This window comes from Pan troglodytes, chromosome 6 (assembly GCF_028858775.2).
Source record: "Pan troglodytes isolate AG18354 chromosome 6, NHGRI_mPanTro3-v2.0_pri, whole genome shotgun sequence".
Taxonomy (NCBI): Eukaryota; Metazoa; Chordata; class Mammalia; order Primates; family Hominidae; genus Pan; species Pan troglodytes.
In genome coordinates, this window is record NC_072404.2 from 85037391 (window position 1) to 85107004 (window position 69614).

Here is a 69614-nt window from a genome sequence, read left to right on the forward strand (position 1 = left end):
TATCAGTCAATTTTGGTTCAGAAATAACATTCTTGTCAATTATGTCGTCATTACCATGGACTCAGACCAGGTTTTGGCCATGGTCACTTGAAGTCTTCATGTCCACACTTAATTGCTTTAGTCTAATGTCTTTCTGAAAGCTTCTTGCAGGCAATTATAATCCCAGAGAGTTATGTCTTCAAGGAGCTTCATGGAAAGAATGAAGTCTGACAAGTACGGGTTTCTAATAACTTTGAGTTCACACTATTGAACTAAATTTCCAAAACTCGGCCAGGCACAGTGGCTCAAGCCTGTAATCCCAGCACTCTGGGAGGCCGAGGTGGGCGGATCACCTGAGGTCGGGAGTTCGAGACCAGCCTGACCAACATGGAGAAAACCCGTCTCTACTGAAAAAAAAAAAAAAACACACAAAAAAATTAGCTGGGCGTGGTAGCATATGCCTGTAATCCCAGCTACTCAGGAGTCTGAGGCAGGAGAATCGCTTAAACCCGGGAGGCGGAGGTTGCAGTGAGCTGAGATTCTGTCGTTGCACTCCAGCCTGGGCAACAAGAGTGAAACTCTGTCAAAAAAAAAAAAAAAAAAATTCCAAAACTTGAATGAAGAAACTGATGGGTTTGTGAAATTGCTAATACAGATCACAGCAAGAATTAATTACAAGACTGAATGAACTGATGAAAAATAATTATTATAATCTTTTTTTTTTTTTTTTTTTTTTTGAGATAGAACCTCACTCTGTCGCCCAGGCTGGAGTGCAATGGCGTGATCTCGGCTCACTACAACCTCTGCCTGCCAGGTTCAAGAGATTCCTTTGCCTCAACCTCCCAAGTAGCTGGGATTACAGGCGCCCGCCACCATGCCCGGTTCTTTTTTTTTTTTTTTTTTTTTTTTTGGAGACAGAGTTTCATTCTTGTTGCCCAGGTTGGAGTGCAATGGCGAGATCTTGGCTCACTGCAACCTCTGCCTCCCAGGTTCAAGCAATTCTCCTGCCTCAGCCTCCCTAGTAGCTGGGATTACAGGCATGTGCCACCACGCATGGCTAATTTTATATTTTCAGTAGAGACAGGGTTTCTACATGTTGGTCAGGCTGGTCTCGAACTCCCGATCTCAGGTGATCTGCCTGCCTCGGCCTCCCAAAGTGCTGGGATGCTGGGATTACAGGTGTGAGCCACTGCGCCCGGCCTCATTTTTGTATTTTTAGTAGAGATGGGGGTTTCACCATGTTGGCCAGGCTGGTCTCGAACTCTGACCTCAGGTGATCTGCCTGCCTAGGCCTCCCAAAGTGCTGGGATTACAGGTGTGAGCCACCAAACCGGGCCTGAATCTTTTTTTTTTTTTTTTTATGGCAGGGTCTTGGCTCCGTCACCCAGGCTGAAGTGCAGTGGTGTGATCATGGCTCACAGCAGCCTTGAATTCCTGAGCTCAATCGATCCTCCCACCTCAGCCTCCCAAAATGCTGTGATTACAGGTGCAAGCCACTAGACCCAGCTGAATTACGGATTTTTAAGGCTGCTTTATGTCAAACATTGTGGGTTCTTTTAATATTGTTTTCCAGATTTAAGGAAACTTTTTTCTTTTAAGCTTTGTATAATTTATAGTAATTTGGTAAAGTAGTTTTGAAAACAAAAATGAAAACATTTGCTTTTCCTCTCTACCTGAACCCTCCAGAATTTAGAAGCAATTTATGATTTTTTTTAAATTATACTTTAAGTTCTAGGGTACATGTGCACAACGTGCAGGTTTGTTACATATGTATACATGTGCCATGTTGGTGTGCTGCACCCATTAACTCATCATTTACATTAGGTATATCTCCTAATGCTTTCCCTCCCCCCTCCCCCCACCCCACAACAGGCCCTGGTGTGTGATGTTCCCCTTCCTGTGTCCAAGTGTTCTCATTGTTCAATTCCCACCTGTAAGTGAGAACATGTGGTGTTTGGTTTTTTGTCCTTGCGATAGTTTGCCGAGAACGATGGTTTCCAGTTTCATCCACGTCCCTACAAAGGACATGAACTCATCATTTTTTATGGCTGCATAGTATTCCATGATGTATATGTGCCACATTTTCTTAATCCAGTCTATCATTGTTGGACATGTGGGTTGGTTCCAAGTCTTTGCTATTGTGAATAGTGCCACAATAAACATACGTGTGCATGTGTCTTTACAGCAGCATGATTTATAATCCTTTGGGTCTATACCCAGTAATGGGAATGGCTGGGTCAAATGGTAATTCTAGTTCTAGATCCCTGAGGAATTGCCACACTGACTTCCACAATGGTTGAACTAGTTTACAGTCCCACCAACAGTGTAAAAGTGTTCCTAGTTCTCCACATCCTCTCCAGCACCTGTTGTTTCCTGACTTTTTAATGATCGCCATTCTAACTGGTGTGAGATGGTATCTCATTGTGGTTTTGATTGGCATTTCTCTGATGGCCAGTGATGATGTGAGCATTTTTTCATGTGTCTGTTGGCTGCATAACGATTATTCTTATGTTTACAGCAACATGGTTATTTGCATAGATTCAAAAAGAATCTGTTCTCTGGCCAGGCACAGTGGCTCACACCTGTAATCCCAGAACTTCGGGAGGCCGAGGCAGGCGGATCACTTGAGATCAGGAGTTTGAGACCAGCCTGGCCAACATGGCAAAACGCCGTCTCTACTAAAAATACAAAAATTAGCCAGGCGTGGTGGCATGTGCCTGGAATCCCAGCTACTTGGGAGGCTGAGGCAGGAGAATCACTTGAACCCGGGAGGTGGAAGTTGCTGTGGGCCGAGATTGCACCACTGCATTCCAGCCTGGGTGACAGTGAGATTCTGTCTCCAAAAAAAAGGAGGGCCAGGCACGGTGGCTCACACCTGTAATCCCAGCACTTTGGGAGGCCGAGGGGGGCGAATCACAAGGTCAAGAGTTCAAGGTGACTATAGGGAGAAAAATTATATTTCAATAGAAAAACGATAGTTTACCTGTTATTATAGTAATGTTCATTGTTTGAGTTATTTATCTACCTGTAGACTGGATTAGATTCTAGATTCTTCCAGTTTTCTCTAATGTCTGGCTACAATCTCCAGTGAAGAATGAGAACTGGCTGGGCACGGTGGCTCATGCCTGTAATCCCAACATTTTGGTAGGCCGAGGCAGGAGGAGCACTTGAGGTCAGGAGTTCAAGACCAGCCTGGCCAACATGGTGAAACCCCATCTGTACTAAAAAAATAAAATAAAATTAGCCGGGCATGGTGGCATGCCCCTGTAATCCCAGCTACTTGGGAGGCTGAGGTGGGAGGATGGTTTGAACCAGAGAAGTCGAGGTTGCAGTGAGTTATGGTGGTGCCACTGCAATCCAGCCTGGGCAACAGAGTGAGACCCCATCTCAAAAAATAAACCCACACCCAAAGTGTTGGTTTACAGAGGCTTTCCAATGCAATAGGAAGCTTCTGGAAACTTTAGGGAAAGAGGAGGATTAAGCAATGGAGTCTAGAGAACCCTCAGTGGCTTGCCACTGCCTTTCATTTCCAGTCTAGTTCCCCTAGGAGGCAGGCAGGCCGAGCCCTCTGACATTGCTGCTGGAGGCTGTCTCTCCTGGCAAAGGCCCAGGGAAACTATCCTGCTGAGGCCCATCTGGAGCTGGCAGGGAGCTGACATTCACGGCCACATCTTAGTCATAACTCCTCCCCTCCCCTGACACAGCCACTTCCTCTTTCTGCTGAGAAAAGAAGTTGAATGAAGGACAAGCTCTCAGAAAGTTGCAACCCCTAAGAACTTGAGTACAAGGAAGAGACGGATGTTTATTGCAAGAACCGTTCCCCGGTGTCTCCTGGCTCACAGAACAGCTCCAACAACACGTGCTTGGATGCCAAGTGTGCCATGAAGACCAATCCTTGCTATAATCCTGATGGAAAGAACTTCCCCATCTGAAAAGAGGATGGTGATAAGTAAACAGATTGTCAGGGGTAGAAGTACCCGTCGGACCCCAAGCCTGGAGCATTTTGCCAGAGACCTTTTTTTTTTTTTTTTTGAAACGGAGTCTCGCACTGTTGCCCGGGGTGGTGCAATCTTGGTTCGCTGCAACCTCTGCCTTCCGGGTTCAAGCGATTCTCCTGCCTCAGCCTCCCAAGTAGCTGGGACTACAGGCACATGCCACCACGCCCGGCTAATTTTTGTATTTTTAGTACAGATGGGGTTTCACTATGTTGGCCAGGCTGGTCTCGAACTCCTGACCTCGTGATCTGCCCACCTCAGCCTCCCAAAGTGCTGGGATTACAGACATGAGCCATCACGCCCGGCTCAGAGACCTCTTGCATGAGCCATGATTCTACCAAGCGCTCTACTCATTCCCCTAAGAAATCACGTCATCCCCTTTTTACAGATGAAGTTACCTGCTAAGCTAGAAGTGGCAGGAAGAAGCCAGGTGTGGTTTGTGGCTGCTTGGGAGGCTGAGGCAGGAGGAATGCTTGAGCCCAGGAGTTGGAGTCCAGCCTGGGCAACATAGCAAGACCTCGTTTCAAAAAAAAAAAAAAAGAGTGGCAGATGGGACTAGGGCCTGGGGATATGGCTTCAAGTATGTCTCCCAGCCTGCAGGCCGCATTCTCTGCCATTCCAGTTGATCATCTTGACAGGGAAAGTCTACCGGCACACGCATGCTTAGATGGGCCAGTATCTCCCTTATCTGGCCCATGAGGCCTCCCTCTCCAGGCCAAGCCCCACTCTTTACTAGGCACTGAGGCCTTCCATGCCCCCAGGGCACAGATTCTCCCATTTCTCTCCCCTCTTTTTTTTTTTGAGATATTCTCACTCCAACACCCAGGCTGGAATGCAGTGGCACGATCTTGGCTCACTGCAACCTCCATCTCCTGGGTTCAAGTGATTCTCCTGCCTCAGCCTCCCCAGTGGCTGGGACTACAGGCACCCACCACACACCTGGCTAATTTTTATATTTTTAGTAGAGATGGGGTTTTGTTATGTTGGCCAGGCTGGTCTTGAACTCCTGGTCTCAAGTGATCCACTCGCCTCGGCCTCCCAAAATGCTAAGATTACAGGTGTGAGCCACCACATCCACCTCCCCATGGTTGAGGATTTGCTTCTGGATCACCACCTCCAGGAAGCCTACCTCTGCAACCCCTAGGCAATTTTGTTTTTTGAGAGGGTCTTGCTCTGTCACTCTGGCTAGAGCGCAGCAGGAGGCAGCAAGGCTGGGACCTGGGCAGAGAGTACAGCTCACTGCAGCCTTGAATTCCTGGGCTCAAGTGATCCTCCAGCCTCAGCTTCCCAAGCAGTTGGGACTACAGGCACGTACCACTGTGCCCGGCTAATTTTTATATTTTGTAGAGATGGGGTCTCACCACGTTGCTCAGGCTGGTCTTGAGCTCCTAGGCTCAAGCCATCTTCCCACTTCGGTCTCCCAAAGTGCTGGCATTACAGGCCTGAACCACTGTATCTGGCGTTTTTTGAACCCCAGCCTGTTACTCCCCTACAGATCACACTACAACCTGCTTAGACCGCAAGCGGCTCACCCGGAACAATCCCTTCGTGCCACAAGTCCCTGGCTCAGTGCCCTTAACCACTCAAATCACCTGGGTTTTTTTTTTTTTTTTTTTTGAGATGGAGTCTTGCTGTTGCCCAGGCTGGAGTACAGTGGCGCGATCTCAGCCCCCTGAAACCTCTGCCTCTCCCGGGTTCAGGCAATTCTCCTGCTTCAACCTCCCAGCTAGCTGGGATTACAGGCACCCACCACGATGCCCAGCTAATTTTTTGTATTTTTAGTAGAGACGGGGTTTCACCATATTAGCCAAGCTGGTCTTGAACTCCTGACCTCAGGTGATCCACCTGCCTTGGCCTCCCAAAGTGCTGGGATTACAGGCGTGAGCCACCATGCCCACCCCACCCTGGGATTTAAGATGCAAATTTCTAGGTCTGGGATGGGGCTTTAAATGATACATTTCTAACAAATTCTCAGGTGATGCCAACGTTCACAGACCACACTTAGAGTATCAAAGGCCTTCCTGCTCTCAGTAGGTCCAAAGCCACCCAAACCTTGCTCTGAATGCACTATAGACATGTCTATACCCGAGTCAACACGCTGGAGCCCCTGCCCTCAGCCAGACAGGCCAGAGATAAGAACCATGCCAGTTGCACCTGAGCATCTTTCAGCTTTCATCAGTTTATGCCTAATCCTGCTCAGTAGGTGCCACCCCCATGTTGCCCACGACGACTGGCAGGCTCACAGCAAGTAGGCAGCCAGGCTGGGATGCTGCAGCGAAAGTGAACTTCCCCGAGTGAGAATGGCTTGAGTTTGGGGCAAGGCCGGAGCCAGCTACTGAGGGATGTGAAGCCTCCCACAGAGGTACCATAAACACCTTCCCCAGCAAAGGGGGCACAAGTTCCCTGGGTACCCTCCTTGGGGCACCATTCCCTTACTCACTCCTAGGAACTATGGCTGAAACCTGGGGGAGGGAAGCAGCCTATTTAGGGAGCGCGATAAAGGTAGGGGGAGGTTGAGAAGCAGCTCCCCCCAGTGACAGTGAGGCCTCATGTCTATAATCCCAGTGCTTTTGGAGGCCAAGGAGAGAGATCACGTGAGGCCAGGGGTTCGAGGCCAGCTTGGGGAACATAGCAAGACCCAGTTCCTACCAAAAATAGAATAAATTGGGCACAGTGGGGCTCATGCCTGTAGTCCCAGCAACTCAGGAAGCTCAGGCAGGAGGATGGCTGGAGACCAGGAGTTCCAGGTTGCAGTGAGCTGTGACTATACTACTGCACTCCAGCCTGGGCAACACAGCCAGACCTTTCTCTCAAAAGGGACAAATCAAAACAAACCCAAAACCAAAGCAGGTTCTCAGCTCTCCTGAGGCTTCCTACCCCCAAAGCAAAAGTACCCACCTCAGAGCCACCTCAGGACCACCGGCTTATGACACTAGGCTGCCTCCTGGAATGGCTTGGAGTGCCAGTCACCCCTTGCTGCAGCTTTGACAAGTTCATACCAACATGTCCCAAGAATAGCTTCAAGCCCAAGGTGACAGCTAAGACCAGGCAGAAGCAGTGCTCTGATCACTGCCCTGCTGGGAGGGCCCAATCATGACTGGCCTTCTGGCCTCTAGCATCTGGACAGAGCTGCCTGCCTGCTTGCCTTGGAGAAGTGGGCCTGGAAGCTCTCTCCTCCCCACTCCCATGTCTAGAGTCAAATCCATGGGGGCCAGAGATATAAGATTCTTTGCTAGCCTAGAAGTAAGGTGGGTCCAGCCAGACTGACCTTCATCTAAGAGTTTCCATGTTGGTTCCCATGGAGGTGATAGATTATAGTTGTCTAAGGACATGAACCCTGCCCTGTTTACAGTAGAGACACAGTAGTGCTTGCTGGACTATGCTATGTGAGTGCACGGGGCGGGTGGTATACAGTCGTCCCCACCTGACACAGTCAGTACTAATTCTGACCTTCCATCTGACCACCACACCACGACCAGATATTGCTTTCTTCTTTTATTCGGAAGCAGACACAGGGTGGGAGGCAGTGCGACACCTCCTGGTGAGAACCAGGATAACAGCAGTCAGAGTCAGGGACACCACCACAGCCAGGCCTACGCCCAGCAGCACCACTGAGGTGTCAGAAGGCAAAGCCCACTGCTCTACTTCATGGTCACCACTCCTGTCCAGGAAGATCAGTGGCCCCACGGTGACATCTGCTTCTTCTGTCACTGTGAAATGAGAACATACAACCAAGGGTCATCTTAGTCCCTAACCGGGAACTGGGTTGGAGGTTTTATTCTGCCTCAGTGGGCTAAACTAATATGTTGTCTTTTTTGTGTGGGCTAATAAACAGTTTCTAGACAAAAAAACACAGCTTTCTCGGCCAGGTGTGATGGCTAATGCCTGTAATCCCAGCACTTTGGGAGGCTGAGGCAGGCAGATCACCTGAGGTCAGGTGTTTGAGACCAGCCTGGCCAACACGGCAAGACCCGTCTCTACTGAAAATAAAAAAGTTAACTGGGCATGGTGGCACATGCCTGTAGTCTCAGCTACTTGGGAGGCTGAGGCAGGAGAATAGCTTGAACCTGGGAGGCAGAGGTTTCAGTGAGCAGAGATCGTGCCATTGCTCTCCAGCCTGGAGGACAGAGCTAGACACCATCTTGGTGCAGGGGAGGGGGAAGAAAAAAGAAAAAGACAGCTTTCTCATACGGAGAAAGCAGGTCACCCAAGAGGGATTCCCTAGTACATCGTCTTTTTTGTAGAGACAGGGTCTTGCTATGTTGCCCAGGCTGGTTGAGAACTCATGGGCTCAAGCGATTTCCCTGGCCTCAGCCTCCCCAAGTGCTAGGATTATAGGCACAACCCACTGTTCTGGCCAGATTATTATTTTTTTTTTTTTGAGAGACAGTTTTACTCTTGTTGCCCAGGCTGGAGTACAATGGTGCAATCTCGGCTCACTGCAACCTCTGCCTCCCAGATTCAAGTGATTCTCCTGCCTCAGCCTCCCAAGTAGCTGGGATTACAGGCATGTACCACCACGCCCAGCTAATTTTTTATTTTTAGTAGAGATGGGGTTTCTCCATGTTGGTCAGGCTGGTCTCGAACTCCTGACCTCAGGTGACCTGCCCGCCTTGGCCTCCCGAAGTGTTGGGATTACAGGCCTGAGCCACTATGCCAAGCCAGATTATCTTAACAACTGCTATATTTCCCCTACATGCCTAATTATGTCTCAGTAGAAGCCTAGGATGACAGCAGATCTACCCTGGCTGCCACCGAGGTGGAAGGCTGAGAGCCCCTCCTGCTTAACCCCAAGATTTGTGTTAGGGAAAGGTAGCTGCAGGCCTAGGTACAAACAGTTTTAATGGAGGACAAGGGAAAATACCATCACCCTGAAATGACAGCAGGTACCCTCAACTGAGTAAGGGACAATGAACAGCCTCTTGGCCATTCTGTGACATACCATGCCTGCGGTTACGGGAAGCAGACCTGGACCACTGGCTCACGACATGAGGCTGCCTCCTGGAATGGCTTGGAGTGCCACAGTCACCTTTGTTACAGCATTGACAGATGTCAGCCGGGCCTTCCACTGGGAACCAGCTGAGATGAAAGAGAAGCAGCTTAGATTTTTGTTGCCTGCAGGAAGCAGTTTGCTGATAATATATTGGGGGAAATAGACAAGGGGTCGCCGATTCAGTTTCTACTCCAGTCACGGAGCACCTGTCCTCCTCACCTGTTGGAAGGCTTGCTGAAGGAACAGGCTTTGTTGAGTTCATCTGGGTCCTGCTCAGCTAGGGTGACCTTCAGGTGGCAGGTGATGTATATCTGCAAGGAATAACAGCTATTTCCAGGCCGAGTTCCAGGCTGTGCCTGGGAGTTTAACACACCAGTTCTCTTATAACCCTTAACCCTTTAAAGAGTGAGAAGGGGCCGGGTGCAATGGCACACACCTATAATCCCAGCATTTTGGGAGGCCAAGGCGGGTAGATCACCTGAGGTCAGGAGTTCGAGACCAACCTGGCCAACATGGTGAAACCCCATCGCTACTAAAAATACAAAGTTAGCTGGGCGTGGTGGTGGGTACCTGTAGTCCTAGCTACCTGGAAGGCTGAGGCAGGAGAATCACTGGAACCTGGGAGGCAGAAGTTGCAGTGAGCCAAGATCATGCCACTGCACTCCAGCCTGGCTGACAGAGTGAGACTGTCTCATAAAATAAACAGGGGGAAGGAAGAGCCTCATCTCTAAGATGGTGTAAAGGTTCACTTACCCAATGTTAGAGCAAGTAGCAACTAGTTTTAGACTGGAATCCACCACTTATTCCCCTGATCTTTTCCAAACTTACCTAATCATTGAGCATGCTTGACCCTGGGCTTCTGAGACAGGGCCTGTCACCCAGGCTGGAGTACAGTGGTATGATGATGACTCACTATAGCCTTGACCTCCTGGGCTCAAGGGATCCTCCCATCTCAGCCTCATGAGCAGCTGGAATTACGGGTACAAGCCACTATACCTGGCTAATTTTGGATTTTTTGCAGAGATGAGGTTTTGCCATGTTGCCCAAGCTGGCCTCAAACTCCTGGGCTCAAGTGATCTGTCCGCCTCAGCCTCCCAAAGTACTGGGATTACAGGTGCCAGCTATCCGTGCCTGGCCAGTCCTGGGCTTAACTCAGCATTGCTAAACCCGCGCCCATCCCCAGGTGACCGAGGTGAGTGGTAGACACCTTAATAGCTAGCAGCTTAGCTGGGCTTCTGACGCTGCCACCTGCCACTTGACTAGTTGACAAGCTACTTTTCTTCAGGGATGTAGTCACTGTATTGCCAGCTAAGGCAAGACCAAGTTGTTTCTGTGACCTGAGGTCCTTGGGCACATAAAGAAGCCTTTTGGACTTGCTTCTGTGGAGTTTCCATTTCAGACTTAAGAGGTTTTTTTTGTTTTGTTTTGTTTTTTTGAGGTGGAGTCTTGCTGTTGCCCAGGCTGGAGTGCAATGGCACGATCTCAGCTCACTGCAACCTCTGCCTCCTAGGTTCAAGCAATTCTCCTGCCTCAGCCTCCCAAGTAGCTGGGATTACAGGCACTTGCCATAATGCCTCGCTAATTTTTTTGTATTTTTAGTAGAGACAGGGTTTCACCATCTTGGCCAGGCTGGTCTTGAACTCCTGACCTTGTGATCCACCTGCCTTGGCCTCCCAAAGTGCTGGGATTACAGGCGTGAGCCACTGCACCCGGCCAGACTTGAGTTTGATGGCTCACCCTTTGGGCAAGCTTCCCTGGGCTTTTCTTCCTTGCACATACCTCTGCTATTAGTCAAGCCTACGTCAGTCTCCCTTCACCTGTAAGGGATATGATGACCAGAAGACTCACCAGGCTGATACCCTGACAGTCCTGGCCTCTGGGAAACGTTTACCCACCCTCGTTAGACAAGTACGAGGGAATGAACCCAATATGAGCTCCTGCTGGGAGCTGAAGGACCCCCCCCCCCACCCAGGGAATAGTCAACTACCCTGTAAGCACTGCCCCCCTACCCTTTTTTTTTTTTTTTTTTTTTTTTGAGACGGAGTCTGTCTCTAGTCCAGGCTGGAGTACACTGTAGCCACTACCTCCGAGGTTTAAGCGATTCTCTTGCCTCAGCCTCCCAAGTAGATGGGATTACGGGTACCCACCACCACACCAGGCTAGTTTTTGTATTTGTAGTAGAGATGGGGTTTCCCCATGTTGGCCAGGCTTGTCTTGAACTCCTGGCCTCAAGTGATCCACCTGCCTTGGCCTCACAAAGTGCTGGCATTATTGGCATGAGCCACCGTACCTGGCCAAGCCTTCTCATTTTAGATTGACATTCCATCCTGCTGCTGGGGCTAGGGGCCATTCTGACAGAGCCAGGGCTCAGTCTAGCCTTGGCCCGTCCCCAGGTCAGTTTCCCTTCATATTTCAGGCAGGGCTAAAATTCCTCCCTGCTCAACCTCGGGCAGAGCATGGCAATTCTGCCACCTTCCAGCAGAAGCCTCAGAGCCACAAGCCTCAGTCACCACCTAGTGGCCAAGTACACCAGCAGAGAAACTTGAAACCATGTAAATTCAGACTTTTAGAAACAAGCCAGTTTAGCAGTTGTCCAGCTGCCCATCTTAGCCACCTGCCCTGCAAGTAAGAAGCTTCCAAGGCCCTGTTGTCTATTCCACAAAGGAAATGTACTTTCATCCTTAGCTTCTTCCTAGTATGTTTTTCTGGTGCTAACTGGAGTCTAAGATCTCAGGGCAGTTCCCCTATAGCGGCCTTTTAGAAGCAGGGTCTAGGCTGGGCGTGGTGGCTCATGCCTGTAATCCCAGCACTTTGGGAGGCTGAGGTCAGTGGATCACCTGAGGTCAGGAGTTTGAGACCAGCCTGGCCAACGTGGTGAAACCCCATCTCTACTAAAAAAAAAAAAAAAAAAAAAAAAAATACAGAAATTAGCTGGGCATGGTGGCAGGTGCCTATAATCCCAGCTACTTGGGAGGCTGGAACGGAAGAATTGCTTGAACCTGGGAGATGGGAAGTTGCAGTGAGCTGAGATTACGCCATTGCACTCTAGCCTGGGCAACAAGAGTGACACTCCATTTCCCAGAAAAAAAAAAAAAAAAAGAGGGGAGTGTGATAGCTCGCGCCTATAATCCCAGCACTTGCTGAGGCAGGTGGATCACCTGAGGTCAGGAGTTTAAGACCAGCCTGACCAACATAGTGAAACCCCATCTCTACTAAATATTCAAAAATTAGCCAGGCGTGGTGATTGAGTGCCTATAATTCCAACTATTAGGGAGGCTGAGGCAGGAGAATGGCTTGAATCAGGAGGTGGAGGTTGCAGTGAACCGAGATCATGCCATTGCATTCCAGCCTGGGTGACAGAGCGAGACTCTGTCCAAAAAAAAAAAAAAAAAAGTACACAGGGTCTTGCTCTGTTGAAAGCAATAGCACCATCATAGCTCACTGCAGCCTTAAACACCTGAACTCTGATCCTCCCACCTCGGCCTCCCAAGGTGCTGGGATTACAGATGTGAACCACCGTGCCCAGCCACCCTATTGCTCTGAAATAGGGTTGTTCCTTCTTTGTGCCATGGGACATAGTCTACTGAGGCATCATCAATCCTACCTTTGAAGGGGAGCCCTCCAAGGGCTCAGACTATCTTCCATTAAACAGCACTGTTCTCTGGTCTTAGTTACCCCTCAACCCCCAGAGATTGAGAAACCACCTCAGTCCATACCCATGCTGACCGCTACCACCTCTGTGAAAACTTCTCCCCATCTTCTTCCCAAATGGCCACACCTGAGGTCAATCTTGACTTCCTCCCACAACCAGGATCCTCTCCCCTAAGGAGCTATCGGTCACTGATCTGAGGGCCAGGACTCTTTTCCCAAATCTGCCCTCCTTTATCCCCAGCCCCATTGAAGCAGGGCCCACCACTGAGAGCTTCAGGCCATCTCATCAACATTAGACACTTTTCCCTTTTGCTACCCTACTGATCTGTGTGTTGATCTTTCTCTTCCCACAAGGCAGCTGCTGGAGGAGGTGAAGTGGCATCGATGTGATCTTTGAAAAGTTTCTACTTTGTCCCTTAATGCCACCCTGACGTATGAGCCTCTGCTTCAGAGGTTTGCAAGCGTGGCTGCATATTAGAGTCACCTAGGAGCTTAAGTGGCTTTTGATGCATTTCCAAGTAGAATAAGGTAGGTCAGTAGATGGAGGATAACAGTAAAATGCTAGTAGGCCGGGTACAGTGGCTCACGCCTGTAATCCCAGCACTTTGGGAGGCCAAGGCAGGTGGATCGTTTGAGGTCGGGTATTCAAGACCAGCCTGGCCAATATGGTGAAACCATCTCTACTAAAAATATAACAGGCACTCAGTGGTGGCGTATGCCTACAATCTCAGCTACTTGGGAGGCTAAGGCAGGAGAATCGCTTGAGCCTGGGAGGTGGAAGTTGCAGTGACCTAAGATTGGGCCACTGTACTCCAGCCTGGGTGACAGAGACCCTCTCAAAAAAAAAAAAAAGGGGGGGGGCGCGTGGTGGTTCATGCCTATAATCCCAGCACTTTGGGAGGCTAAGGCGGTTGGATAATGAGGTCAAGAGTTCAAGACCAGCCTGGCCAAAATGATGAAACCCTGTCTCTACTAAGAAATACAAGGATTAGCCGGGCATGGTGGCAGGCGCCTACAATCCCAGCTACTCAGGAGGCTGAGGCAGGAGAATTGCTTGCACCCGGAGGCAGAGGTTGCAGTGAGCCAAGACCGCACCATTGCATTCCAGCTTGGGTGACAGAGTGAGACTGTCTCAAAAAAAAAAAAAAAAATGCTGGTGGTAGAACCTAGGTGGTGTGCACACTGAAGTTCATAGAGTTTTACAGCAAACACCTATGAAGATTTAGTTAATGTTACAAAATGTGACACCAGGCCCTACCCCAATAGAGTGAAGGTATGAGACTCTACAATCAGTATTTTTACAACCTCTCCAGATGATTAGTATAGAGCCAGCACTGGAAACCCCTACTTTAATCACTTCCTAACCACCTATTCTAAGCTCACGGCCTCACCTCTCATCTCAGTGAGCTTGTTTAAAGCTACTTGAGGCCGGGCATGGTGGCTCACGCCTGTAATCTCAGCACTTTCGGAGGCCGATGCAGGTGGATCACAAGGTCAGGAGTTCCAGACCAGCCTGGCCAACATGGTGAAACCCAATCTCCAGTAAGAATACAAAAGTTAGCCGGGTGTGGTGGCAGGCACCTGTAATTCCCAGCTACTCAGGAGGCTGAGGCAGGAGAAATGCTTGAACCCAGGAGGTAGAGGTTGCAGTGAGCCGAGACTGTGCCATTGCATTCCAGCCTGGACTGCAGAGCGAGACTCCAACTCAAAAAATAAAAGCTACTTGAGGCTGGGCATGGTGGCTCGCGCCTGTAATTCCAGCACTTTGGGAGACCGAGGCAGGCGGATCACCTGAGGTCAGGAGTTTGGGACCAGCCTGGACAACATGGTAAAACCTTGTCTCTACTAGAAATACAAAAAAATTAGCCAGGCATGGTGGCGGGTACCTGTACTCCCAGCTACTTGGGAGACTGAGGCAGGAGAATCACTTGAACCTGGAAACCTGCAGTAGCTGGGACTACAGGTGCCCACCATCATGCCCAGCTAATTTTTTGTATTTTTAGTAGAGGGGGTTTCACCGTGTTAACCAGGATGGTCTCAATCTCCTGACCTCGTGATCTGCCCGCCTCAGCCTCCCAAAGTGCTGGGATTATGGGCACGAGCCACCGCACCAGGCAATTTACTTCTAACCACTTACCAGTACTTCCTGGCTAGATGTTGGTCCTTGCACCTGCACTTCCTACTGCATCCCTCCCCCACCTCAGCCATTAGGCAGTTCCCATCTTCATTCCTTCCTTCTCCTTCCCTCTTAGTGTCAATTTGAGTTTTCTAGTTTAGGTTCTCAAGGGGAGGCCCCAGACTGGCAGAACCAACACTTAAGAATGCAGATTCTAGGCTTCACTAGACCACCTGAATCAAACCCTGGGTTGGGGCCCAGTCATCAATTTCAACAAGCCCTCCAGCTGAGGATGATGCCTTCAGAATCACTAACCTAACCTATGACCAAGTTCAAGAAGCCACCCTGGCTAGGAAGTTCACACTGGTTTTCTTTGCCCCTGCAGAAAGCCTCCAGGAAGGCTAACACCTGCCTTTTTTTTTTTTTTTTTTTTTGGAGATGGAGTCTCACTGTCACTCAGGCTGGAGGTGCAGTGGCACAATCTCTGCTCACTGCAACCTCTGCCTCCCAGGTTCAAGCTATTCTCCTGCTTCAGCCTCCCAGGTAGCTGGGATTACAGGTACCCAACCACCACACTCAGCTAATTTTTTTTGTATATTTAGTAGAGTCGGGGTTTTACTATGTTGGCCAGGCTGGTCTTGAACTCCTGACCTCAAGTGATCCACCCCCCTCGGCCTCCCAAAGTATTGGGATTACAAGCATGAGCCACCGTGCCCGGCCTCTACCTCTTAAGGCTTCATATTGTTCATCCTTCTGCTTGAAGGCCTCGCTAAAGCTCATGGCTTTACTTGTAAGTTTGAGTTACTGGGACACAGCTCTAAGTCATTTGCTTAAGGGTGGAGCTAGTGAGTGACCCCATTCAGTAGGATATGAAGGTTGCAAGTTCAGCCTTCTTTCAGGCTGTTAAAGCTCTTACCATGTTTCTGGAGTCATTAGCAAAGTGGAAGACATCCACTGTGAACTGGAGTGTATCTGGCCCGGGTCGAGGAACTTTGAATGCAGAAGAGGCATCAGTGAGACCGTCGACAAGACAGCTTGGAAGAAAACAGAACGGTGTTAAAGCCAGACAGGTGGGCCGGGCACCGTGGCTCACGCCCATAATCCCAGCACTTTGGGAGGCCAAGGTGGGTGGATCACTTTAGGTCAGGAGTTCGAGACTAGCCTGGCAAACATGGTGAAACCTTGTCTCTACTAAAAATACAAAAATTAGCCAGGCATGGTGGTGGGCACCTGTAATCTCAGCTACTTGGGGGGCTGAGGCAGGAGAATCACTTAAACTTGGGAGGCAGAGGTTGCAGAGGGCAGAGATCAAGCCTCTGTATTCCAGCCTGGGTTACAGAGTGAGACTGTCTCAAAAAGCCAAACAGGTGGCTTTAGGGTCATTTTGCTAGGAAGGTTCTCTAGGCAGGGAGCCCAGTGCTCACCCATGGAAGTCCACGATGGTGTGATAAGGGGAGGCATTCTGGTCTGGTGTCGGTGTGGCCACGCAGTGGTCCACAAACAACCGCAGTGGCACGTGGCTGCCAGTGTGGATTTCTGCCTGGAGGTGGGCTGCATCTCCCAGGTGGAAGGTGGGGGACGTCTTCTCAGCGTTCCAGTTCTCTGAAAGACACAGCCAGCTGGGCATGGTGGCTCACGCCTGTAATCCCAGCACCTTGGGAGGCTGAGGCAGGTGGATCACCTGAGGTCAGGAGTTCGAGACCAGCCTGGCCAACGTGGCAAAACCCCATCTCTACTAAAAATACAAAAGTTAGCTGGGTGTGGTGTCACAAGCCTGTAGTCCCAGCTACTCGGGAGGCTGAGGCAGGAGAATCGTTTGAACCCCAGGAGGTGGAGACTGCAGTGAGCTGAGATCGTGCCATTGCACTCCAGCCTGGAGGTCAGATCAAGACTCTGTCTCAAAAACCAACCACACCAACCAAAAACCAACCAAAACCAAAACCAAAAACAACAAAAAAAAGACACAGCCAAGGGCAGGGGTTTGAGATGGCCCAGGTCTTTCCACAGCTGTCCCACCCAGCCTTCTTCTCTTACCCTCCATCAGACGCAGAGAGAAAGTCAGCTTCTCCTCTGAGAACACCGTGGTCCTGAAGGGCAACCAGGTGGGCAGGATGGCCTGGCTGCTCACATTGCCCTGCCTGAGAGAAGAACAGCAGCTGTGCACACCTGCCTCAGGTCACACCCACCTGGGCCCCCACTGATGGGGAGTATCTCACTGCTACCCCACTACAGGGTCCTCAGCTATGGCCCAGCCAGGTAGCTGGTGCGAGATGGCTGAACAGACACTTTGAGCCTGAGGCTGTCCCTGCACCCTCCTGAACTTCTGCACCTGTGAGTGGCCTAGCCATCCTAACTGATGCTATGATGCTATCTGGGCTGCTGAAGACAGATACAACTGAACCTAGGAGTTTGGTTTCTAGACTGAGATCTGCTCCCTCTTGAGCCCTGGACCTGAGTGCGGTGGCTCATGCCTGTAATCCCAGCACTTTGGGAGGTGGAGACTGGAGGATTTCCTGAGGCTAGGAGTTTGAGAGCAGCCTGGACAACATAGCAAGACTCTATCTCTATAAAAAAGAAAAGAGGCCAGGCACGGTGGCTCAAGCCTATAATCCCAGCACTTTGAGAGGCCGAGGCGGGCGAATCATGAGGTCAGGAGATGGAGACCGTCCTGGCTAACATGGTGAAACCCCGTCTCCACTAAAAATAAAATTATCCAGGCATGGTGGCGGGCGCCTGTAGTCCCAGCTACTTGGGAGGCTGAGGCAGGAGAATGGCATGAACCTCGGAGGTGGAGTTTGCAGTGAGCTGAGATCACACCACTGCACTCCAGCCTGGGCAACAGAGCAAGACTCCATCTCAAAAAAAAAAAAAAAAAGAAAAGAAAAGAAAAGATGGCTGGGCATAGTAGTACATACCAGCTACTCAGGAGGCTGAGATGGGAGGATTGCTTGAGCCCAGGAGGTCAAGGCTGCAGTGAACTATGATGGCACCCCACTGCACTCCAGCCTGGGCGGCAGAGTAAGACTTTTTTTTTAAACAAAAAACCAAAAGCCACCACACATACTTTAGCCCTAGAGGTTCAGGTTTGGGGTCTGATAGCAGGCCCTGCACAGTACTCTACAGGATGCTTGAGAGGGGAATCAGCTAAGGCCATCCTTTTTTTTTTTTTTTTTTTTTTTTTTTTGAGACGGAGTCTCACTTTGTCGCCCAGGCTGGAGTACAGTGGCGTGATCTCGGCTCACTGCAAGCTCCGCCACCCAGGTTCACGCCATTCTCCTGCCTCAGCCTCCCAAATAGCTGGGACTACAGGCGCCCGCCACTAGGCCTGGATAATTTTTTGTATTTTTAGTAGAGACGGGGTTTCACCACGTTAGCCAGGATGGTCTCCATCTCCTGACCTCATGATCCGCCCGCCTCGGCCTCCCAAAGTGCTGGGATTATAGGCGTGAGCCACCGTGCCCAGCCAAGGCCATCCTTTAGAGATCAAAGACAGGCCCTTAGGTCTTGAGATGCTACCGAGAGCCTGGACCCACACCAGTGACTGGGAAGTCCATGGAAGCAGGTCTGGGTATCTGCAGATACCTACCCTGCTAACCCCACAGGATCTGCTGGAAGAAGCTACTCCAAGTGATGGATGCATCTATTGATAACCAGACTCAGGTATCTGGAGCCAGGTTAAAGCATCCCAGCCTACAACCAGCCTCTCTAATACTACCTACAGCCAATGGACCAGGTGAGCCACCATCCTCAGGGGTCAGGCCCAGAGACTGAAGTCAGACTTCCACGGTCACAGGACAGCTTCAGTCCCTCATGCCAACTGGGCAGCCTGCCCTTGACTCCTCTATCCTCCTCCATCTCCCCTACCCACATAGGCACCAAGCTCCTCCAATTGCTTTTAGCTCCTGCGAGTCAGCCTCTACGGTCCCTGCAACCATAGGTCAGGCCTCATTGAATCCCAGTCTTCCAGCCTCCCAGCTGGTTCTCACTAGTTCCCACTTGTCTTCAGCACCAGCCACCAGGTGACCCTGGGTGGAAATTCAGTCCTCACCCATTCCAGGAGGGGCACCTGTGGTGAGGTTGGTGAGCCCATCTGTCTGGCTCCCTCATTACCCCAGTCCCTGGGCTCCAGCCCCCAGGCTGCATGTCACCTACTAAGGGCACACTGCCCTCCCGTTGGGTGTGTGGCCACGTGGCTCTGCCCAGGCCATCTCAGCCTCAAGGTCCCACTCCAGGATCCTGTTCTAGGATAACCCCTACCATGACCCCTCCCAGGGGCATGGCTCATCCCTCATGATGTTCTGACTGGTATCAGCTCCCTACCCACTTCACACTAGCATTTTCTTTTTGAGATGGAGTCTTGCTATGTTGCCCAGGCTGGAGTGCAATGGTGCCATCTCAGCTCACTGCAACCTCTGCATCCTGGGTTCAAATGATTCTCCTGCCTCAGCCTCCTGAGTAGCTGAGATTACAGGCACGCACTACCACACTCGGCTAATTTTTTTGTGTTTTTAGTAGAGATGGGTTTCACCATGTTGGCCAGGCTGGTCCTGAACTCCTTACCTCGTGAGCTGCCCACCTTGGCCTCCCAAAGGGCTGGTACTACAGGCGTGAGCCACCATACCTGGCCGCATCATCTTATACCCACTCCCAGACTGGTTCAAGGGCAGGGACAAAGTCTCCTGGCACCCCATGCTGAGGCCAGCGCAGGACCCAGTGTTGTCCTTGGGAGCCATAGTTTCTCCTCCCACTTCAGGGCCTGAGTTCACAGGCACGTGCTTGATGCCAGGGGCTTGAGGACCACAGAAGAGTAGGCCACCACCGCCCAGGTCAGATTCTAGAACGCAGCCTAGCACTATTTTATTATTATTATTTTTTGCGATGGAGTATCGCTTTGTTGCCCAGAATGGAGTACAGCAGTGCAATCTCGGCTCACTGCAGCCTCTGCCTCCTGGGTTCAAGCAATTCTCCTGCCTCAGCCTCCCAAGTAGCTGGGATTATAGACACCCGGCTAATTTATGTGTTTTTAGTAGAGATGGGGTTTCACCATGTAGGCCAGACTGGTCTTGAACTCCTGACCTCAAGCGATCCACCTGTCAGCCTCCCAAAGTGCTAGGATTACGGGATGAGCCACTGCACCTGGCCCCAGCCTAGCACTATTGGAAGGCCATTTCTGAACCCTAAGGAGGGCCGAGGCTGGCATAGTACCACCACCAGGGCTGAGCAGCTCTGAAGCTTCCGCTAAGCTGCAGTTGGGCTCCTGATACTCTTCTGGGGCTCGAACTAGACTCAGCAGGCCCCGCAATCCCACCCAGTACAGTAACCACAGCTGCAAACGCTTCGGTAGGTAGTTCTAATAGCCATGCTACAAGCTGCAGCCCATAGCCAGCCCACTTGCCTGCAGCCACACCCAAGGGGCTTTTGCACCAGGGGCCATGAGTCAGTCCCACACCGACCTGGGGTAGCGGCACTCGATAGGAATCTCTGCGCGGTTAGTCCTCACGATGGACAGGTTTCCCACGGGGCGGGGGTCATGGAGCAGGAAGGTGCTGTACACCAGGGCATCGTCAGTTACCTGGAGGAAAGGTGAGAAGTTAATGCTGCCGGCCATCACCTGCCCGGGTACTCCCAAGCCATACATGAGTGCTCAGGGAGGGCAGCCCACAAGGGGACAGAAAGACTACAGGGTCAAGGCCAGGTGCAGTGACTCATGCCTGTAACCCCAGCACTTTGGGAGGCCAAGGATTGCTTGAGGCCAGGAGTTTGAGACTGGCCTGGGAAACATAGCAAGACCCCATCTCTACAAAAGAGAACACAGGCTCTGCCACTGGTCAGTAAAGAGGCAGTACAGGTACTGTCTTTGTACCTCGGAATCTTTACCTGACACCACATATTGACACCACCACAGGCAGACTGGATCAACCACATGGCAGATACCATGTAGCACCCAAGCAATAGAGGCATCAGGGCACATGACACTTCCCTTCTGACACTCCCCCCTCCACGCCCCCCAGTACATACAGTTTCCTCTTTCAGGAGAGGCCCAGGGCCAAGATAGCCGCCAGGAAGCAGCCAGGAAGTGCCCAGCTGTTAACACTTATCAGCTTCTGGCTGGGCGCTGTGGCTCACACCCGTAATCCCAGCACTTTGGGAGGCCAAGGATTGCTTGAGGCCAGGAGTTTGAGACTGGCCTGGGAAACATAGCAAGACCCCATCTCTACAAAAGAGAACACAGGCTCTGCCACTGGTCAGTAAAGAGGCAGTACAGGTACTGTCTTTGTACCTCGGAATCTTTACCTGACACCACATATTGACACCACCACAGGCAGACTGGATCAACCACATGGCAGATACCATGTAGCACCCAAGCAATAGAGGCATCAGGGCACATGACACTTCCCTTCTGACACTCCCCCTCCACGCCCCCCAGTACATACAGTTTCCTCTTTCAGGAGAGGCCCAGGGCCAAGATAGCCGCCAGGAAGCAGCCAGGAAGTGCCCAGCTGTTAACACTTATCAGCTTCTGGCTGGGCGCTGTGGCTCACGCCCGTAATCCCAGCACTTTGGGAGGCTGAGGAGGGCAGATCATGTGAGGTAAGGAGTTTGAGACCAGCCTGACCAACATGGTGAAACCCCATCTCTACTTAAAAAAAAAAATTAGCCGAGTGTGGTGGCACGTGCCTGTAATCCCAGCTACTCGGGAGACTGAGGCAGAAGAATCGCTTGAACCCGGGAGGCAGAGGTTGCAGTGAGCGGAGATCGTGCCATTGCATTCTAGCCTGGGCAACAAGAGCAAAACTCTCAAAAACAAAAACAAACAAACAAAAAACACAACAACCCACATCTGCTTCTAACCTATTCAAGCCCATTTCACATAAGGTGGGGGAGACTGATTCAGAGGTTGCCTGAGGCAGGAAGAGCACAGGTGAGTACTACTGGGGAAATTTGCATCGTCCAATAGGGCTGCAGAAGGCAGGGCCTGCCTGGGAGAGAGTTTTATAGCAAACACCTAAGTTCGAAGATTTTGCTAGAATATTAGAAAAATGTGACGCTAGGCCCTACCCCAGTAGAGTGAAGGTATGAGATTCTCTTGAGAATCAGTATTTTTACAACCTTTCCAGGTGATTAGCATAGAGCCAGCACTGGAAACCCCTACTTTAGTCACTTCCTAACCACCTTTTGTTTTTTTGAGATGAAGTCTTGCTCTGTCGCCCAGGCTGGAGTGCAGTGGCACGAACTCGGCTCACTGCAACCTCCGCCTCCCAGGTTCAAGCAATTCTCCTGCTTCAGCCTCTGAGTAGCTGGAATTACAGGCACGTGCCACCGTGCCTTTTTTTTTTTTTTTTTTTTTTAAATAGAGATAGGGTTTCGCCATGTTAGCCAGGCTGGTCTCGAACTCCTGGCCTCAGGTGATCCACCTGCCTCAGCCTCCCAAAGTGCTGGATTACAGGTGTGAGCCACCATGACTCAACCCCCAACCACCTATTCTAAGCTCACTATCCCCACCTCTCATCTCAGGGAGCTTATTTAAAAACTACTTGAGGGCTGGGTGCAGTGGCTCATGCCTGTAATCCCAGCACTTTGGGAGGGAGGAGGATTGCTTGAGGCCAGGAAGTCAAGACCAGCCTGGGCAATAGAGCTAGACCCCATCTCTACAAAAACATAACTTGGCTGGGCACGGTGGCATGTGCCTGTAGTCCATCCCAGCTATTCAGGAGGCTGAGGCAGGAGGATGGCTTGAGCCTAGGAGGTCCAGGTTTCCCAAGAGCTCAGGTGGCTGCCTGGCCCTGACCAAACTCGATCTTCAGGGAATAGTCCTAGACCTTATTAGCAAGTGCCCCAGCACAGACAGAACCAGCATAGCTCGTGGGGCCCCTTATTCAAAAGTTATTACCATTTCAGGGCAAGAGGGCATTCCATTAAGCACTGTGCCCCACAGAACTGCACAGGTTGTATACCTGGGAAACTGGCCATGGCTGTATTTTTTTTTTTTTTTGAGACGGAGTCTTACTCTGTTGCCCAGGCTGGAGTGCAGTGGCACGATCTCAACTCACTGCAACCTACACCTCCCGGGTTCAAGCAATTCTCTGCCTCAGACTCCTGAGTAGCTGGGATTACAGGTGCCCGACACCACACCCGGCTAACTTCTTTGTATTTTTAGTAGAGATGAGGTTTCACCATCGTGGCCAGGCTGGTCTTGAACTCCTGACCTCGTGATTCACCCGCCTCGGCCTCCCAAAGTGCTGGGATTACAGGCGTGAGCCACCGCGCATGGCCAGCCGCAGGTGATTCTCACCGGGCAGAACTGGGAAACACCACACCAGAGGAAGGAGTTTGCAGGCTTTGCTCCTCATTGGAGTCACCTGAGATCCTTATTACCCACAGCTGGTCCCACATCCTTTCTATTTTAGCAGCCTGGACATCAGGATTTTTAGAAGCTCCACAGGTGGCGTTAATAAAAGAGGGTCTTGCTCTGCCTTCCAGGCTGGAATGCAGTGGTGCAATCATAGCTCACTGCAGCCTCCAAATCATGGGTTTAAGCAATCCTCCCACTTCAGCCTCACAAGTAGCTGAGACTAAAGGCAGGCGCCACCACACCCTATTTTGTGTGTGTGTGTGTGTGTGTGTGTGTGTGTGTGTTTGGTAGAGAAGGGGGTCTCATTATGTTGCCCAGGGTGGCCTTAAACTCCCGGGCCCAAGTGATCCTCCCATCTCAGCCTCCCAAAGTGCTGGGATTATAGGCGCCATTGCACTCCAGCCTGGGCAATAAGAGCAAAACTGTCTCAAAAAACAAAAACAACAACAAAAAAATACCACTTATCAGCTTCTAACCTATTAAAGCCCATTTCACAGAAGGTGGGGGAGCCAGGCACCTGGCTCCCCAAGTAAATCTAAGACATGTTTGTGAGCCTCTAAACTGGAATAATTCCTCAAGTAACTCCTGCAGCTCTCTGGCCTCCCTCCCCAGGAAAACAAGGGCCTCGAGTCCTCAAAGAGAGCCCAGGAGACCACACTTAAGACCAGAGCTCTGGCCGGAGGGCTCCAGGGGCTGGACTTGCCCCCATCCCAGGCAAGCTACTGGGTCTAGGCCCAGGAGAGGAGGAGCCAGGTTCCCCTGAGGCGGGAGAGGACAGGCCCTCCATGGGACCACAGGAACTTGGTCCAGGGATCAGGGTTTAGCTGGGGAGCTGTGTGCCCAGCCCTGCCCTGCCGTTAAGTCCTCTCCTTGCAGCCTCTTTCCCCACTGGCTAGGGAAAGGGAGGTCTGGCCTGGATTTCTTGGTCTTTTCCTGCATGTACCACAGGTTAAGCCTCTCCCCCTTGGAGCTGCCCCCAGGGACCCACTGATGGTTTTAAGGTTTTTAACACCAAGGTTATGATGCCCCCGCCCCCATACCACTTATCTATGTGGGTTTTTTTGTTTTTTTTTTTTGAGCCAGAGTCTCGCTCTGTTGCCTAGGCTGGAGTGCAGTGGCACAATCTCAGCTCACTGCAACCTTTGCCTCCTGGGTTCAAGCGATTCTCCTGCCTCAGCCTCCTGAGTAGCTGGGATTACAGACACGCACTGCCATGCCTGGCTAATTTTTGTATTATTAGTAGAGATGGGGTTTCACCATGTTGGCCAGGCTGGTCTCAAACTCCTCAGCCTCCCAAAGTGCTGGAATTACAGGCGTGAGCCACCACACCAGGCCCCAGTTAGTTTTTTTAAAGGCTTAAGAGATGGGGTCTCACTATGTTGCCCAGGCTGGCCTCAAACTCCTGGCCTCAAGTGATCCTCCAGCCTTGGCCTCCCATAGTGCTGGGACTACAGGCATGAGCCACTGCACCCGGCCCACTTGTTGTTTTTAAGATAATGTATACTTTGGGTCTCTTCAGAATGAGTTCCTAATGCCCCCAGCATTAGAAACAGCCCCTTAGGCTACCCACAGGACTATCCTATCACGTAGGCCTGTGTGTGTCACAAACCCACCTGAGAGAGAGTGGCGTGGCTTGGGCCAGCCTGAAGTGCACGGCCACCTCTGGCTCCACCCCACCGACCCAATGTCGGCCATCAGAGGCAGGAGCTGCCCTGGGTCCAGTGCCCTCAGTGCCAGCTTCAGGCCTCAACTGTGCCACCTCCCCACCTACAAGTGAGAGGGATCCACCCAACCCCACCTCCCACCGACGGTAGCCACAGTCCCCATACCCGGCTGCCTCGAACATCCTCCCACCAAAGCCAGGGCCCCCAGCCTCTCTCACCTGCATGCTGTTGCCACACTCGTGGAGTCCAACCTCAAACCTGACCACATCTTCTGTGTCCATGGAGACCAGAGGCTCACAGGCCTCTGGGCCCAAGGTGAGGTCAGCAGCCCTGATGAGCTTCCCGGTGCCAAAAAGGTCTTTGCTGACCATGACCATCAGAGTGGCCTCCTGACACTCCACCAGTACGGGCTGTACGGACGTCTCAGGACGGCTGGCTCCACCCTGCAAGAGCCAGAGGGGTTGGGGGTAGCACAGCTCAGTACTACCCCAGAGCAGGAGGCAGATGAAGAGCCTATAGCTCAGCTCCATGGTACCTGCAGAGCAGCAGGCAGCCGCCTCTGGCCATCTTATACCCCTGGGATGCTGGCTGCTGCCACCTGGGCTCTCAGCTGCCTCCCTTCCCTAGCCAGCTGGGCCCTTGTTGCATAAAGTGGTCTCCATCCAGAAGCATCAGTAACACCTGGGAGCTTGTTAGAACTGCAAACTCTCAGCCTTCACCCCAGCATGACCACAGCAGAATTTGGTTTTTAGCTTGGAAATCCCCCACGTGTATCCACATTAAAGTTTTTTTTTGCTGTGTGTGTGTGTGTTTGTGGTTTGTTTGTTTTTGTTGTGTTTTGTTTTGTTTTGAGACAGAGTCTCGCCCTGTTGTCCAGGCTGGAGTGCAGTGGTGTGATCTCGTTTCACTGCATCCTCCACTTCTCAGCCAGGTTCAAGTGATTCTCCTGCCTCAGACTCCCAAATAGCTGGGATTACAGGAAGGCATGCGCCACCGCGCCTGGCTAATTTTTGTATTTTTGGTAGAGACAGGGTTTCACTATGTTGGGCAGGCTGGTCTTGAAGTCCTGACCTCCAGTGATCCTCCTGCCTCGGCCTCCCAAAGTGCTGGGATGACAGGTGTGAGCCACCGCGCCCACCCCAGCCCACTTGAAAGTTTTTAGCTTGTAAATCCCCATGTGTATTCATGTAAAAGTTTGCAAAGAGTGTGCTGCCTGCCTGGTGCACCACAATGTATCACAGCTTCCCTCCGATCCCCTGCTGGCCCTGCCCTTAGGAAGCTCGCAGCCCGGCAAGGGAGCTGTCCCAGGTCTGTGGGGGACACAGGAGAAAGCCCTTGATTGAAGGGTCAGGGGGATTAGATCTGAGACATAAGGAGCTCATTCCAAGTGTGAGAAAAAGGAGGCGGTATCAATCAGGAGACAGGAGGAATTTCATGGGTCTCTGCCTTATTTTATGGGAGGCCGGGGGGTAGGTCAGTTCAGGCAGAGGCGCTGTGTGAAGAGAGGTGGAGAAGGGGCCCTGCGTTCTTCATTCCTGGGTGAATCCCCCAGAGTTCATACTGAGACACAGCAGAAGCGGGGCTTGGCTTCAGCTCACCCCCACCAGGGCATTCTTTTTTTTTTGAGACAATCTCACTCTGTTGCCCAGGCTGGAGTGTAGTGGTACAATCTCAGCTCACTGCAGCCTCCGCCTCCCAGGTTCAAGCAATTCTTCTGCCTTACTCTCCCGAGTAGCTGGGATTACAGGCTTGTTCCACCACGCCCAGCTCCTCACCACAAGGGATCCACCCACCTCAGTCTCCCAAAGTGCTGGGATTACAGGCATGAGCCACCACACCTGGCCCAACCACTGCATTCTTTCCTGCATTCCCAGTGATCACCAGACCCATACCACGATTTCACTGACGTCATCATGTGGAAACATGCCTATTACTTAAGAGAATCCCAGGAACTGACCTTAGGAGATTCAAATATCAAACCAAGGTTGTGGAGTGTCCCACCTCAGGAAGGAATGCTGAACTGATTGACAGCCTTGTTGCCACCAGCCAGACTACCAGGTGGCCCATAACTCAAGATAACCATGGCAACCAGATAATGCCAACCTGCATACCTTCACGTGCTTTGCCCAGCCCAGCCGGCATGCCCTATCCCTGATGTAAATTCCCATGCTTTGACTAATAAAAAAGCCCTCCTGGCTCTTTTTGGAGAACCAGATAGAAAAATCTCTATCTCTTTCCCTCTCTCTCTCTCTCTCCCTCTCTCTCTCTCTTTCCCTCTCTCTCCCTCTCTCTTTCCCTCTCTCTCCCTCTCTCTCTCATGCTGCCTCCTTTATGTCTGGGCATAAGCTCCAATGAAGCTTTGTCTAGGAAAACTCGTTTAGCCTCCTGTCAATTTCTTTTCTTTCTCTCTTTCTTTTTCTTTCTTTCTTTCTTTCTTTCTTTTTCTTTCTCTCTCTCTCTCTCTTTCTTTCTTTTGAGACAGGATCTCATTCTGTCGCCCAGGCTGGAGTGCAGTGGTGCTATCTCGACTCACTGCAACCTCCGCCTCCTGGGTTCAAGTGATTCTCCACCTCAGCCTCCCGAGTAGCTGGGATTACAGGCACCCATCACCACGCCCGGCTAACTTTTGTATTTTTAGTAAAGACGGGGTTTCACCATGTTGGCCAGGCTGGTCTCGAACTCTGGACCTCAAGTGATCCTCCCTCCTCGGCCTCCCAAAGTGCTGGGATTACAGGTGTGAGCCACTGTGCCTGGCCCTCATGTCAATTTCTTTTCTTTTCTTTTCTTTCTTTCTTTTTTTTTTTTTTGAGACGGAATCTTGCTCTGTCGCCCAGGCTGGAGTGCAGTGGCGCGATCTCAGCTCACTGCAACCTCCTCCTCCTGGATTCAAGCAATTCTCCTCCCTCAGCCTCCTGAGTAGCTGGGATTACAGGCGCCCGCCACCAAGCCCAGCTACTTTTTGTATTTTTAGTAAAGACAGGGTTCCACCACGTTGGTCAGGCTGGTCTGGAACTCCTGACCTCAGGTGATCCGCCTGCCTCGGCCTCCCAAAGTGCTGGGATTATAGGCGTGAGCCACCGCGCCTGGCCACCTCATGTCAATTTCTATTGCACTGAGGGCCTGAGGACCCATGGTTGGGGTAGGTAACCTGGTGAAGCCTCAGGTCCCTGGGAGTGAGAGTAGCAATTTAGGAGGCCGGGGAGGTGGGCGGGGCAGAACCCTGTGGGTGCCAGGCTGAGATGCTGGACTTAGCCCTGTGGGAAAAAGAGGCCATGAAAGGAATAGTATTGGCCGGGCGTGGTGGCTCATGTCTGTAATCCCAGCATTTTGGGAGGCCGAGGTGGGCGGATCACCTGAGGTCAGGAGATCAAGACCAGCCTAAGCCAATATGGAGAAACCCCGTCTCTACTAAAAATACAAAATTAGCCTGGTGTGGTGGCACATGCCTGTAATCCCAGCTACTTGGGAGGCTGAGGCGGGAGAATCGCTTGAACCCGGGAGGTGGAGGTTGTAGTGAGCCAAGATCACGCCGCTGTACTCCAGCCTGGGCAACAGAGCAGCACTCTGTCTCAAAACAAAACAAAACAACAACAACAAAAGTCTACTGCAAGGGTCCTATCAGGAGATGATGAAGGACTGACAGGTACAGCATTTACCAATGGCCTACTCTATGCTGTCCCTGGGTGAAATTCCTGCAAGAGAGGAGGAAGAATACAAAAACTAATGGCATTAGCTGGGCATGGTGGCTCATGCCTGTAGTCCCAGCTACTCAGGAGGCTGAGGTGGGAGAATTGCTTGAACCTGGGAAGCAGATGTTGCAGTGAGCCGAGATTGCGCCACTGCACTCCAGCCTGGGCGAGACTCCATCTCAAAAAAAAAAAAAATTATACATATATATGTGTGTGTATATATATATAATTTTAAAAAATTAAAAATCTGCCAGGCATAATGGCTCACATCTGTAATCTCAGCACTTTGGGAGGCTAAGGTGGGAGGATTGCTTGAGCCCAGGAGTTCGAGACCAGCCTGGACAATACAGTGAGGCCCCATCTCTACAAAATCAAAGAAATTAGTCAGGCATGTTGGCACACACCTGTAGTCCTAGCTACTTGGGAAGCTGTAGTCCTAGCTACTTGGGAACCTAGCTACTTGGGTTGCTTGAGCCTGGGAGTTCTAAGCTTCAGTGAGTCATGATCATGCTACTGCATTCCAGCCTGGGCAATAGAGTGAGACCTCATCTCAAAAAAATGTGGAGATGGCGGGGCGCAGTGGCTCACGCCTGTCATCCCAGCACTTTGGGAGGCTGAGACGAGCAGATCACGAGGTCAGGAGTTTAAGACCAGCCTGGCCAATATGGTGAAACCCCATCTCTACTAAAAATACAAAAAATTAGCTGACGTGGTGGCACACGCCTATAATCCCAGCTACTCAGGAGGCTGAGGCAAGAGAATCACTTGAACCTGGGAGGTGGAGGTTGCAGTGAGCTGAGATTGTGCCACTGCTCTCCAGCTTGGGTGACAGACTGAGACTTAGTCTCACTAAAAAAAAAAAAAAAGTGGAGACACACACACACACACACACGTGGAAATATATATGTATGTCTATATATATGTTATATATAGACATAAATATAAAGAGATACAGGGAGAGAGGGAGGATATGTATCAATCTTCATATTGGCTGAACCTGGGTAAAAGGTAAACAGGTTTCTTAGTGTTATCTGTGCAACTTTCATCAGTTTAATTTCAAAATAAAAAGTAAAACAAAAAATAACCAAAAACATAAAAAACTCTCTGTGTCAGATTCAAGTGAGACAGAAGACGATGCTGTTAACCAAGTTCCAAAAGCAATTGCTAAAACAAAATATGAAGTTCCTAGGTATAAAACAGACAAAAAAAGATATGTAAGATCTTTGAGGAAAAATTAACAAAACTGTATTGGCAGTCAGAGTAAAGAATGCCTAAATTTACAGAGGTATTCCATGTTCATGGATGGGAAATGCAATATCATCACTATTTCAATTCTCCCAAAATTAATCTGTAATTTCTATCAAGATCCCAACATGTTTTAGCTGTATGTGGGCAGAGCTTAGTAAACTGATTCTAAAATTTATATGGAAGAGCTAAGGATCAAAAAGCCAAGGTTTTTGCAGAAAAAGAACATCTGGTGTGAGTGTGGTGGCTCACACCTATAATCCCAGCACACGATTTTGGGAGGCCGAAGCAGGAGGATTGCTTGAGGCCAGGAGTTTGGGACCAGCTGGGCAACATAGTGAGACTTTATCTCTATGAAGAAGAAGGAGGAGGTGGAGGAGGAGGGAAGAAGAGGAAGAGGAATAGGAAGGGGAAGAGGAAGGGGAGGAGGGGGAGGAGGAAGAGAAAGAAGAGACTGGGCGTGGTGGCTCATGCCTGTAATCCCAGCACTTTGGGAGGCCGAGGCAGGAGGATCACTTGAAGTCAGGAGTTTGAGACCAGCCTGGCCAACATGGAGAAACCCCATCTCTACTAAAAATACCAAAATTAGCTGGGCGTGGTGTCGCGCGCCTGTAATCCCAGCTACTGGGGAGGCTGAGGCAGGAGAATCGCTTGAACCTGGGAGGCGGAAGTTGCAGTGAGTGAGCCAAGATCGTGCCACTGCACTCCAGCCTGGCGACAGAGTGAGAGTCTGTCTCAAAAAAAGAAGAAAGGGAGGAGGGGGAGGAGGAGGAGGAGGGGAGGGGGAAAAAAGAAAGAAAAAGAAAGAGAAAGAAAGAAAGAGATAGAGGGGGAGGGAGGGAGGAAGGAAAGAAGGGAGAGAGAGAGAAAGAGAACGAAAGAACGAAAGAACGAAAGAAAGAAAGAAAGAAAAGAAAGAGAGAGAGAGAGAAAAGAAAGAGAAAGAAAGAAGGGAGAAAGAAAAAGAACATCATGAGACACACACCCTAACAGATATAAAAACATATTATAGAGCTATGGTAATTAAGACACATTGCTGTTAGGACAGAAAAGAAACAGTGGAATAGATGAGAGAGCCTAGAAACAGCCACGTGCATATGTGGAAACATGATACCGGACGGAGGAAACAGATGGACTCTTCAAGAAAAGGAGCTGTGTCAATTATTATCCATCTGGGGAAAAACTGGATTTCACTTCCCACATAAAAATGAATTCTAGATAGATTAAAGATCTGAATGGGAAAGAACAAAACTAAAACTTTGAGAAGAAAATATGATCTTCAGGGCAGAGTGAGCTGGAAAATATTTGCTAAATAAGACCCTACCCTCCAAAAATAATGCACAAATCATAAAGAAAAAGTGACTTTTTAGACCACTTTCATAAATAATGACCAAAATTATAACAATAATGACCATTTATTGCTTATTCTCAATACGGCAGGGACTAGACTGAGTCCCTTAATCCTGACACTCATCTAGGAAGGCACTATTTGCTCCATTTTACAGCTGAGGGAATAAGCACTCAGAGAAGTTAAGGAAATTGCTCAAGTTTGCACAGCCAATGAGGAACCAAACCAAGATTCAAGAGTCTCTCTGATACTTTCTGTTTGAGTTAACAACACCCAATGTGTACATTGGGGGAGCTATATCCAAAAAATAACTCCAATGCAAAGATGTGTTATTATTTTGGCCTTTTGTTTTCTGAGACAGAGTGTCGCTCTGTGGCCCAGGCTGGAGTGCAGTGGCATGATCTCCGCTCATTGCAAGCTCCGCCTCCCGGGTTCACGCCATTCTCCTGCCTCAGCTTCCCAAGTAGCTGGGACTATAGGTGCCTGCCACCACGCCCGGCTAATTTTTTGTATTTTTAGTAGAGACGGAGTTTTACCGTGTTAGCCGGGATGGTCTCGACCTCCTGACCTCGTGATCTGCCCGCCTTGGCCTCCCAAAGTGCTGGGATTATAGGTGTGAGCCACCGCGCCCAGCATTTTTTTTTTTTTTTTTTGAGATGAAATCTCGCTCCATGGCCCAGGCTGGAGTACAGTGGTGCTATCCTGGCTCACTGCAACCTCCGCCTTTCAGGTTCAAGTGATTCTTCTGCCTCAGCCTCCTGAGTAGCTGGGATTACAGGTGCGTGCCACCATGCCTGGCTAATTTTTGCATTTTTAGTAGAGAAGGTGTTTCACCACGTTGGCCAGGCTGGTCTCGATCTCCTGACCTCAAGTGATCTGCCTGCCTCAGCCGCCCAAAGCGATATTTTGGCCATCTTAAGGACTTTATGGACTCACTCACATATTCAGTAGGTGTTTTAAAAAAAATAGCACTATTCGCCAGGCAAAGTGGCTCACATCTATAATCCAAGCACTTTGGGAGGCCAAGGCGGGTGGATCACCTGAGGTCAGCAGCTGAAGACCAGCCTGGGCAACATGGCGAAATCCTGTCTCTGCTAAAAACACAAAAAATTAGCCAGGTGTGGTGACTACGTGCCTGTAGTCCCAAATACTTGGGAGGCTGAGGCAGGAGACCCGCTTGAACCCGGGAGGCGGAGGTTGCAGTGAGCCGAGATTGTGTCATTGTACTCCAGCCTGGGCAACAGAGTGAGATTGTGTCTCAAAAAAAAAAAAAAAGAAGAAGAAAGAAAGCACTATTAAAGGCCAGACATGGTGGCTCATGCCTGTAATCCCAGTGCTTTGGGAGGTGGAGCTGGGAGGATCAATTGAGTCCAGGAGTTCCAGCCCAGCCTGGGCAACATAGCAAGACCCCATCTCTGCAAGAAATAAAGTAAAATTAGCCAGGTGTGGTGGTGTGTGCCTGTAGTCCCAGCTACTAGGGAGGCTGAGGTGGGAGGATCACTTGAGTCCAGGAGTTCAAGGCTGCAATGAACTATGATCACACCACTGCACTCTAGCCAGGGAGACAAGAGTGAGATCTTGTCTCAAAAAAAAAAAAAAGAATAAAAGAATAAATAGTACTTTTCTTTCTACTTGTCAACCTGGGAAGACAAAATACCTGGCGTGTGATGGAAAATAAGAGGAACCACAAATTTGAGAATGTGCCAGACACATATACATACATAGTGATGATCATTAATTCTACAGCCAGAATTCATTAATTCTGTTTCCAGACTTTAGCTGGAAGGACCTCAGTGGGCTGAGATTTAGCCCATTTTTTGCACAGTAAGGGATGCAATGAAAGTTAGGGATATGAGGCCAGGCACGGTGGCTCACACCTCTAATCCCAGTACTTTGGGAGGCCGAGGTGGGCCGATCGCCTGAGGTCGGGAGTTCAAGACCAGCCTGACCAACACGGAGAAACCCTGTCTTTACTGAAAATACAAAAAATTAGCCGGGCATGGTGGTGCATGCCTGTAATCCCAGCTACTTGGGAGGCTGCGGCAGGAGAATCGCGTGAACCTGGGAGGCGGAGGTTGGGGTAAGCCGAGATCGCACCATTACACTCCAGCCTGGGCAAAAAGAGCAAAACTCCGTCTCAAAAACAAACAAACAAACAAAAACTGAAAGGGATATGAAAGGAAAGGGTCTCTGGAGTATGTGGGGACGCTTTTCACTACCTCATCATTAAATGCCAAATTTTATATATATATATATATGTATGTATACATATGTATGTGTATATATATGTATGTATATATGTGTATGTGTATATATGTATGTGTGTATATATGTATGTATATGTGTGTATATATATATATAGAGAGAGAGAGAGAGAGATAGCATCCTGCTCTGTTTCCCAGGCTGGAGTGCAATGGCATGATCTTGGCTCACTGAAGCCTGTGTCTCGCAGGCTTAAGCGACTCTCCCATCTCAGCCTCTTGAGTAGTTGGGACTACAGGTGCATGCCAGCACACCCAGCTATTTTTTTGTAGAGACAGAGTTTTACTATCTTGCCCAGGCTGGTCTCAAACTCCTGAGCTCAAGCAATCCTCTTGCCTCAGCCTTCCAAAGTGCTAGGATTACAGACGTGAGCCACCTGCCCGACTAATATATAAAATTTATAGCCTGTTTCACCTCGCATGTGACCCTGACTGCAGCTAAGGAAAATAAATATTTTGTACAATATTTTGGCTTTTTATTTTGTTGAGACAGGGTCTCACTGTCCCCCAGGTTGGTATGCAGTGGGGCAATCATGGCTCACTGCAGCCTCGACTTCCAGGGCTCAAGCAATGCCCCCACCTCAGCCTCCTGAGTGGCTAGGACTATAGGTGTGCACCACCATACTTGGTTAATTTTTGTATTTTTTTGTAGAGCCAGAGTTTCACCATGTTGCCCAGGCTGGTCTTCAACTCCTGGGCTCAAGCTGTCCTCCTGCCTCAGCCTCCCAAAGTGCTGGGATTACAGGCTGAGCCACTGCACCCAGTCTGCTTTCTTTTTTTTTGAGACGGAGTTTTGCTGTTGTTGCCCAGGCTGGAGTGCAATGGTGCAATCTCGGCTCACTGCAACATCTGCCTCCCAGGTTCAAGCGATTCTCATGCCTCAGCCTCCTGAGTAGCTGGGATTATAGGTGTGCAACACCACACCCAGCTAATTTTTGTATTTTTAGTAGAGACGGGGTTTCACCATGTTGGCCAGGCTGGTCTCGAAATCCTGACCTCAAGTGATCCGCCTGCCTCAGCCTCCCAAAGTGCTGGGATTACAGGCATGAGTCACTGCGGCTAGCCCTAGCCTGCTTTTTATTATAGAGTGTTTAAAATCACCTACAAAATAAAATCTAGGCCGGTGTGGTGGCTCACGCCTGTAATTGCAGCACTTTGGGAGGCCGAGGCAGGTGGATCACGAGGTCAGGAGATCAAGACCATCCTGGCTAACATGGTGAAACCCCATCTCTACTAAAAATACAAAAATAATTAGCCGGGTGTGGTGGCGGATGCCTGTAGTCCCAGCTACTTGGGAGGCTGAGGCAGGAGAATGGCGTGAACCTGGGAGGCGGAGGTTGCAGTGAGCCGAGACTGTGCCACTGCACTCCAGCCTGGGTGACGGAGTGAGACTCTGTCTCAAAAATAAATAAATAAATAAAAAATAAAATAAAATCTAAAATAAGAATCAAATCCACTCCCGCCACCCCCAGCCATTGGTAACCGTTGTCATAGTTAATAGTTTGTGCTGAATCATTCCAGACCTTTTTTTTTTTTTTTTTTTGAGACGGAGTCTCACTCTATCGCCAGGCTGAAGTGCAGTGGCGCGATCTCGGCTCACTGAAACCTCCGCTCCCCGGGTTCCAAGGATTCTCCTGCCTCAGCTTCCCAAGTAGCTGGGACTACAGGCATGCACCACCACACCTGGCTAATTTAGCAGAGACAGGGTTTCACCATGTTGGCCAGGCTGGTCTTGAACTCCTGACCTCACGTGATCCGCCCACCTCGGCCTTCCAAAGTGCTGGGATTACAGGCATGAGCCACCGCACTGGGCCTCGTTCCAGACCTTTTAATGCCTATATCGTAATTGTAAAATGTGCTTACTAAATGCAATGTGGTATCCTGGATTGGCTCCTGGAACAGAAAAAGGACATTAGTGAGAAAACTGGTAATACTCGTTGAAATAAAATCTGTAGTTTGGTTAATATTAATGTGCCAATGTTAATTTCTCAGTTTTGACAAATGTACCATGGCTGCATAAGATTTGGAGTTGTGCTGGTTACTGTGGCACTCATCTTGCATCTGTAGTGCCAGCTACTTGGGAGGCTGAGGCAGGAGGATTGCTTGAGCCCAGGAGTCTGAGGCTGCAGTGAGCCGAGATCGCACCTCTGCACTCCAGCCTGGGCAACAGAGTGAGACCCTGCCTCTAAAAAAATAAAATAATTATGCTGAGTGAAATAAAGGAAACTCAAAAGTGTTCATACTATATGGTGACTTCCATTGTTGTTGTTGTTTTGAGATAGGGTCTCGCTCTGTCACCCAGGCTGGAGTGCAGTGGTGCGATCTCGGCTCACTGCAACCTCCGCCCCCCAGGTTCACGCCATTCTCCTGCCTCAGCCTCCCAAGTAGATGGCACTACAGGCGCCCGCCACCACGCCCAGCTAATGTTTGTATTTTTTAGTAGTGACGGGGTTTCACCGTGTTAGCCAGGATGGTCTTGATCTCCTGACCTCGTGATCAGCCCGCCTCAGCCTCCCAAAGTGCTGGGATTACAGGCGTGAGCCACTGCTCCCAGCCACTAGATGGTGACATTTATATACAATTCTTTTTTGGCCCGGCATGGTGGCTCATGCCTGTAATCCCAGCACTTTGGGAGGCTGAGGCGGGTGGATCACGAGGTCAGGAGTTCAAGACCAGTCTGACCAACATGGTGAAACCCCATCTCTACTAAAAATACAAAAATTAGCCAGGCGTGGTGGTGGGCGCCTGTAATCCCAGTTACTCAGGAGGCTGAGGCAGAAGAATCACTTGAACTCAGGAGGCGCAGGTGGCGGTGAGCCGAGATCACAGCATTGCACTCCAGCCTGGGTGACAGAGCAAGACTCCGTCTCAAAAAAAAAAAGGAGGAGGAGGAGGGGAAGGGGAAGGGGAAGGGGAAAGGGAAGGGGGAGAAGGAGAGTCTGTTCCTGCATGAGAAGGTCTTTTCCTAACTGTCCTAAATGGAATCATCAGCACTTGAGTGTTACTGACCTCCCAGGAGTGGAAGCGTTGAAGAAGCACACATTCCGTAATAGGCAAACTCAGAGAGAATCCACTTACAGACCATAGGCAGATTTTCCCACTCTCCAGTCATGCCAGGCTGCTCCCAAAGGGTCTTTGAGGAGGAAAATCAGTGAACCAACCCCCTAGGCACCTGCAGCTTCTCATGTCAGGAAAAACCACTTGTCAGAATCCATTTATCACACCTTGAGGTGGTGACTTAGAGAGGTACTAAAATTTTTTGCTTTCAAATACAAATATTAATATGGGGCTGGGTGCAGTGGCTCACACCTGTAATCCCAGCACTTTGGGACGCTAAGGCAGGCGGACCGCTAGAGGCCAGGAGTTCAAGACCAGCCTGGGCAACATGGCGAAACCACATCTCTACTAAAAGTACAAAAATTAGCCAGGTGTGGTGGCACACACCTGTAATCCCAGCTACTTGGGAGGCTAAGGCATGAGAATCACTTGAACCCAGGAGGTGGAAGTTGCAGCGAGCTGAGATCACGCCACTGCACTCCAGCCTGGGTGACAGAGGAAGACTCTGTCTCAAAAAAAAAAAAAAAAAAAGAAGAAGAAGGAAAGAAAGAAAAATCAGCATGGGCCAGATGAGGTGGCTCATGCCTATAATCCCAGCACTTTGGGAGGCTGAGGCAGGAGGATTGCTTCAGCCCAAGAGTTTGAAGCCAGCCTGGGCAACATAGTGAGACTTTGTCTCTATAAAAAATACAATAATTAGCTGGGCATGGTGGCGCACGCCTGTCGTCCCAGCTACTCGGGGAACTGAGGTGGGAGGATTACTTCAACCTCAGAGTTCGCAACTGCAATGAGCTATGATCACGCCACTACACTCCACCCTGGGCAACAGGGAGAACTTGTCTCAAAAAATAAATGAATAAATAAAATTAAAATATTAGTCTGTTTTGTTGTTGTAAATCAATTGAGGCTTTTTTTAAAAAAAAGTTTTATTTTGAAATCATTATAGATTCACAGGAAGTGGTGGCTGGGCATGGTGGCTCAAGCCTGTAATCCCAGCACTTTGGGAAGCCGAGGTGGGAGGATTGCTTGAGCTGAAGAGTTTGAGACTAGCCTGGTCAACATGGCAAAACCCTGACTCTACTAAAAAAAAATACAGAAATTAGCAAGTTGTGGTGGCATGCGCCTGTAGTCCCAGCTACGCAGGAAGCTGAGAAGCTGAGGCGGAAGGATCGCTTGAGCCCAAGAGGTTGAGGCTGCAGTAAGTTGTGATCACAGCATTTCACTCCATACTGGGCAACAAAGCAAGACCCTGTCTCAAAAAAAGAAGAGGCCAGGCACAGCGGCTCACACCTGTAATCCCAGCACTTTGGGAGGCTGAGTTGGGTAGACCATGAGGTCAGGAGTTCAAGACCAGCCTGGCCAACATGATGAAACCCCGTCTCTACTAAAAATAGAACAATTAGCTGGGTGCAGTGGCACGCCCCTGTAGTCCCAGCTACCTGGGAGGCTGAAGGAGGAGAATCGTTTGAACCCAGGAGGCAGAGGTTGCAGTGAGCCGAGATCACATCATTGCACTCCAGCCTGGGCAACAGAGAAAGACTCCGTCTCAAAAAAAAAAAAAAAAAAAAGAAGAAGAAGAAGACAAAGAAGAAAGAAAAGAAAAGAAAGGAATGTATAGGGATGTGTGGTTACCCTTCACCCTAGCTTCCTCTATGTTTACATCTTTTTTTTTTCTTTCTGAGACGGAGTTTTGCTCTTGTTGCCCAGGCTGGAGTGAAATGGCGCGATCTCAGCTCACTGCAACTTCCGCCTCCCGGGTTCAAGCGATTCTCCTGCGTCAGCCTCCAGAGTAGCTGGGATTATAGGCATGCGCCACCGCCCCTGGCTAATTTTGTATTTTTAGTAGAGATGGGGTTTCTCCATGTTGGTCAGGCTGGTCTCAAACTCCCGACCTCAGGAGATCTGCCTGCCTCGACCTCCCAAAGTGCTGGGATTATAGGCTGAGCCACTGCGCCCAGCAATGTTTACATCTTACATAAAATTATAATACCAAAACCAAGAACATGACATGATACAAGGTGTGTGTATAGTTGTTATTTTATCATATACAATTAAGATACAAAACTATTTCATCATCATAAATACCCCTTTGTACTACCTCTTCGTAATCACACCCACTCTTGCCCTCCACAATCCTTAAACCTAAACATTACTAATCTGTTTTTCACCTGTGCAATTTCTTTATTTTATTTTATTTTATTTTATTTATTTTTTTATTGATCATTCTTGGGTGTTTCTCACAGAGGGGGATTTGGCAGGGTCATAGGACAATAGTGGAGGGAGGGTCAGCAGATAAACAAGTGAACAAAGGTCTCTGGTTTTCCTATGCAGAGGACCCTGCGGCCTTCCGCAGTGTTTGTGTGTGTCCCTGGGTACTTGAGATTAGGGAGTGGTGATGACTCTTAACGAGCATGCTGCCTTCAAGCATCTGTTTAACAAAGCACATCTTGCACCACCCTTAATCCATTTAACCCTGAGTGGACACAGCACATGTTTCAGAGAGCACAGGGTTGGGGGTAAGGTCACCGATCAACAGGATCACAAGGCAGAAGAATTTTTCTTAGTACAGAACAAAATGAAAAGTCTCCCGTGTCTACCTCTTTCTACACAGACACGGCAACCATCCGATTTCTCAATCCTTTCCCCGCCTTTCCCCCCTCTCTATTCCACAAAACCGCCATTGTCATCATGGACCGCTCTCAATGAGCTGTTGGGCACACCTCCCAGACGGGGTGGTGGCTGGGCAGAGGGGCTCCTCACTTCCGAGTAGGGGCGGCCGGGCAGAGGCGCCCCTCACCTCCCGGACGGGGCGGCTGGCCGGGCGGGGGGCTGACCCCCCAACCTCCCTCCCTGACGGGGCGGCTGGCCGGGCAGAGGGGCTCCTCACTTCCCAGTAGGGGCGGCTGGGCAGAGGCGCCCCTCACCTCCCGGACGGGGCGGCTGGCCGGGCGGGGGGCTGACCCCACCTCCTTCCCGGACGGGGCGGCTGGCCGGGCGGGGGGCTGACCCCCCAACCTCCCTCCCTGACGGGGCGGCTGGCCGGACAGAGGGGCTCCTCACTTCCCAGTAGGGGCGGCTGGGCAGAGGCGCCCCTCACCTCCCAGACGGGGCAGCTGGCCGGGCGGGGGGCTGACCCCCCCCACCTCCCTGCCGGACGGGGCGGCTGGCCGGGCAGTGGGCTGACCCCCCCCACCTCCCTCCCGGACGGGGCGGCTGGCCGGGCGGGGGGCTCACCCCCCAACCTCCCTCCCGGACGGGGCGGCTGGCCTGGCGGGGGCTGACCCCCACCTCCCTCCCGGATGGGGTGGCTGCCGGGCAGAGACGCTCCTCACTTCCCAGACGGGGTGGCTGCCAGGCGGAGGGGCTCCTCACTTCTCATATGGGGCGGTTGCCAGGCGGAGGGGCTCCTCACTTCTCAGACGGGGCGGCTGGGCAGAGACGCTCCTCACCTCCCAGACGGGGTCGCGGCCGGGTAGAGGCGCTCCTCACATCCCAGACGGGGCGGCGGGGCAGAGGCGCTCCCCACATCTCAGACGATGGGCGGCCGGGCAGAGACGCTCCTCACTTCCTAGATGGGATGGCGGCCGGGAAGAGGCGCTCCTCACTTCCTAGATGGGATGGCGGCCGGGCAGAGACGCTCCTCACTTTCCAGACTGGGTAGCCAGGCAGAGGGGCTCCTCACGTCCCAGACGATGGGCGGCCAGGCAGAGACGCTTCTCACTTCCCAGACGGGGTGGCGACCAGGCAGAGGCTGCAATCTCGGCACTTTGGGAGGCCAAGGCAGGCAGCTGGGAGGTGGAGGTTGTAGCAAGGCGAGATCACGCCACTGCACTCCAGCCTGGGTACCATTGAGCACTGAGTGAACCAGACTCCGTCTGCAATCCCAGTACCTCGGGAGGCCGAGGCTGGCGGATCACTGGCAGTTAGGAGCTGGAGACCAGCCCGGCCAACACACCGAAACCCCGTCTCCACCAAAAAAATACGAAAACCAGTCAGGCGTGGCGGCGCGCGCCTGCAATCACAGGTACTCGGCAGGCTGAGGCAGGAGAATCAGGCAGGGAGGCTGCAGTGAGCTGAGATGGCAGCAGTACAGTCCAGATTCAGCTCGGCATCAGTGGGAGACCGTGGAAAGAGAGGGAGAGGGAGACCGTGGAAAGAGAGGGAGAGGGAGACCGTGGGGAGGGGGAGGGGGAGGGGGAGAGGGAGAGCTCACCTGTGCAATTTCATCATTTTGAAGATGTTTTATAAACGGAATCATACAATGTGTGAGCTTTAAGACTAGCTTTTTTTACTCATTATAATGCCCTTGGGATCCATCCAAATTGTTGCATACATCAACAGTTATTCCTTTTTTATCTTTTTCTTTTATTTTTTTTTTTTTTTTGAGACAGAGTCTCACTCTGTCCCCCAGGCTGGAGTGCAGTGATGCAAGCACAGCTCACTGCAGCCTCAACTTCTTGGGCTCAAGTGATCCTCCCACCTCAGCCTCTCGTGTAGCTGGGTCCACAAGAATCACCATGCCTGGCTAATTATTTTATTTTTGTAGAGTTGGAGTCTCACTGTGTTTCCCAGGATGGTCTCAAATTCCTGGGCTCAAGTGATCCTCCTGCCACAGCCTCCTGGGTAGCTGAGACTACAGGCACACGCCACCTCACCCAGCTAAAGGAAATTTTGAATGCTTCCAGTTTTTGGCTATTACAAATAAAACTGCTATGAGCATTCACATACTGGTTTTTTTTGTGAAGATGTAAGTTTTCATTTCTCTGGGATAAATGCCCAGGAGTACAATTGCTAGTTCATATGGTGAATGTACATTTAGATTTTTAAGACACTGTCAGACTATATTTCAGAGTATCTGGACCATTTTACATTCCCATCAGCAATGTGTGAGGAACCCAGTTTCTCCATATCCTCACTAGCATTTGATATCACCAACTATTTTTTTTTCAGCCATTCTCATAGGTGGGTGGCAATAACTTATCATCGTTCTTTTTTTTTCCCCTAAAAACAGGGTCTCTCTCTGTCGCCCAGGCTGGAGTGCAGTGGCACAATCATAGCTCACTGCAGGCTCAACCTCCCAGGCTCAAGTCATCCTCCCACCTCAGCCTTGCAAGTATCTGAGTACAGCCCAGTGCGCACCATCATGCCCGGCTATGTTTCTAATTTTTTATAGAGATGGGGTCTCCCTATGTTGCCCAGGCTGGTCTTGAGCTCTTGGTCTCAAGCGATCCTCCTGCCTTTGCTTCCGGAAGTGTTGGGATTACAGGCATGAGCCACTACTCCTGGCCACTGTTTGCTTTAATGGGAAAGACGAGAGCTTGCTTAGAAACCGAAAAATCTGATTGGGAAGGAGCAGCTGAACGTGGAAGACAGATAGATGTGCAGATGGAGGGAAAGAGGTCCCTGAGATGACGGAAGGAATGGAATCTGGACTTCAGGGAAGGGGCTTCCCCAGGCCAGGGGAGGAGGGAGGGAGGAAGGACAGGTGCGGGCAGCAGGGGCGTGGAGATTTTGCAGCATGGTGATGGCAGCCTTCCATCAAGTATTTTCTTTTCTTTTCTCTTTTCTTTTCTTTTTTTTTTTTTTTTTTTGAGATGGAGTCTTGCTCTGTTGCCCAGGCTGGAGTGCAGTGGCGCGATCTCAGCTCACTGCAACCTCCACCTCCCGGGTTCAGGCGATTCTCCCACCTCCGCCTCTCGAGTAGCTGGGATTACAGGCACCCGCCACCACACCTGACTAATTTTTGTATTTTTAGTAGAGATGGGGTTTCACCATGTCAGCCAGGCTGGTCTCGAACTCCTGACCTCAAGTGATCTGCCCACCTCAGCCTCCCAAAGTGCTGGGATTACAGGTATGAGCCACCTCGCCTGGTACATCTAGTACTTTCTTTTTCCAAGAAATAGGAAACAGCATCATGACCAGGAGTCAGGAAATTAAGTCCTGCCGGGCCCACACTCATGCCACCTGTTTTCCTTCCTTGCCCTCAGTCTTCCCAGCCTCACCATAAAAAGCTGGGACTGGTCCCCAATTTGTTTGATCCTCAGGAGCTTCTCAACATTTTTTTTTTTGGCCAGGTGCAGTGGCTCATGCCTGTAATCCCAACACTTTGGAAGGCTGAGGCAGGAGAATCCCTTGAACCCGGGGAGACGGACGTTGCTGTGAGCCGAGATCACACCATTGTACTCCAGCCTGGGCAACAAGAGCGAAACTCCATCTCAAAAAAAAAGAACTACACAAGAAGGCAAAATTAGGCTGGGTGTGGTGGCTCACACCTGTAAACCCAGCACTTTGGGAGGCCGAGGCAGGCGGATCCCTTGAGGTCAGGATTTCAAGGCCATCCTGGCCAACATGGAGAAACCCAGTCTCTACTAAAAATACAAAATTAGCCTGGCATGGTGGTGCATGCCTGTAATCCCAGGTACTCGGGCGCTGAGGCACGAGAATTGATTGAGCCTGGGAGGCGGAGGATGCAGGGAGCCGAAATCGTGCCATTGCACTCCAGCAGCCTGGGTGACAGAGAGAAACTCTGTCTGAAAAAAAAGAAAAAAGAAAAAAAAAGAAGGCAAAATCAGCAGCCCCCGAGTGAGGTTGTGAGGTCCTGTCTATGTGGGAAACCCACTCCATACACTGTGGCTCCTGGGACCATTTCCAAACCCTCAGCTGAGATGTGGGTCGGGACATCATCAGGTGGGACTCCTGGGCTGGATCAGGGCTACCTCCAAAGATCAGGATGCTTGGCTGCCCTGCAAAGGGGTGGAGACCTATCCAGGCCTTTCTGAAACCTGAACCCTGGGGTGGGGGGGCTGTGGGGGGAGGAGGGGCTGCCTGGCCTTGAGAGTCCATGCCTCCCCCAACCACATAGCTCCGCCTCCACCTGGGTGCCCTTTTTCTGGGGCCGCTCCAGCTGGTGCCGGCCACCTCCACTCCCCTTTGCTTCTCGCTGTCCCTAAGGTCAGATGGGGACGGGCTGGGGCCACCAGCCAGCTCCATGGACAGGGACTTTGCCTCTGCTCACCTTCCAGCTGTGGAAAGAAAAGAAGAAACGCCTGTGTTGATTTCCATTTGGAAGATCCTTCCTCCTCCTAAACTTCCAGGGGCAGACAAAGTGATTCGATCTTGGATTGACTGTAGAAGAAGGGACAGAAAGAGCCCAGAACATTCCCCCAGGTATGAATCCTTCGCTTTTGCTGGAGTGTTTGTGCGTGTGTGCGTGTGCATGCGTGTGTGTGTGTGTGTGTGTGACAGAGAGAGAGAGAGAGAGAGAGGCAACCATTTCCCACTGGTCAGATGGGAAATTGTCCTTGTTAATCTCCCAAGCCCCTGCTGGCTGCTGTTTTCTATGATTCTGTAGCCATCACCTTGATTCAGTCACTCAACAAACATTTCCTGAGTATCCACCCTGTGCCAAGTGCAACCACTGAATGAGATCTGGTTTCCACCCTCAAGGGTCTGCAGTCTCGATGGAGAAACAGTAATGATAACAATAGCTACCACACCTAGAGTGGGCCAGACACTGGGCTAAGCCTTGTGAAAACATTTGCTCATTGAACTTGGCAAAAATGATAAGGGGTAAGTGGATCACGAAAGCCATTTTACAGATGAGAACAGTGAGGCTTTGCAAGGTGAAGGTCATACAGCTAGGAGATGGTGGAGCTGATGCTGCAATATGAACCGCTGTGTTAGGCTGCCGGCTGTACTGTAGAAAATGTAGGCAACAGATGGACTCAGAAAGGGATATGAAGGGATGGGAGGGCTTTCAAGAGCCCTAATCACCAAGGACAGGGAGGGATGAAGCCTTGTCTTGCCAGTGTTCCCTTGGGCGTGAAGCAGGAGCAGACTGGAGGGGCCCACCTTGGAGCTGGGAGGGTAGGAGGCAGGCTTGGCGGAGGGCTCTGGGGTCACCTGGGATTTGAAATCTGTGGGGATCAGGATCGGGGGTCCTTCTCCCTCACGCCTGGGTTGAGGTGGCAGGGGATAGAGGTGGGGAAGCTGAGGATTCCTGGCAGGGTCTCTGGAAGTTGCCTGTCCCCAGGGTGGGGGCTGATCTGGCCTGGGGGGCCAGTATCCCAGCAGCCTGAGAAGTGGGTGGCACTGAGGCCAGGAGGCAAAAGGAGGCCAAGATAACTATGTGCCCCCCCACAACAAGCAAAGACTGGACTATGTCTTTCCCCCTCCTCATGGTTCTCAGCTCCCATCTCCCAGCTGTCCCCAGTCCAGGCAGAAGGAGGACAAAAGGTGATTATTCCACTGGGGGCTGTCCTGGGCCCCATGAATGGGGTGTTGAAATCCCTGTGTCCGCATCCAGATAGGCTTTCATCTTCTCCCCAATCAGACTTTGTACACCAGGGCACAGGTAAAGCCAGAGAGAGGAGGGGGTTGGAGGGACGGTGGGGAGCTCCCTCTGGGACAAGCACCCATGTCCCCCAGTCCCACTCTCAGTGTAGCCCAAACAGAACCATCCTCTCCACCACCACCTCCTACAAAGTCCCCATCAGGGTGGCTGGGAGCCAAATGGATGCTCCTAGCTCCCTGACCCCCAACACCAAGAGTAGCCCAGTCCTGCCAGTTCAGTCTCCCACATATCCTTCGCATCTCTCCTTCCTCTCTGCCTCCTATGGCCTGGAGTCTGGACAACTGCATCAGCCTCTAAACCAGCTTCCCATCTCTCCCCAACTAACCAGTCCACAGTCCACACAATGCATCAGACCCTTGCTAAAAGTCTGCAAGAAAAGGGGACGTGAGAGAGGCTTCTGGGACGCTGGTTACGTGGTGTGAATGCTCTTTGAGCTCTAAGCTCATGGTTTATGCACTTTTTTTTCTTTTTAGTTAGAGACAGGGTCTTACTCTGTCATTCAAGTTGGAGTGCAGTGGCATGATCATGGCTCACTGCAGCCTTGAACTCCTGGGCTCAAGTGATCCTCCTGCCTTAGCCTCCCAAAGCACTGGGATTACAGGCATGCACCACCATGCCCAGCTAATTGTTTTTTAGTTTTGTAGAGATGGGGTCTCACTATGTTGCCTAGGCTGGTCTTGAAATCCTGGGCTCAAGAGATACTCCCTCAATTAGCTGGGCGTGGTGATACCCGCCTGTAATCCCAGCTACTCAGGAGGCTGGGGCAGGAGAATCGCTTGAACCTGGAAGGTGGAGGGTGCAGTGAGCCGAGATTGTGCCACTGCACTCCAGCCTGGGCGACAAGGCGAGACTCTGTCTCAAAAAAAAAAAGAGATCCTCCTGCCTCAGCTTCCCAAAGTGCTCACAGGAGTAAGCTGCCACACTTGGCCTAGAGTTAATTTAAATCAGGGCCAAGCCTGGTGGCTCACACCTGTAATTCCAGCACTTTGGGAGACCGAGGCGGGTGTATCACTTGAGGTCAGGAGTTCCAGACCAGCCAGGTCAACATGGGGAAACCCCGTCTCTACTGAACATACAAAAATTAGCCGAGTATGGTGGCACATGCCAGTAATCCCAGCTACTCGGGAGGCTGAGGCAGAAGAATTGCTTGAACCCAGGAGGCGGAGGTTGCAGTGAGCTGAGATCAGGCCACTGCACTACAGCCTGGGTGACAGAGGGAGGCTCTGTCTCCAAAAATAAATAAATAAATAATTTAAATCAGAAGAAATGTGCCAATAAAATGAGAAAAATATTAAGTAAATCATAGTTACCATGACACACAAATACATAGAAAAAGTGAAGGAAGGTCTGAGAGAGTAAACGCTGCTTACAATGTTCGGCCCATTTTGGGTGGAAAGGCCTTGAAGATTTTCTTTTTTTTTTTTTCTGATTTAGGATTGGGGTATTAAAAACAAAAAAAGTGCAAGACAGGAGGATCACTTGAGGCCAGGAGTTTGAGACCAGCCTGAGTAACACAGCACAAGAGCCCATCTCTACTAAAAAGAAAAAAAGAAAAATAATTAGCTGGGTGTGGTGGTGCGAGCCTGCAGTTCCAGCTCCTCAGGAGGCTGAGACAGGAGGATCCTTTGAGCCCAGGATAGGGAGGTTGCAGTGAGCCATGATCATGCCACTGCACTGCAGCCTGGGTGACAGAGTGAGACCCTATCTGTAAAAAATAAAAAATAAAAAAATTCTTTAAAGTAAAAAAAATTAACTAATTAATTTGAAAGGGAGACTTTATATTGTTCTGATAAACGGAAAACCAGAGTCCTTTTTAGAAGGCATTGTACAATTTAAAAAGAATTATTGAAAATAAAACAATACATGAGTATCTATATCCTCCCAAATTAAGTGGGTTGCTGTCCGTGGCACCAATACTATATTTCGAATGCACAGACCAGGTGCGGTGGCTCATGCCTGTAATCCCAGCACTTTGGGAGGCTGAGGCGCGTGGATCACCTGAGGTCAGGAGTTCAAGACCAGCCTGGCCAACATGGCGAAAACCCATCTCTACAAAAAATGAGCCGGGCGTGGTGGCGGGTGCCTGTAATCCCAGCTACTCAGGAGGCTGAGGCAGGAGAATCGCTTGAACCCGGGAGGCAGAGTTTGCAGTGAACTGAGATCGCACCATTGCATTCCAGCCTGGACAACAGAGCGAGACTCCATCAAAGAAAGAAAAGAAAAGAAAGGAAAGGAAAGGAAGAAGGAAGGAAGGAAGGAAAGAAAGGGAGGGAGGCAAGAAAGGGAGAGAGGGAGGGAAGGAGGGACAGAAGGAAGGAAGGAAAGAAAGAAAACAAAATCAAATGTGCAGCCCTGGAGGATAATCTCTGAGTCCTTGGGCTGGTCATGGTTTGGGCCGAGCCAACCCTGCCAACCCCCTCTCCCACCATTTGCCCTCTTCACACATCCTCAGCTACAGCCATGACCGACTCCTCATGCGTTTCCATCCAAGCAGCATCTTTCTCACCTCCCAGCTTTTGCCTCTGCCGTCGTCTCCACTCAGAATGCCAAAGGCAAGTGGAAATGTCATTTTCCCCTGAAGCTGACCCCTCTAGGAAGTAAACACTTCGAACTTTTTTCTTTTTCCTGCAGCCTTGGTGCAAGTGATCCTCCTACCTCAGCCTCCCCATTAGCTGCGGCTACAGACATGTGTCACCATACCCGACTCATAAAAAAGAAATGTTCTGGGCCAGCACGGTGGCTCACGCCTGTAATTTCAGCACTTTGGGAGGCCAAGGTGGGCGGATCCCTTAAGGTCAGGAGTTCAAAACCAGCCTAGCCAATATGGTGAAACACCCTCTCTACCAAAAAAAAAAAAAGAAAGAAAGAAAGAAAGAAAGAAAGAAAGAAAGAAAGAAAGAAAGAAAGAAAATACATATATATATAAAATTAGCTGGATGTGGTGATGCACGCCTGTAATCCTAGCTACCCAGGAGGCTGAGGCAGGAGAATCACTTGAACCTGAGAGATGGAGGTTGCAGTGAGCCGAGATTGTGCCATTACACTCCAGCCTGGCCACAGAGCGAGACTCTGTCTGAAAAAAAAAAATCTACTAATTTTTGTATTTTTAAAATTTAATTTTTTTCTTTTTGAGGCAGAGTCTTGCTCTGTCACCCAGGCTGGAGTGCAGCAGCATGATCTCAGCTCACTGCAACTTCTACCTCCCGGGTTCAAGAGATTCTCCTGCCTCAGCTTCCCGAGTAGCTGGGATTACAGGTGCACTCCACCACACCTGGCAAATGTTTGTATTTTTGGTACAGACGGGGTTTCACCATGTTGGCCAGGCTAGTCTCGAACTCCTGACCTCAAGTGATCTGCCTCCCTCAGCCTCCCAAAGTGCTGGGATTACAGGCATGAGCCACCACGGCCGGCCTAATTTTTGTATTTTTTGGTAACAGACAGGTTTTCGCCATGTTACCCAGGCTATATCTCGATCTCCTGGGTTCAAGCGATCCACCTGCCTCAGCCTCCCAAAGTGCTGGGATTACAGGCATAAGCCACCACACCCGGCCTCATTTTTAAAAACTTTTTGTAGAGATGGGGTCTCACTATGTTGCCCAGGCTGATCTCGAACCCCTGGGTGCAAGCAATCCTCCCACCTCGGCCTCCCAAAGTGCTGGGAGGCCCAGCAACATTTGGGATCTTTAATTTCAGATGTTCCAACTGTGACTTCTCCCTGGCGCCTTGATAGGAGCATCTGAAACACCCTTCACCATCTAGATGCACAAGGAAGCAGAGATGCTAATTGGTCCCCAGCTGGATGAGAAGCGCTGGGGGTGGAGGTTGGGAGATGGGAGTGCTGCCACTCCCTTTCTCCCCCCAGCCCTGTCTTTCCTTCTCCTCCTGCCACTGGGTGAGTCCTCCCCTGTTAGCCCTTGCCACTTCCTCTTTCTGAATCTCAGTTGTCCGAGCTGTAACTTTATAGTAGGAGGGGGGTTGTGAATGAGCTCGTTCCTGTTGTTCTTTCCAATGCTGACCTTTGCCCAGAGTTGACAAAAGAGCTAAGAGTCTGAGTTTGGGGAATGAAGGGCTCAGTACTGGAGGTGACAGGTAAACGCACCCATGGAATGGGCAGTTAGGGGACACTGGGCACAGGGAAGGAGAGAAAGAGGGTGTGCTCACCAATGGCTGTTGGAAAGACAGCTGGTAAAAGAGATGAAATCAAATGACCTAGGGACTATCCAAACATAAGAAGAAGGCCGGGCTCGGTGACTCACACCTGCAATCCCAGTACTTTGGGAGGCCAAGGCGGAAAGATCACCTGAGATCAGGAGTTTGAGACCAGCCTGGCCAACATGGTGAAACCCGCGTCTCTACTAAAAATACAAAAATTATCCAGGCTTGGCAGCACGCACCTGTAATCCCAGCTACTCAGGAGGCTGAGGCAGGAGAATCACTTGAACCTGGGAAGTGGAGGTTGCAGTGAGCCAAGATCACGCCACTGCACTCCAGCCTGGGTGACAGAGCGAGACTCTGTCTCAAAAAGAAATAAAGATAAATAAATAAATAAGAATAAGTTGAATCAGCCAGGCACGGTGGCTGTCGCCTGTAATCCCAGCACTTTGGGAGGCTGAGGAGGGCGGATCATGAGGTCAGGAGTTCAGGACCAGCCTGGCCAACATGGTGAAACCCCGTCTCTACTAAAAATACAAAACATAGCTGAGCATGGTGGCGGGCGCCTGTAATCCCAGCTACTCAGGAGGCTGAGGCAGGAGAATTGTTTGAACCCAGGAGGTGGAGGTTGCAGTGAGCTGAGATTGCGCCATTGCACTCCAGCCTGAGTGACAGGGCGAGACTCTGTCTCAAAAAAAAAAAAAAAAAAAAGAAGTGGAGTCTCAGTTTCTTCATCAGTAAAATGCGTACACAAGTACAGGCTGCAGGGGGTGGTTATAAGGAAAGTGTCAGAACTGTCATACTCGGACCACAAGTGAGGAATTATTTTCCGGCTTTCCATTTTGCCTGGTAGGCAAATTTCACTTCCCTGTTTCCTCTCCCACCTCCACTCTCAAGCATCGTGCTCAGAACTGCATGATGAAGAGTGTGGCTGTCTGGGTAGTCTCTCAGCTCTACCCTTGATTTGCTATGTGGCCCTGAGTAAGTTGTCTAATTTCACTAACCCTGAAGTTGCCCTGTCTGTAAAATCCTGCCTAACTTATAAATTATCCTAATGATTAACTGAGTTCGCCTAAAGAAAGCAATGAAGGCCGGGCGCAGTGGCTCACGGCTGTAATCCCAGCACTCTGGGAGGCTGAGGTGGATGGATCACCTGAGGTCGGGAGTTTGAGACCAGCCTGACCAACATGCAGAAACCCCATCTCTACTAAAAATACAAAACTAGCCAGGCATGGTGGTATGCCTGTAATCCCAGCTACTTGGGAGGTTGAGGCAGGAGAATCGCTTGAACCCAGGAGGGGGAGGTTGCGGTGAGCAAAGATGGCACCATTGCACTCCAGCCTGGGCAACAAGAGCGAAATTCCGTCTCAAGAAAAACAAAAAAGAAAAAAAGAAAGCAATGAGGACATACATGATGGCTGAAGCAGAAAGACTCAAGGCCAGGCAAGGTGGCTCACACCTGTAATTCTAGCACTTTGGGAGGCTGAGACGGGAGGATCACTTGAGGCCAGGAGTTCGAGACCAGCCTGGGTAACAAAGTGAGACCCCTGTCTCTACAAAAAATTTAAAAATTAGGCCAGGAGCAGTGGCTCATGCCTGTAATCCTAGCACTTTGGGAGGCTGAGGCAGGCGGATCACTTGAGGTTAAGGGTTCAAGACTAGCCTGGCCAACATGGTGAGACCCCATTTCTACCTAAAAAATATAAAAATTAGCTGGGTGTGGCGGTGTGCGCCTGCAGTCCCAATTACTCGGGAGGCTGAGATGGGAGAATCACTTGAACCCAGGAGGCAGAGGCTGCAGTGAGATGAGATCATGCCACTGTGCTCCAGCCTGAATGGAGTAAGACTCTGTCTCAAAAAAAAAAAAAAAAATAGCTGGGTAGGGTGGCAGGAGCTTGTCCCAGCTATTCTGGAGGCTGAGGCAGGAGGATGGATTGAACTCATGTATTGGAGGGTGCAGTGAGCTATGATCATGTCACTGCACTCCAGGCTGGGTGACAGACTGAGACACTGTCTTAAAAAAAAAAAAAAAAAAAAAAGAAGAAGAAGAAGAATGAAGTAGAAGGACTCATCTAGGTAAATCTTTAGGGAGGGAAATATGATGAATCCCAAAGCCAATTTACACATTTAAGGTGGAGCTACTGAACATCTGCTGAGTACCAGGTTCTGAGCGGAGAGTCTGGGGACACAGAGTTGAGACAGGCATGGCCACATTACCGGAGAAGGCCCTGAAAGAGGCCTGGGTATGTGGTGTCCAGGAATTCAGAGGAAACAGAGAGCACTTCTAGCTGAGGGCTCCAGGATGGCTTCCCAGAGGAAGGGGCTCCAAGCTGGGAATTGAAAAAAGCTCTTGCCTAGGTGTGTTGGCTCACACCTATAATCCCAGCACTTTAGCAGGCCAAAGTGGGTGGATTACCTGAGGTCAGGAGTTCAAGACCAGCCTGGCCAACATGGCGAAACCCCACCTCTACTAAAAATACAAAAATTAGCTGGACTTGGTGGTGTGCACCTGTAATCCTAGCTACTCGGGAGGCTGAGGCAGAAGAATCGCTTGAACCCCAGAGGAAGAGGCTGCAGTGAGCTGAGATCGTGCCATTGCACTCCAGCTTGGGTGACAAAAGTGAGACTTTGTCTCAAAAAAAGAAAAGAAAAGAAAAAAGGCGAGGCTGGTCAGAATGGTTAGAAGATTCTAGAAGGTTTTGTAGTGAAAGCTCAGGAGCTAAGACTCCTGTAGGTAACAGGGGTCATTATGGGATTTAGCATTAGTTTGAGATGTGCAGATCTACAGATTTACACCCGCAGATCTCTCTAGGTTGGCCCAGGGACCACTAGGAGAGGGGTGAGGCAGGGAAGCCAATCAGGACAGTCAGAGAAAGAGACAATGGGGCTTTGGCAAAGCAGGGGTACTGAAGTCCAAGAAGACGGGGGTAATGTTGAGGACTGTGGGAGTTGGGGGGTGTGTTCCTGGGACCAGGGAGCCATGGTGTGGGCAGAGGGGCCAATGCTCTTCCTCACTCTGTTTCAGCCAGCGCCCTACAGCCCACTCCACTGCCCTTTCAAGGTAGGTGCCCCACCCCGCCCTTCCTCACCCTCACCTGTCCGCCAGGACTCCAGCCTCAGACAGGGAACCACAGGAGGTGATGACTAACCAGCCCCCCTTGACTCTAGATGCCCCCATCTCAGGGGAGCTGTAGTGTCCCCATTTTCCAGAAGGGATTGATCCCAAGGTTCCCATGGCTTCATGGCAAAGCGGGTAACCTGGCTGGGTCCCGTAGTGCACGTCTGTGATCCTAGCACTTTGGGAGGCCAAGGCAGGAGGATCACTTGAGCCCAGGAGTTTGAGACCAGCCTTGGCAACATAGTGAGACCCCGTCTCTACCAAAAAAAATAATAATAAAATAAAAGGACATCCTGGAGTGGGCATGCTGGAGGTTGGACTCAGTGACCCCCTGGTGCCAGCTCCACCCTCTTCACAGAGCTGAGGCTGGTGGGGGGCCCCAGCCGCTGCCGGGGCCGCCTGGAAGTCATGCACGGTGGCTCCTGGGGCAGCGTCTGTGATGACGACTGGGACATGGTGGATGCCAACGTAGTGTGTCGCCAGCTGGGCTGTGGCCTGGCACTGCCCGTGCCACGGCCCCTCGCCTTTGGCCAAGGCCGAGGCCCCATCCTGCTGGACAACGTGGAGTGCCGCGGGCAGGAAGCTGCGCTGAGCGAGTGCGGCAGCCGCGGCTGGGGCGTCCACAATTGCTTTCACTACGAGGATGTGGCTGTCCTGTGTGATGGTGAGTGGAACCCTGGGACCTGGAGGGACAGACAGACCGTGGCAGGCAGCAGGGCTGTAGGCTAGATAAATGAAGGGATTTCCCACAGGTAAGGCTGTTCCATGCAGATCAGGCCAGAGGCTACAATGCCTGGTGCCAGGGAAGAACCCCAGCCTGGGTCCCAGGGATTCTTCTGGGTCATTGCCTGACCCTGACCTTGGACCAAAAGAAAACCAGCACTACTGCTTCCATGTAAGGCTTTGATTGTCCCAGCAGAGCCCCTCCCCCTTTAAAAAATTTTTTTTAGAGATTTTGGAGATGAGGTCTCACTCTTTGGTCCCGACCAGAGTGCAGTGGTGTGATCATAGCCCACTGCAGCCTCAAACTCCTGGACTCAAGGGATTCTCCCGCCTCAGTAGCTGGAACTACAGGTGCAAGTCACCCCACTGGTTCCCCTCTCCTAGTTTTAAAACCAGACAATCAGCCGGGCATGGTGGTTTATGCCAGTAACTCCAGCACTTTGGGAGGCCAAGGTGGCAAGATTGCTTGAGCCCAGGAGTTTGAGACCATCTTGGGAACATAGTACCTTATCTCTACGAAAAATCAGAAAAATTAGCAAGGTTTTGGGGGGGGTCCCAGCTACTTGGGAGGCAGAGGAGGGAGGATCGCTGGAGTCTGGGGGGGGTCAAGGCTGCAGTGAGCCGTGATTGTGACACTGCACTGCAGCCTGGGTGACAGAGCAAGATCCTGTCTCAAAAAACAAAGAAAAAAACGACTATTGGGGTCACACTGGCCATGCGCTCCACGTGGCATAGAGCTGCAGCGGAAACTGAGAGCAGTGCTTCTAGTTTTCAAGAAAATCAGGGGGTCTCATGAAAACACAGATTGAGGCCCAATCCCAGAGTTTCTGATTCTGCAGGTCTGGATGGGGCCTGAGAATCTGCATCGCTAACAGTTCCCAAGGGAGGTGAACTGCTTTAAGAACTGTGCTTCAGGCTGGGCACGGTGGCTCATGCCTGTAATTCCAGCACTTTGGGAGGCCGAGGCAGGTGTATCACCTGAGGTCAGAAGTTCAAGACCAGCCTGACCAACATGGTGAAACCCCGTCTCTACTAAAAATACAAAAAAATTAGCTGGGCATGGTGGCAGGCACCTGTAATCCCAGCTACTCAGGAGGCTGAGGCAGGCAAATTGCTTTAACCAGGGAGGCGGAGGTTGCAGTGAGCTGAGATTGCACCATTGCACTCCAGCCTGAGTGACAGAGCAAGACTCCATCTCAAAAAATAAAATAAAATAAAAAACAACAACAAAAACCGTGCTTTAGAGGAGTCCAGGACTCTGGTGTGGACCCTCTCCTCTCATACCCCAGTGTTCCTGGCTGTGACTCTTTGTGTGGCCAGAGGCTCTGGCGGCAAGCACCTTATGGGTCCATCCTCCTGCCCCTTAAACACCCCGTGGTGTGAGGATGGAGAACAGAAAGACCCCTGTATCCACTTCACTTCCTTTCCAGAATTCTTGCCAACGCAGCCCCCAACAAGGAAGATGTTAACCAGTAGAGCACCTCCTACGACACTGCCGAATGGAAAAAGTACGTAAGCATAATGTGGGCACCACCTGGGTTTTGGGAGAGGAGTCTCTCACACCCTACCCTAGGCAGTGGGAAGACAGGGATTACAAATTGAAGATGTAAAGTTAGAGAAAATGGCTGGGCACGGTGGCTCACGCCTGTAATCCCAGCACTTTGGGAGGCCGAGGCCAGCGGATCACTTGAGGTTGGGAGCTCCAGACCAGACTGGCCAACATGGTGAAACCCTGTCTCTACAAAAAATACAAAAATTAGCCAGGCATGGTGGCACATTCCTGTAGTCCCAGCTACTTGGGAGGCTGAGGCAGGGGGATCACTTGAACCCAGGAGGCAGAGGTTGCAGTAAGATCATGCCACTGTACTCTAGCCTGGGGGACACAGTGAGACCCTGTCTCAAAAAAAAAAAAATAGAAAATGAATGGGCGGTGAGACTGGAGCTTAATCTCACAGGAAGGTCAGATGAGCCCAAGAATGATGATCATGACTAGAACAAGAAAATGAAAAGTGCTCTAAAAGAGGGACAGTGAAAGAGGCAAGGAAGTCCAGAGGTGGAAGAGGGTCCCGTTCCTCAGGAGATCAGGGAAGGCTTCCTGGAGGAAGAGGTGTGGGGCTGTATCTTGAGGATGTCATTTGCAGTAGATGAGAAGGCAGCACGTCCCAGGCTGCCAGGAGACAGGGAGCAGGGTAGGGGGGTTGGTTTTAGGCAGAAATGATACTGTGATCCCACAAGCTACCCCCAGTCTGGACCAAGGAGGCGGTACCCTGGGCAGCGGGGTGAGCAGATGCCCATGGGTTGTAGGTCCTGGGACACCGGGCTGCCCTTGTGGTGCGGACGGGGGCAGAGGCCAGTGGGAGATGCGCCTTGCCCCCCGCCCCCATCCCCAGGTGAGGGCAGCGTACGCCTGGTAGGGGGGGCGAACCTGTGTCAGGGCCGAGTGGAGATCCTGCACAGTGGCCTGTGGGGCACCGTGTGTGACGACGACTGGGGGCTGCCGGATGCCGCTGTGGTCTGTCGTCAGCTGGGCTGCGGGGCGGCCATGGCCGCCACCACCAACGCCTTCTTCGGCTATGGCACCGGACACATCCTGCTGGACAACGTGCACTGCGAAGGCGGCGAGCCCCGCCTGGCAGCCTGCCAGAGCCTGGGCTGGGGTGTGCACAACTGCGGCCACCACGAGGACGCGGGCGCGCTCTGCGCAGGTGCGGGCTCTAGGGGCGATGGGCGGGGCCGGGGCAGGTGGGCGGGGCCCTGTGGTAATGCTGGAGGAGGAGGCTTCGGTGGGGAGGTGGATGGGGAGGGTGTTATGGCTGTCTTGATGCTCCCCAGAGCTCTCCAGGCAGCATCCAAAATTACTTCTATCTCAGTCCTGTTCTAGAAGTGCCTCCAAATATCCCAGAACTCCTTGTGGTACACTCCATGGCTATGAAACAATATTGCACTAATCCAGTCTGGCCAACATGGCAAAAATTAGCCGGGCGTGGTGGTGCATGCTTGTAATCCCAGAGACTCGGGAGGCTGAGGCAGGAGAATCGCTTGAACCCAGGAGGTGGAGGTTGCAGTGAGCCGAGCTCACGCCACTGCACTCCAGCCAGGGTGACAGAGACAGACTCCGTCTCAAAACAAACAAACAAAAAAACTGTACTATTGCTTCACCAATACTCGATAATTCTATAGCAATATCCCAAGAATGCCTCCAGAATGTTCCAGCAAGTACTGTTCCTGGACCACTTTAGAGTAACACTCTAGGATAACACTCGGAGTAACACTCTAGAATTGCCCCAGAGATATTCCAGAATTCTCTGATGCTCACAGCATTACCTAGCACACCCCTCTGTCATCCTGATGCTCTAATAATAGTATTTTCTCCCCACCTAGGCCCTCTCCAATTTGGGAGGGTTTCTCAGCAAAGAGGAATAATATGGCCAATAATGCTATTTCACAGATGGACTCTACTCTGTAAGAGATAAAGTGGTTGCCCACAACTCATAAATCATAGCAAACTAAGGGCTATACATTCCCAGTGTATAGGTGGGAAAGCTGAGGCCCAGAGAGTCAGAGCCTTGCCCATGGTCACACAGTTAATGCAAGGCAGGCAAGCCCCCAAATCGAGGCTTAGTCCAGGAGGGTTTTTGGCTTCCCTCAGCAAAGAATTTAAGGGCCAGCTGGTGTTCGCAGCTTTCATTGACGCGGCAGTGCACAGCAGCAGCAGAGGTCCTGCTCCTTGCTGAGCAGGGCTACCCCATAGGCAGTGTGCCCAGAGTAGCAGCTGAGAGGCAGGTCTGCAGTCGTAATTCTATTTACTTTCAAGTATATGCAAATTAGGGGGTGGATTATGCAGATATTTTAAGAACTAGAATGGTAATTTTTGGGTTGTCTGCGTTGCCATGGAAAGGTAACTCCAGGTGTTGCCACGGCAATGGTAAACTGACATGGCATACGGGTGGGCGTATCTCATGGAGAGGCACTCCCACCCCATCCCTGTTTTAGCTAGTCCTCAGTTTGGCCCGGTGTCTGAGCTCCACCTCCTGAGTCGAGTGAGTCCTCCCTCCTGCCCCATTCCCCACTCAAGAGATTAGTTGTTTTTTTGTTTTTTGTTTTTTCACTTTAAGGGGGGCTGTAGGAGGGCAGAAGTCTGTCTCAGTGAGCCCTGACAGAGCCCCTGCTAACCCTGGGCATGGCCCTTGCCCTGCTAGCCCTGTTTTCTCTGTAAGAGGGGGATAATGGGCTGGGCGCGGTGGCTCACGCCTATAATCCCAGCACTTTGGGAGGCCGAGATGGGCGGATCGCCTGAGGTCGGGTGTTTGAGACCAGCCTAGCCAGCATGGTGAAACCCCATCTCTACTAAAAAAAATACAAAAATTAGCCAGGCGTGCTGGCAGGCGCCTGTAATCCCAGTTACTCAGGAAGCTGAGGCAGGGGAATCGCTTGAACCTGGGAGGCGGAGGTGGCAGTGAGCGGAGATCGCACCATTGCACTCCAGCCTGGGTAACAAGAGCGAAACTCCATCTCAAAAAAAAGAAAAGAGGAGGATAATGAGAACTCAGGCCTGTGTATGGTCCTCCCTGATGGGCAAGGCCTTCTGTACTCCATGTCTGTTGGACACAGAGGACTTCTGATGAGAACATGGGACATTGGAGAGAAATGAAAGCGTGTCTGTTGATAGCCCCGTATAAACTGAAGTGTACACCTCACAGCACAAGTGAATTACAACCACTATCAAAGTGGGGACAGGCCTCCTTGGAACCCCGCTGCGGCTGGGCCGCCAGCCCTGGAAGTAACATCTATCCTCTCCTCCAGGCAGACCCTCCTATCCTCCCCTGACAGCCCATGGCTGACCAGAGACCAGAATCTCAGCCTCTGACCCTGCCCCCTTCTCTCCTGCCCTAGGCCTGAGTCCCCCAACGCTCATGGCACTGCCATCCTCAGCCACAAGAGAGGACTGGGCTTGGCAGACAGATCCGTCCGGTAAAGAGCTCAGCCCTCCAGGCGGGAATGGTAGGGGTATGGTGGGTGCGGCTGGGAACTGGGAAGAATGTTCTGGATTCACAGGCGGGGGCCCTGGCTAACAGGCCAGGGCTTTGGCCAGATGGTGCAGAGGTGGGTGAGACAATTATGAGCAGACGGAGCAAGGATGATGAAACTCAGAGCTCTGAAAACTTCAGCGGGGTGGGAGGAGGCAGTAAGAGATTTCTTCAAAGCACAGAAGTAAAATTTGGGATGTGGGCGGTGGCTCACTCCTATAATCCCAGCACTTTGGGAAACAGGCGGGAGGATCTGTTGAGGTCAGTTAAAGACCATCCTGGGCAACGTAGCTAGACCCTGTCTCTAAATATAAATAAATAAATATATATATATTATATATATCATATATAATATATCATATATATTATACACATATTTTATATATTTATATATCATATATAATACATATTTTATATATATATATTATACATACATATATTTAAATTGCCAGGCATAGTAGCTCACGCCTGTAATCCCAGCACTTTGGGAGGCTGAGGCAGGTGGATCACTTGATGTTGGGAGTTCAAGACCAGCCTGGCGAACATGGTGAAATCCCATCCCTACTAAAAATACAAAAATTAAAAATAAATAAATAAAAATACAAAAATTAGCCGGGCGCCTGTAATCCCAGCTACTTGGAAGGCTGAGGCAGGAGAATTGCTTAAGCCTGGCAGGCAGAGGTTGCAAAGAGCCGAGATTGCGCCACTGCACCACAGTCTGGGTGAGACACAGCGAAACTCTGTATCAAAAAAAAAAAAAAAAAAAAATTAGCTGGGCATGGTGGGTCGCACCAGTCCTAGCACTTTGGAATACCGAGGCAGGAGGATCACTTGAGGCCAGGAGTTCTAGGCTGCAGTGAGCTATGATCGCACCACTGCACTCCAGCCTGGGCGACAGAACAAGACCCTGTCTCGAAGTTAAAAAAAACTTTTTTTTCAATGGGATGATGCTGAGATTGGGAATTGAGAGACCTTATGAGGGGGTCGATTGAGATGAAGGTTGAGTCAAGGTTAGCAGTGCAATTGGAATTAGGATAGGAACTATCCCTGGGCCTGAAGTTAGGATAATACCTAGAATTAGCTTTCGGTTCATTCAACCAAGTTTCCCGGAGATCCCAACGCGCGCCAGACAACGTGGTGACTCTGGGGTTGCAGCTGAGTGGGGGTACGGGTGTGGTAGGGTTGGGGGTCTTGGTAGGCGTCCCCGTGCCCTGCTGCAGGACAGAAGGCCTCCTCGTCCCCTTCGAACGCCCTAGATGCCCTGTCTCCACAGCTACAGGAGTTGGCCCCCAGCCTTCCCGGGAGACGACACTGCTCACCACCGCCGCCTGGGCCGCGGGGAAGAAAAGTAAGTGGCGGTGCCCTGGGTCTGCGGGGGGTGGGGAAGGGTAGAGCTGGGGCTCGCCCGGGAGCCGGCAGCCCCAGCCCAGCCCCTCTGGCCGCGGGCCTGTGCGCCCCGCAGGTGGGCGGCTGCGGCTGGTGGGCGGCCCGGGTCCGTGCCGCGGCCGCGTGGAGGTGTTGCACGCCGGGGGCTGGGGCACCGTGTGCGACGATGACTGGGACTTTGCGGACGCGCGCGTGGCCTGCCGCGAAGCGGGCTGCGGGCCTGCGCTGGGCGCTACGGGACTGGGCCACTTCGGCTACGGCCGCGGCCCCGTGCTGCTGGACAACGTGGGCTGCGCCGGCACCGAGGCTCGCCTGAGCGACTGCTTCCACCTGGGCTGGGGCCAGCACAACTGCGGCCACCACGAGGACGCGGGAGCGCTCTGCGCAGGTGAGGCGGACAGCGAAGGTGAGGCTGACAGCGAAGCTGAGGCTGACAGCGGGGCCGCGCACTGCGGCGTGGGAGGGGCGGGGCGGCGCCACGCGCGAGGCCTCTCTGCGGCACTGCCGCCCGGGGAGCATGCGCACTCCGCAGAGGGGCGCCGCCCCGCCGTGCGCGCGCTCTGCCGCTGCGCGGCGGGGCGGGGCCGGAACGGAGAGCCTTCTGCAGTGGAAAATGGGGCGGGGCCTGGGGAGCGCCGCGTGGTGTATCTGTGAGGGGCGGTGTCCGAAGGTCAGGGCTAAGGCCGATCCCAGTTCGAGAAAGGCATCAAGTCCGTAAAGGGTGGGGCCGTTTGCTCCCGGCTAAATCTAGACCCAGCAAAACTCTATTAAGCAGAGAGTGGATCACCCTTACCAGAGCTAGCGTGTGACCTTTGGGCGGAGTCAATGGAAAGGGGTGTTTGCAGTTTGGCAGAACATTGTGAAATTCATTGATTGCTGTGGGAATTGATATCTTCACCCTCATTTGGTGCCCCAGGGCTAGTAGGCCCTACTTCCCATAGTTTTGGCCACAGAGGGTTCTGTTTTGGGGCCAAGGTTTGGAGAGGCACAACACCTATTTCTTTTTTTTTTTTTTCTTTTGAGACAGAGTCTTGCTCTGTCACTCAGGCTGGGCTGCAGTGGCACGATCATAGTTCACTGCAGCCTTAAACTCCTGGGCTCAAGCTATCCTACTCCGCTCAACCTCCAGAGTAGCTGGGACCACAAGGGGCATGCCACCGTGCCTGGCTAATTTTTGAATTTTTTTTAGAGATGAGGTCTCACTGTGTTGCCCAGGCTACTCTTGAACTCCTGGCTTCAAGCAATCCTCTCACCATGACTTTTTTTTTTTTTTTTTTTTGAGACAGAGTCTCAGTCTGTCACCCAGGCTGAAGTGCAGTGGCTCGCTGCAACCTCCGCCTCCCAGGTTCAAGCGATTCTCCTGCCTCAGCCTCCCGAGTAGCTGGGACTACAGGTGCATGCCACCACGCCTGGCTAATTTTTGTATTTTTAATAGAGACGGGGTTTCACCATGTTGGCCAGGCTGGTCTACGAACTCCTGACCTCAGGTGATCCACCCGCCTCGGCCTCCCAAAGTGCTGGGATTACAGGTGTGAGCCACCATGCCCGGCCTTACTTTGACCTCTTAAAGTGCTGGGACTACAGGTGTGAGCCACTGCACCCACTCAGTGACACAACCCGCATTTCTGATCAAGGGGAGCAGTTCTTCAGGAACCTGTGAAGTCCTTTTTGTCCCTAGGACAGGCTTTCCTGGGGAGAGCGGGAGGGGACCTGGCCCTAAGGAACATGCTTCCCATTGTGAGAGCCACCTCTTTATCTCTGTCCTTCCTGAACCAGGCCCAGAGGAGCTGGGACTGCAAGTCCAGCAGGATGGTTCTGAGACCACGCGGGTGCCCACTCCTCGGCCCAGGGACGGTAGGTGCCCATAATCCCCTGAAAGTGGGTGGAGGCATCGGGGTCTTAAGGACCTGGATTGGGGGAGGTCACAGCCTAGGTTATAAAGCTCAGCAGATTCACACCGGGACCTGGAAGTCTTGTCCTTTTTGTTGGTCTCAGGCCTCCTTTGTAGGAATATGGTGTCCAGAAAGAAGGAGGTGAGCTTTAAACTACAGCAATCTGGAGATTTCTAGAGGTGAGATCAGAATGAGGGGATAAGGATCCTGTCCTGAGCAGAGCAATGAAAAAATTCAGAATGTAGTTCTGGGAGCCCAGGGGGGTGCGGGAGACCGTGATGACCTTCAGGGGACACAATAGGATGTAACAGAGTCTCCAAACAGCCGGCCTGGGGCTGGGGTACTGAGATTATGAACAGAGGACTAGAGAGAGAGCAGACATGAAGCACCCAGTACACGTCGCGGATCCCTCAAAAACGTTTGCACGCTTTCTCCCAGTCCTGAGACTATGGGTCTGGACTGATGCTCATCTTATTTATTTATTTGTTATTTTATTTTTTTGAGATAGAGTCTTGCTCTGTCACCCAGGCTGGAGTGCAATGGCGCAACCTCCACCCCCCAGGTTCAAGCGATTCTCGTGCCTCAGCCTCCCCAGTAAGTGGGATTATAGACATGTGCCACCACACCCAGCTAATTTTGTGCCTTTGTATTTTTAGTAGAGACAGGGTTTCACCATGTTGGCCAGGCTGGTCTCGAACTCCTGACCTCAAGTGATCCGCCAGCCTTGGCTTCCCAAAGTGGTGTGATTATAGGCATGAGCCACTGCACCTGGCCCCATCTTATGTATGTTTGAGACAGAGTCTTGCTCTGTCATCCAGGTTGGAATGCAGTGGCACAATCATGGCCACTGAAGCCTTGACCTCCTGGGCTCAAGCAATCCTCCTGCTTCAGTCTCCCAAGTAGCTGGGACTACAAGGCACACACCACCACACCCGGCTAATTTTTGTTTTGTTGTTTTGTTTTGTTTTTAGAGACAGGGTCTTGCTATGTTGTCCAGGCTGCTGTCCGGCTTCTGGGCACAAGCAGTCCTCCCTCCTCAGCCTCCCAAAGTGCTGGGATTGCAGGCATGAGCCACCGCACCTAGCGCCAATCTTCTTTTTTGTTTTTTTGAGGTGGAGTCTCACTCTGTCGCCCAGGCTGGAGTGCAGTGGCACGATCTCGGCTCACTGCAAGCTCCACCTCCCGAGTTCATGCCATACTCCTGCCTCAGCCTCTCAAGTAGCTGGGACCACAGGCACCTGCCACCACACCCAGCTAATTTTTTGTATTTTTAGTAGAGACAGGGTTTCACCCTGTTAGCCAGGATGGTCTCGATCTCCTAATCTCGTGATCCGCCTGCCTCGGCCTCCCAAAGTGCTGGAATTACAGGCGTGAGCCATTGTGCCCAGCCAGCGCCAATCTTACTTTAATTTCATGTGTCCGCCTTCATCTAGTGGCTCCTAGGGCAGTGCTCAGAGTGTCTCAGACCTCTCTTTACTCCCAACCTGACCTAGCTTGGGAGTGGCCTGGCATGGACCAGCCCCTTCCAACCCAGCCCTGTCCCCCCACAGGGCATCTACGTCTGGTCAATGGAGCCCACCGATGCGAGGGACGTGTAGAGCTCTACCTAGGGCAACGGTGGGGCACTGTCTGTGATGATGCTTGGGACCTGCGGGCAGCCGGTGTCCTGTGCCGCCAGCTGGGCTGTGGCCAGGCCCTCGCAGCCCCTGGCGAGGCTCACTTTGGCCCAGGCCGAGGCCCCATTCTCCTGGACAATGTCAAGTGCCGTGGGGAAGAAAGTGCTCTGCTGCTCTGCTCTCACATCCGCTGGGATGCCCACAACTGTGACCACAGCGAGGATGCCAGTGTCCTGTGCCAGCCTTCATGACCCAGCCCGCTCTGCAGACCACCTCTTCTTCTGGGAGCTGTGACCTGCCCTTCCTCCTCCAGGAAGCCCTCCTCTTGTGATGACTACAGTTCACTTTGCTCCTCCTTCCCTTGCCTGGGAGAGAGCCTACCTAGACAGTGCAGTCCTGCTTGGGGGAGCCTGGCTGTACCCCCGTCCACTTACTGCGTGACCTCAGCCTGCCATCGACTGTTGTGAGCCCAATTCAGTGAAAGCTCCTGTGGTTTTGCTCAGCCAAAACCAAAACGAGGGGAAGAGGATGATTCCTAACTCTTCTGTTTGGTGGGGCTCTTTTTATAGCACCAGACCCTGCCTTCCTTGACCTAGATCCAGGAGGCTCAGGGGCTCTTTAAATGGGGTATCTCCTCTTCCCCCAACCCATCTTGGGATCCCCAAGAAGAGGGAAGGCAGGAGGGGCCTACAGCTCCTACCTTGGGCCCTCAGGGGCTGCAGAGGAACCTGGGTCCCTGTCCTGCCCTGCTCCGCGAGGGCCTGGACTAACTCAGATGGTGCTCGGCTGGACAAGGGGACTGGGGGAGGGGCCAAAGCAGGGACAGTGGCCCCTCCCTGCAGCTGGAACCAGCATCTCTGATTTATGCCGTCTCCACCACAGAGCCTCCACTTTGCAGGAGCAAAGAACCTGGGGGCCTGTAGCCACCGGTTCATAGGTGCCAAGTCAATAAAGCATTGTCCCCCGTCTCTTATAACTGCAGTCACTGTTTCAGCACAAATGCATTCTCTGTGGCAGCAGGAAAGACTCTGGGCAGGGCTCTCGGGAGGAAACAGGGTTCGGAATGGAGGACGGTTCAAAAGCATCAACCAAGAGCTCTCAGCAGGTCCATCGCATCCTGGAAATGCTGAGTCACAGTGTCAGGCCTCCATGGCCCCTAGTGAGTCCCTTAACCCAACTCCTCTCTCCTTTCACATATATAGAAATCAACGTCCAGCAAAAGGAAGGGGCTTGCTCAAGGCCACATAGCAAGGCGTTGGAGTCACTAGAAGAGAGAAGAAAAATTTTTTTTTTTAAGACAGTCTCACTCTGTTGCCCTGACAAGTGCAGTGGCACAAACTCAGCTCACTGCAACCTTTGCCTCTTGGGTTCAAGTGATTCTCCTGCCTCAGCCTCCTGAGTAGCTGGGACTACAGGCATGCGCTACCACACCCGGCTAATTTTTGTATTTTTAGTAGTGACCGGGTTTCACCATTTTGGCCATGCGCTACCACACCCGGCTAATTTTTGTATTTTTAGTAGTGACCGGGTTTCACCATTTTGGCCATGCGCTACCACACCCGGCTAATTTTTGTATTTTTAGTAGTGACCGGGTTTCACCATTTTGGCCATGCGCTACCACACCCGGCTAATTTTTGTATTTTTAGTAGTGACCGGGTTTCACCATTTTGGCCATGCGCTACCACACCCGGCTAATTTTTGTATTTTTAGTAGTGACCGGGTTTCACCATTTTGGCCAGGCTGGTTTTGAACTCCCAACCTCAGGTGATCTGCCTGCCTCGGCCTCCCAAAGTGCTGAGATTACAGGAGTGAGCCACCGCACCCGGCCGTTTTTTTTTTTTTTTTAAGAGACCGAGTCTTATTCTGTCACCCAGGCTGGAGTGCAGTGGTCTTATCATAACTCACTGCAGCCTCGAACTCCTGGATGCAAGCAATCCTCCCACCTCAGGCTCCCAAGTAGCTAGGACCACAGGCGCATGCTACCATGCCCAGCTGTTTTAAAATTTTTCTTGTAGAGATGCGATCTTGCTTTGTTGCCCAGGCTGGTCTCAAACTTCTGGTCTAAAGAGATCCTCCTGCCTCAGCCTTTCAAAGTACTGTGATTAGAGGTGTGAGCCACTGTGCCCAGCTGAGAAAAAATTCTTTTTCTTCAGTTTTGGTTTTTTGTTTTGTTTTGTTTTTTGAGACAGAGTTCACTCTTTTGCCCAGGCTGGAGTGCAATGGCACAGTCTCGCCTCACCGCAACCTCCGCCTCCCAGGTTCAAGCGATTCTTCTGCCTCAGTCTCCTGAGTAGCTGGGATTACAGGCACGCGCCACCATGCCTGGCTGATTTTGTATTTTCAGTAGAGACGAAGTTTTCCATGTTGGTCAGGCTGGTTTTTAACGCCCAACTTCAGGTGATCTGCCCACCTTGGCCTCCCAAAGTGCTGGGATTACAGGCGTGAGCCACTGCACCTGGCTTCTTTTTTTTTTTAAGACAGGGTCTCACTTTGTTGTCTAGGCTGGAGTACAGTGACGTGATACCATGTTAGTTCACTACAACCTCTGCCCAGGCTGAAGCGATCCTTCCACCTCAGCCTCCCAAACAGCTGGGACTACAGGTGCATGGCACCACACCCGGCTAATTTTTGTTTGTTTGTTTTGAGATGCAGTTTCACTTTTGTTGCCCAGGCTGGAGTGCAATGGCATGATCTCAGCTCACTGCAACCTCCGCCTCCCAGGTTCAAAGCGATTCTCCTGCCTCAGCCTCCTGAGTAGCTGGGATTACAGGTGCCCACCACCATGCCCAACTAATTTTTTGTATTTTTATTAGAGATGGGGTTTCACCATGTTGGCCAGGCTGGTGTCAAACTCCTGACCTCAGGTGATTCACCCACCTCAGCCTCCCAAAGTGCTAGGATTACAGGTGTGAGCCACCTCGCCCGGCCAATTTTTGCATTTTTTGTAGAGACACGGTCTCACTATGTTTCCCAGGCTGGTCTTGAATCCCTAGTTTCAAGGGATCCGCTGACCTGGACCCACCAAAGTGCTGGGATTACAGGTGTGAGCCACCATGCCCAGTCCCTTTTTTTTCTTTGAGACAGTCTTGCTCTGTCAGCCAGGCTGAAGTGCAGTGGTACAATCATGATTCACTGCAGCCTCGACCTCCCAGGCTCAAGTAAGCCTCCCACTTCAGCCTCCCGAGTAGCTGGGACAATAGGTGTGTGCCATGACACCCTGATAATTTTTTTAAAAAGTTTTTTGCAGAGAGGGGGGTCTCACTATGTTGCGTAGGCCAGTTTTAAATTCCTGGCCTCAAACAATCCTCCCACCTCAGCCTCCCAGAGTGCTGGGGTGGCAGGCGTGAGCCACTTTGCCTGGTCTCTCATCTCCCTTTGTTGACTCTATGTCTGCCTCCCCCATTTTTTAAGTCCTCTTGTGATTATATTAGGCCCACCTACGTAATCCCGGATAATCCTCCATCCCGAGATCCTTAATTTAATTACATCTGCAAAATCCCTTTAGCTTCGTAAAGGAACATATGCACAAACTCCAAGGATTAGGGTATAGGAATATTTAGGGGCCAGTATTCTGCCTCCAACAGGCTCCAAATTGGGGTTATGGCTCTCAGCCAGGGAGTGAGGTGGACACTTTGGCTCCAAACTCCATCGGCTCCGGGCAGTCATGACTGTCTCCATTTGTCAGGGAGTTCTCTGAGCTGTGTCATCGGAGGATGAGGCCTGGAGAAATGTTTTTTGTTTTGTTTTTTGTGAGACGGAGTCTCGCTCTGTCACCAGGCTGGAGTGCAGTGGCGCAATCTCAGCTCACTATAACCTCCGCCTCCTGGGTTCAAGTGATTCTCCTGCCTCAGCCTCCCGAGTAGCTGGGACTACAGACGCACACCATCACGCCCAGCTAATTTTTGTATTTTTAGTAGAGACGGGGTTTCAACATGTTGGCCAGGATGATCTCGATTTCTTGACCTCGTGATCCGTCCGCCTTGGCCTCCCAAAGTGCTGGGATTACAGGCGTGAGCCACCGTGCCCGGCCAAGGCCTGGAGAAATGAAAGATGAAAATGCTAAGAATTCAAGGAGCTGGGGCAGAGGGACTGGAATGTTCTAGCTGCCTTATGGTCTCCAGCACATTCGGAAATTCTTTTTTTTTTTTTTTTTTTTTTTTTGTTAAATTGAGATCAGGGTCTCACCATATTGTCCAGGCTGGTCTCAAACTCCTGGGCTAAAGTGGATCCTCCTGCCTCTGCCTCCAAAAGTACTGGGTTGATGGCTGGGGATGGTGGCTCACGCCTGTAATCCCAGCACTTTGGGAGGCTGAAGCGGGCGGATCACTTGAGGTCAGGTGTTCGAGTCCAGCTTGGCCAACATGGTGAAACCCCGTCTCTCCTAAAAATACAAAAATTAACTGGATGTGGTGGTGAGCGCCTGTAATCCCACCTACTCCGGAGGCTGAGGCAGGAGAATTGCTTGAATCCAGGAGGTGGAGGTTGCAGTGAGCCAAGATCACGCCACTGCACTCCAGCCTGGGCAACAGAGCAAGACTGTCTCAAAAAATAATAATAATAAACAAAATACTGGGATGATGGGCATGAGCCATTGTGCCCAGCCCACATTCAGGGATTCTGCTCTAGTCATAGCCATTCCAGCCACCACTCACTTCAGTGCTCTCTGTTGTCCAGAGAAACTTCACAGCTTCCTGTCCCCGGAATCTCTTTCCTATCTAAGCAAAGTACAATTATGTCTCAGCCTCCTCAGGGGGATTGATTCTAGGACCCTCTAAGGACTCCAAAATCCAGGATGTTCAAGTCCCTGACATAAACTTATGTAGAATTTGTATATAACCTATGTACATCCTCCCATATACTTTTTTTTTTTTTTTTGAGACAGAGTCTCACTCTGTTGCCCAGGCTGTAGTACAGCAGTGCGATCTCGACTCACTGCAATCTCCGACTGCCAGGTTCAAGCGATTCTCCTGCCTCAGCCTCCCAAGTAGCTGGGACTACAGGCATGCACCACCACACCTGGCTAATTTTTTGTATTTTTAGTAGAGACAGGGTTTTGCCATGTTGGCCAGGCTGGTCTCGAACTCCTGGCCTCAAGTGATCCACCTGCCTTGGCCTCCCAAAGTGCTGGGATTACAGGCATCAGCCAAGCCACTGAACCCAGCCGTTTAAAAAAAAATACAGGCAGGGTCTTGCTATGTTGCCCAGGCTGGACTTGAACTCCAGGGCTCGAGCAATCCTCCTGCCTCAGCCTCCTGAGTAGCTGGGACCACAGATGAGCACCAGCACACCCAGCCAAGCCGACTGTTATTTAACTTAGAGTCTCAGCTTTCATTTTCTCCAGATGGTCTTCATGGACACTCCCTGTTGGTATGAACTGGGAGCCCTCATCCCACTCTGTACCTCCCCAGTGACCATGCTCGCCCCTGCACTTCATGAAACTGCTGCCTAGGCCGGGTGCGGTGGCTCACACCAGTAATCCCAGCACTTTGGGAGGCTGAGGTGGGCGGATCATCTGAGGTTGGGACTTGGAGACCAGCCTGGCCAACATGGTGAAACTCTGTCTCTATGAAAAATACAAAAATTAGCCAGGCATGGTGGCAGGCACCTATAATCCCAGCTACTTGAGAGGCTGAGGCAAGAGAATTGCTTGAATCCGGGAGGCAGAGGTTGCAATGAGCTGAGATTGTGCCACTGCACTCCAGCCTGGGCAACAGAGTGAGACTCCATCTCAAAAAAAATAATAATAAACTAAAAAAAAAAAAAAAAAACTACTGCCTTGACTGTATGCTATACTAGCCCAGTGGAATGCTGAGGGCTAGGGCTGTGTCTGTTGTGCCTAACTTTGTGCACATGTATCACACACAGTGGAGGCTGAAATAATATTTGCCAAGTGAGGCTGGGCACAGTGGCTCACACTTGTAATCCCAGCACTTTGGGAGGCCAAGGTGGGCAGATCACGAGGTCAGGAGTTCAAGACCAGCCTGGCTAACATGGTGAAACCCCGTCCCCACTAAAAATACAAAAATTAGCCGGGTGTGGTGGCACGCGCCTGTAATCCCAGCTACTCCAGAGGCTGAGGCAGGAGAATTGCTTGAACCTGGGAGGCGGAGGTTGCAGTGAGCCAAGATCGCACCATTGCACTCCAGCTCTGGGTGACAGAGCAAGACTCCATCTCAGAAAAAAAAAAATTGCCAAGTGAATACAGCACATGCACAAATATTTCTGAAGCCCTGTGTACTAGGCCAAGTACCATGCTGGCCTCTGGAGCTCCAGAGCCAGAAGAGGCCTAGACCAGGTTCCTGTTTGCCCGACAGAGATGACCTTCAAGAGGAGAAGACAGCCAGACATGGTGGCTCATGTCTGTATTCCCAGCAGTTTGGGAGGCTGAGGCGGGTGAATGACCTGAGGTCAGGAGTTCGAGACCAGCCTGGCCAACATGGTGAAACCCCGTCTCTACTAAAAATACAAAAATTAGCCAGGTGTGGTGGCAGGTGCCTGTAGTCCCAGCTACTCAGGAGGCTGAGGCAGGAGACTCGCTTGAACCCAGGAGGTGGAGGTTGCAGGGAGCTAAGATCGCGCCACTGGACTCCAGCCTGGACAAAAGAACAAGACTCCGCCTCAAAAAAAAAAAAAAAAGGAGAAGACAAATGATAAGACATTGACCAAATCAATTAACTAGATCATCTAACCTAGTGATTATTGCTAGAAAGAAAATGAAGGCCAGGCGCAGTAGCTCACCCCTGTAATCCCAGCACTTTGGGAAGCCAAGGCAGGCAGATCATTTGAACCCTGGAGTTGGAGACTGGCCTGGGCAACATAGCAAGACTCTCCTATCTCTACAAACAATGAAAAAATTAGCTGGGTATGCTGGCTCGCACCTGTAGTCTCAGCTACTTGGGAGGCTGGAGTGGGAGGTTCACCTGAGCCCTGGGAGGTTGAGGCTGCAGAGAGCTATGATCGTGCCACTGCACGCCAGCCTGGGCAACAAGAGTGATA

At 51.2% G+C, this 69614-nt stretch overlaps 2 protein-coding genes across 5 annotated transcripts; one reads left to right on the forward strand and one right to left on the reverse strand.

The window, feature by feature from the left end:
- Nucleotides 1-396: 396 nt before the first annotated feature.
- Nucleotides 397-25453, reverse strand: ZP3 (zona pellucida glycoprotein 3). Of its 3 annotated transcripts, XM_063814551.1 has the most exons (9): nt 25287-25453; nt 24970-25194; nt 20188-20306; nt 16769-16872; nt 16159-16336; nt 15651-15768; nt 9187-9278; nt 8917-9053; nt 7455-7684 (listed from the first exon to the last, which is right to left on the reverse strand). In XM_063814551.1, the coding sequence occupies exons 2-9, from the start codon at nt 25126-25128 to the stop codon at nt 7470-7472; spliced, it is 1122 nt and encodes a 373-aa protein (XP_063670621.1). In that variant the 5' UTR covers nt 25129-25194; nt 25287-25453; the 3' UTR covers nt 7455-7469. The 3 variants fall into 3 exon arrangements, with proteins under 3 accessions (XP_063670620.1, XP_063670621.1, XP_009451629.3); XM_063814550.1 differs by lacking the exon at nt 7455-7684 and adding an exon at nt 397-559 and having other exon boundaries at nt 24970-25296; XM_009453354.5 differs by having other exon boundaries at nt 24970-25453.
- A 17748-nt stretch (nt 25454-43201) lies between these two features.
- SSC4D (scavenger receptor cysteine rich family member with 4 domains) lies at nt 43202-63594 on the forward strand. Of its 2 annotated transcripts, none has more exons than XM_054687597.2 (11): nt 43202-43518; nt 48398-48596; nt 51882-51917; nt 52333-52638; nt 54128-54205; nt 55112-55402; nt 57591-57668; nt 58998-59072; nt 59187-59498; nt 60887-60964; nt 62553-63594. In XM_054687597.2, the coding sequence occupies exons 2-11, from the start codon at nt 48464-48466 to the stop codon at nt 62867-62869; spliced, it is 1704 nt and encodes a 567-aa protein (XP_054543572.2). In that variant the 5' UTR covers nt 43202-43518; nt 48398-48463; the 3' UTR covers nt 62870-63594. The 2 variants fall into 2 exon arrangements, with proteins under 2 accessions (XP_054543572.2, XP_054543571.2); XM_054687596.2 differs by having other exon boundaries at nt 43203-43518; nt 55088-55402.
- Nucleotides 63595-69614: the final 6020 nt, after the last annotated feature.

Excerpts from the sequence above, each read along its gene's own strand:
- SSC4D (XM_054687596.2), top strand. The coding sequence starts at position 48,464 with ATGCACAAGGAAGCAGAGATGCTAATTGGTCCCCAGCTGGATGAGAAG. Across the intron at positions 51,918-52,332 it reads CACTCCACTGCCCTTTCAAG|AGCTGAGGCTGGTGGGGGGC; the intron begins GTAGGTGCCCCA and ends CCCTCTTCACAG. Across the intron at positions 60,965-62,552 it reads CACTCCTCGGCCCAGGGACG|GGCATCTACGTCTGGTCAAT; the intron begins GTAGGTGCCCAT and ends GTCCCCCCACAG.
- ZP3 (XM_009453354.5), bottom strand. The coding sequence starts at position 25,281 with ATGGAGCTGAGCTATAGGCTCTTCATCTGCCTCCTGCTCTGGGGTAGT. Across the intron at positions 15,769-16,158 it reads ACCATCGTGGACTTCCATGG|CTGTCTTGTCGACGGTCTCA; the intron begins GTGAGCACTGGG and ends TTTTCTTCCAAG. Across the intron at positions 9,054-9,186 it reads TTCAGCAAGCCTTCCAACAG|CTGGTTCCCAGTGGAAGGCC; the intron begins GTGAGGAGGACA and ends CTTTCATCTCAG.